Source organism: Heloderma suspectum, chromosome 3, assembly GCF_057233095.1.
Source record: "Heloderma suspectum isolate Gila_16-S chromosome 3, 16-S_ref, whole genome shotgun sequence".
NCBI lineage: Eukaryota > Metazoa > Chordata > Lepidosauria > Squamata > Helodermatidae > Heloderma > Heloderma suspectum.
Window position 1 is genome coordinate 36011557 of NC_139460.1, and position 72089 is coordinate 36083645.

Here is a 72089-nt window from a genome sequence, read left to right on the forward strand (position 1 = left end):
AATAGGTGAATAGTCTGGTAAGGAGCACCACAATACTGTGGTGGTGGGAATGTTTTCTGGGACCACCAGAAATGCTAGCAGTTTCAGCTCAACTCTATCAGAATCCTATACAATGATGATGAAACAATTACTACCTCTAACCTGCCCATCTGCTCCCAGTTTGTTGCCAACAAGCTTCTGCAATGTTTGATTTTGGTTCAAATTATAGTCTTTTGTTGCTGCTGCTGGATCTGATGTAAATGCTCACAACAGCTTGATCTGCTCCTGTGGATCATCCCCAAAAATAACTCTTAAAAACATGACAGTAGAAAATTTACAAGTGGAAACCCCAGGCCCCTCCTACTGCAAAATAGATATGCATTTGACAAATGATGGATGACGTATTTAAGCATAAATAGTAAGACAGTTGCTGGCTTAGGACTACAGTTGCCTGTCCACTTATTAATCATCAGCTCTAAAGCAGGCAACTGACTGCTGAACTTAATATTTTTCCTTTGACTGTAGCTATGATTTGGGGGCAGGGTGGATGAGCGTGACTCTACAGAGCACAAAATGTATGTGAAAATCAGAGAGATGCCCTCCCTGGAAGTTGAGGAGTGGGGGGCGGGGGGGGGTGGACCTAAGGCTATAGTTTTAATCCAGTAGTAGTTTTAATCCATGGCTGGGTGGGCACCAATGATCCCCAGGACACCTTTCTTGGTACCTGCCAAGGTGCCCTAGCCTAGGCACCTTGGGTAGTGCCCTAGCCACTTGTATGACAGATACATGGAGTGCGCTCTCTCTCTCTCTCTGTATGTGTGTGTGAGAGAGAGAGAGACAGACAGAGAGTGTATGAGAGAGTGAGAGAGAGCATGTGTGCATCTGTGGGTGGTGCCAGAGCGAGAGAGAGAAAAGAAATTGGGGTGGAGGGAATGAGTTGGCTGGTGGGGCAGGGGCCAGGGGAGAAAAAGAGTTTGCCTTCTGTGAAATAGGTTTCTATTGGTACTGAAAAGAGTGGGTTCAACGAGTTGTTTAGTGTGTTGAGGCTCAAACCTCACTTCTGCCTTGTAAAGACACTCTTTGGGGCAGGTTACTTGTCCTTTCCCACCCCTCCCTTGGCAGCCATTTTGTACCCACGGACCATTCCTGTTTTAGTCAGACTGTGAGCCCTAAGGATAGGGTGGGACACATTGTCAGACTGGTAAGTGAAGCAACCTTGCATTCTTCTCATTTCCAAATGGGCACTATGCTTGTTTTCTGGCTTGCAGGATTAACTAGTCTAGAATGCTGTGTGTCTAAGGGTATCCATCCATTGGACAAGGAAGAGAAAAAACTGGGATACAAAACTGAGCAAAACCCCCTCTGACAGTTTGGTCCAGGCCTACACAATTTGTGGACCACCACATGAAAGGTATGCAGCCAAATCAGTTGAGCTATACCAGTGGTGCAGAACTCGATTCAGCTTGTGTGCCCTGCTCAGTCTGCTGCTGTCTGGGTACCGACTGTTGATGGGCAACTTCAAGGCCCTGCCACTACTCTCCCTCCTTATGGTTCTTTGACTTTAAACCATGCTTGGACCGGACAGCCCATCAAATAGAGGACACCTTCAAATAGAGGACTCCATCTTTGAAACACTGTCCTCTGCTAGTTTGTCCAAAACAGAGGACTGCCCCCTGTAAAGTAGGGCACTTGTCCAGCCTAGCTATACATGGCTGATTGTAATCTAGTTAGGAAGTTACTAAAGGATAACTAATTTTCATTCATTTCCAGAGGGGCAGCTGTGATAGTCTGTTGCAGCAAAAACAACAAAAAGATGCATCAGATGAAGTGGACGGTATCCAGGAAAGCTTGTGCCATAATAAATGTGTTAGTCTTTAAAGCACAATGACTAATTTTCATTAAACAATCTGGAGTATGCAGGCCTGAACTGGGGCTTGCTCTGCTGTTTACACAGCCTGACAGTTAATTCAACCAGGTCAGTTAAGACCACCATAGACTCTGCTCTTAACTGCAATACAAACAAGTTTTTCCCTCCCTAAGATTAAAGCCCCAACAGCACTTCATATTACCTACCAGTTAGAAAGGGCACCGTGCTTATCATTTCGTGAATGAATACCAGGCAATTAGCACCTTTCTACACTGCAGCTGGATGGGGCACCAGCTGGAGTGATCAATTACGGCTCCTTGGTTGATTTCCCAAACAGCGGATTGCGTGCAGACAGCATGCCGGGCAGTCATGGATCTCATCCAAGCTAGGAAATGGCGTGAGTGACATCAACTCTGGGGGGAAAACAATGAGTGTAATTTTTCACTGATGAGTTTCTAATCTCTCTCTCTCTCTAAAAGAAAAATCCAAAAACTAATCATAACATATTGTGTTACTGCTCTGGAAGCTAGATGATCACAGAAGGTGTTATTAGATTTATGAAAGATTACAGCAAGCGAAGTTGGGATGATTCCAAGAAAATTGCTGCTTTATTCATCAAGGGGATTTCAAGCCAGGGTAGAATATCAGATTTGGAATTACTGCTTCACAGGAAGGTGATGTCAAACATCTTCGCATTTTTAAATACTCAATTAGCAGTGTGCTGTGACTCTGCCTCTTCTTATTAAATATTATTAGTAAATTTACTTCATTCTTTTTGGGGGACAGATTTTAATTATGTTTACAAAACCTCCTGGCTGTTTTATAGAGAGCTTGCTGCTGATAGGTATAATTGACAAAAAATCTGATTTGCCCCTCCTCCTCCCTTTGCCTAATATTTACCTTCCTTCCTTTCCTGTGAGTTGGAACCTGACATCTTGCTCACAGAAGGAGGGTGGCTGGAAAACAGGGGACTTCAATACCTGCTGTCAAAGCTTGCATCCCATAGGAGCTGTGAGTTTAAGAGGGAGGCACAGCATGCAACTATAGTATCTCTCTTACTCAGGGCTAAACTATACACTACCTTAAATGCATAGAGTGTGTAACTGATCCTAACCTCCTCCTCCTTTTTTTTTACTTTAGTGTGAAGAAAAGAAAAAAACTCACTAGCACCAATGGAGTTTTTTCTTCTTCTTAGCCTCCACTCCACTGGGTGTGTGTGGGTGTGTGTGGGTGTGTGTGTGTGTGTGGATTTTAGGGGGGGGGAACAGCTGGATGGGAAGTTTAACCCCCTACCTGCATGCAGTGGTCCTGATCCAGATCACAGCCCCACGCACTTACACTAAAGGGAAAAGGTTCGGATCAGCTACAAGCTACACATTTAATGTAGCACAGGGATGGGGAATCTCTTTCACTCCAAGGGCCAAATTCAGTTTTGGAGAAGCTCTCAGGGGCCGCCTTCCAATGGTGTGTGGGGCCGAAGACAAAGGGGGTGTGGCCAGAAAACAAAACAAAAAATACCAGCATTTTTTAGCTTAAAGCTCTTACTGACAGTAGGGCTTCTTCACACAGAGCTTTTATCCTGCTGTTGAGATTACTCACTCACGGAAGCTTGTGGGCCCTTCAGATGATGTCGTGAACCTCCAGGGCGTCTCCCACACTGAATAACCTTTATTCCATGTTTAAATAGAGCAGAGATTATGAGCTATGAAATTACCCTGCTTCTGTTCTGCTTGAGTTCCCGCTGTGAAAAAAGAAAAGCCACAAGAAGAGGAGTGAGATCAATGAAAAGTATGGAAGACTCCGATAAGGGGGAGAAGGAGCGAGAAAGCGGGGGGGAGAAAAGGAAGTGCATGTAAAGGGAGTCCATTGTGATCCTGCATTTAAAACAGAAGCAGAAACCTGCCTTTTAAATGCAGGATTTTAGGCTGGTGTAGAGATGCTCTAAGCCTTAGGAGAGGCATTTCAACCTCTTACAATGGGGAAAAAAATGCACCACAAAGCTGGGAAACCACCAAACAAACAGTGGGGGGGAGGGCCTTTTGGGAACTCCAGAGAGCCAGATTGAGACCACAAGCAGGCCAGAGTGGCCCCCGGGTTCCCCATCCCTGACGAAGCATGACGTTTAGCCCTAAGTCCTCAGCTTTCCCTTGGTACCAGTGACTGGGAAGTCTGTGAATTGTACAAACAGAATATCACAGCTCTCAAGAATAGCATGGGTCATGGCCCTTCAAGACATCCAAGCACAGTTGCAAACTCCATTTTCAAGCTTCTGTTCTCACAATCCTTTAGCGACCCACCCAGGACTTTATCAAAGTCCTTTCAAGTCAGTGGAAACTCCTCTGTTGACTTCAATAAGCCATTAAGTCAGGCCCCACTGGAAAGAGGGGAAAACTTCCCATTTATACTCACCATTCTTTCTTTTTCTTTGCTCCAGTTAGGAATCATTTATCACCTTCGTCTCTCTGCTGCATCCGGTTTGCTGAAATATCTACCCTGGCATTCTTCCTCTTGCTTAACTTGACCTCAGCCGGACTGCCGTTTGTATTCTGTTTCCCACCCAACACGAAAGCTGTTTTCTCCTGCTTGTGCAATGATTAAATGATGGAAAAGGCCACAGGATTCCTGAGAGGTGAATAAACAAAGCTCTCCATGATAGGCGAACTGGCCCATCTGTTTACCTTTCCAGACATTTAAAAGTGACATGTTCCAGGTGCTCCTCATGACAGGAGTCTTGTAAGTTGGATTCTTGAAAAAGCAGCTATATCGGTTGCCTAGAATAAGTTGCCATAATGGCATAAGTTGCTTAAGGCGATTGCCCTGCCAAACATAAGAAGAGAACATAAGAAAAGCCTTGTTGGATCAGGCCAAAGGTCCATGTAGTCCTGGGCTGGGGAACCTGTGATCCACCAGATGTTGTTGAACTCTGGTACCCAGTACTATTGACCATTGCCAATAGTCAGACATGGGAAGTCACCTGTTCATATCCGGTTGTGTTATCCCTGTGCATTTATGTTCTGTGTTTTATACCTCATTCAGCAGCACTGTCTGGGTGGTTCAGCATTGTAGACCAGCTGCGCTCATAAGCACATGTAAGATAAACTGGCATTTCATTTACTCCCCATCCACCTGGTTGATGTGACCTGCTGGGCTTTTTTGAGGACTATTTTGTGTGTGTGTACTATGTTCTTCCCATGGGGTGCTCAGTATTCCTATGGCCTGTGAGAAGTTCAGCTTGATGCGAAGCAGGCACTGAGGCTGTGAAAGAGCTCCAGTTCCATGTGACATAATAATGACATCTCCAGTAGAGGTGAAAGGAATTATTTTGAAAATGTAACGTTCGGATTCAAACATTGTAAAAAAAATTCCAATTTAAAATGTTTCCACCAAGATTTGGCTTCAGGGCCTGCTTTCCAACCCTGAAGGTGCAACTGCAGCACATGTGAAGCAATAATAAAGAACACTTTTCTCTCACTGTTAAAAGAATTACAACAAGGCCTAACCTTTCATCTAGCATTGGAGGAAACGGCTTCCAAGCTAGATGTCAGGACTTGTAAAGGGGGGAGAGGCAACCTGGTGCCCTCCAGGTGTTTTGGACTACAACTCTCATCAGCCCCAACTGTCACACACTAAACTACCCATTCAGCAAGTCTTCTTACCGCTTGTGCTACAGCTGCTACTGGCCCTCCCTCTGCCACACCCATCTCTTCTATTTCCGTTTGGGAACTGGAGACTAAGGAAGCTGTCTTATACCAGGTCAGACTATGGAGCTGTTCGCATGACACAGCAGCCCACTATGGGTTATTTAATGCACGGTGAGGTTGCAGCACATGAGGCTGCCATTTTGAATATGCAACCCACCATTTTGAATATGCAAGCCCTGCTCAGGGATTGTCGTGTCGTGCGAACCTGGCGAGCGTGGGTCATGCGAGGGTTAAACAACCATGCTGGGTTCGCATGACATGACAACCCTTGAGTGGGGGTTGCATATTCAACCTGGCACCCATGGGCGCTGCAGCTATTGTGGGTTAAATAAGCCACAACAAGCCAGGTGTCATCCCGACCTGATCTATGTCTCCATTTAGCTCAAGTTCTCGGGCAAGCAAAGGTCTTTTCCATAAGGTATCTCAGGGGGCTGGATGTGGTGCTGGATTGTTAAGCGGCTGACCCTTAACTTACAACACCAAGCACTTTTTTGACTCGTAAGCAAAGGCCCTGAGTAGGTTGGCGAGTTGCCCCCAAAGAGGAAATGCATCATCAAAGAAGAGAACAAAAGAGGATGCTGATTTAGATAAAAATTCACATATGCTAATTTATATGTCTAGACACAGATTTATAAATATTTACTATAATTTAAGTAGAAATACAGTACATCTCACCCTAGTGTGGAAGACTGTGACCAGGCGACCCGTGTGTCTTGCCCAGTCTGCTGTCCAGGTGCTGTGGATGGGCAACTTCAAGGCCCAGCGCTTCCTTCTGAGGGTTGTCTTCCTACTGGCCATGGACTAGACAGTTCTTCAAACAGAGGATGCCTTCAAAATAGGGGACAGTCCTCTGACAGCCCTTCAACAGAGAGGGCTGTCCTCTGCAAAAGAGGACATGTGGCCAGCCTAGACTGTTATAATAATCCTAGGAATTCAAGGAATCTGCCCCATATTGCTTTAATGGGAATGAAGGAGAAAGAAAAAGAGTTCTTCCTTTTATCATATACGCCACATAAACATTAAGGCAGTGAAGGCTGGTGGCTTCAATTTCAGTCGGGCTGTACATCCGCTCTGGGTTTCAGTCAGAACCAGTCAGAACTCTAAAGGAGCTATCTGAGGTGCTGAACGCAATCCCCAAAAAGAGTTGGCAACTTGGATAGCTCCTTTAGAGTTCTGGCTGGTTCTGACTGAAACCCAGAGTGCATTTACAGCCCCCCTGAAATTGGAGCCACCAGCCACCACTGCATTAAGGGCATAGGCTGCTGCATTGGCCCAAAGTCACAAATGCTCTGACCTAAATGAGAACACTCTACCATCCCATTCATACAGGAAGACGCCACTGGCTCATTCTGTAAGCATATCTTCCATACCATGTCTGGATAGTTTCTAGCTTTGATTCTGTAAAGCCTTTCAATGAAAGTCGGTCATACGAGGTGAACTCAGGAACAAGGAGTGCAAACTGCGTGCAAACTTCTGGCTTCTTCTTTTGGGGCTAACTATGCCTTACAAAAGCATGACAATAGAATCCCTTACAGTAGCTTTTTGGGAAAAAGAAAAGCAGGGGCAGGGTGAAGCAGAGAAGCAGCAGGAACAAGAGGCTGTTTAACTCCTGTCTCCAGTGTGACTTCCTCCCAGGGTTCAAAATGCATGGGGGAGCAGGAATGTACTTCAGGTGGGGAGCAATTTGAAGAAGAGAAATGGCAGACAGGTAGGGTGGCCACTTACAGATTGCCAAAGAAGAGGAAATGCATCACCCCCCCCCCACAAAAAAGAGGACAAAAGAAGACACCAATTTGCATAGTATTTGCATACACTAATGTATATATACACATGCAAATTTAGAAATAATAACTATAATTTAAATAGAAATACAATACATCCCACCACAGTGCAGCAGACTGACCAGATAACCTGTGTGCTTGCTCAGCCTGCTGTATAGGGGGTAACTCTTCATGGGCAACTTCAAGGCCCCTGCTGCTCTCGCTCTTTGTGTGTGTGTGTGTGTGTGTGTTTACTTTAAACCAGACTTGGACTGGACAGCTTAAAATAGAGGACTGCCCTCTGAAAAGTAGGGCACCTGACCAACCTAGAGAGACAGGGAAAGGGTGAAGCACACCCTTCCTCCGCTACTCCTCTGTTTCAATTTCCCCTCCCCAAAGCTGCTATTCAAATAGACTGGCACTGGGGCTCCCTTTGCTCATAATGCGTTATTAGCCCCAGGGCCGACAGCATGGTTGGGCACTTGCCGAGGAACCACACTCCAGCAGGGTTCCACCGACAAGAGCCCCCTGGCCTTGCTCCTTCTCTTCACCATTGCAACCTGTTATTCACCTGCCTCTCGCTCTGGCCCAGACAGCAGAGGTGGTTAGAAGGAAGAGCAGGAGATGCCACAGCCTCCGTGCTCCCTGGCTCTCTGCCTGTCAAGCACGCAAGTGGGAGCAATGCTGAGAAAGAGGACGGGGAGCAACAACGCCTGCTGGTGAGAATGGCAGAGAGAAGGCAGACTCACAGAGGGAGGGGGCCCATTGAGGGTGTCTTGCCCAAGGGCCTGCACAAACCACCTGCTGGTACTGATGAGCTTCATCTGTCGTTCGCTATGAGATCTTTTTACAACTACATGCAATCGGTGCAAAATGACAGGGAATTGCCCAGGCATCAGAACATAGATCCTATAACCTTAGGCCTACATTTGGACTAAAGATGCAGAAAGGGTAAAATATGCAAGGGGGGGATTTTTCTTTTGGCACAAAGGCACCAGTCAGCTGTCCTGGAAGGAGGGATCCACTTGTGCCAGCATTTACTGCAGTAAGTATCAACAGAAGCATCTAGAGCACTGGAGACTTCACATGGTCATATAGATAGAGATATTCAGAGCATGTGCAGTTTTGCATTTTAAGCTCACTTAAATCATAGCAACATCATGACTACAGGAATACAGTGGAGCTTGTTTCTGCTGCCCTGCTGCTCTCTACGTCGTCACTTGGGGTCCCCTTGGGCTGCGGGGCCCTGGACTTTGGCCACCACTGCACCCAGCCAGTTTGTGATGTGAATATGGAGGCAGGGCTGGCCCTACCATTAGGCAGAGTGAAGCAGATGCCTCAAGGGGCAGATTGAGGGTTAGCAAGGTGTTGGCAGGACAAAGCTGTGTGCCAGTTGGGTCTTCCCTGCACCCGGAAAGCTAGCCTGCTGCCCTCAGGTGTAGTGCAGGATGCTGTCCCACTCCCAGTGTTCAACTCTCAGTCTGGTTGGCTTCTGTACATGGAATGCAGGAGGCACCTCGGATACCAGACATCTCCCTCGCTGAATAAGCGCATGTCTGAAATAGGCCGCAGGAACATGGACCAGTGTTCTGATTTACCATGTGTTGCAATAAGGTCAACCTTTTCTTCAGCTACCAGCTTTCAATCCTAAGAAATTCCCCAAGGAAACTGAGGGTTGTTAACTCAGTGCTAAAGCACATGCAAAAAGGTCCCAGGTTCAGCCCCAGCATCTCCAGGTAGGACTGGAAAAGACCTCTGCAAAGATTCTACTTGTGACCTGGACCCGCTGAGGAACTCCTTAAGGATTTCTTACCTCCTTAAGAGTCACATCTTCCTTCTTTTAACCTTCCCCTTCCCAGTAACATGGGGTTTAGGCTGTAGACATAGGGTGACCGGCGCTCTAGGCACAGAATTTAACCACAACAGTTTACTAGTAAATTAAAACAAGCAAATCACAACTAAAGGTATTTACACAATAAAGCTGAGTGATACAAAAGGCACTAAAAGAAAAATTGCAAAATGCAAGTTCCTTTACCTTAGCTCTCCTTAGACTTTTCTAGGCTGCTTTTTCCTGCTCAGTCTTCAGACTCTAACTTTAGGCTCTGGCTGCCTCCTCCTGACTCTCTCTTGCTCTTGCTCTGGCTGCAGCCTGGTCTTTCTGACTGTTACCAGTGCTCTCCCTCTCTTTATATACCTTCCTCCCTCAAAACTGAAAGTACTGCTTCATACCTGAAGAAATGAAACTTAACCAGAGAAATGAAACTCCTTCTCCCAGGGATAACCCCTCTTGATAGAAAACTCCAGGTGTCCAAGCCTGACCCTTTTTCCCTTTGCCTCTGTAGGCCTCAAACCTTCACAACCTCTTTCTAAGTCCCTACAGCCCCACCGTGTCCGTGAGTCATTGGCTGGGTTAGACGGACCAGTAAAATAGTCTACTGTGGAAGGCAGCTTCCTATGTTAACATAAGAGGTCCTGTTCACTGAAAGCTGTTTGCTCATCACTCTTATAGAACTTGGATACCCACTTTGTGGACTTCGTATTACTTTTTCTTCCACTGCACTTGTTTACACAAACAAAAACAAAACATTTCTAAAGTAGGAATTTGCCATGACTAAGAGTACTTCCAGATTAGGCTTTTATTGGGCTATTGCCCTGCTTCATTCACAAATGTTTAGTGTGTGTGTGGGGGAGTCATCAGAAGGGTTCACACATCACACTAAGACACTCTGCAAATTAGCCACCATGGGATGGTTGTTTGGTTTTAACCCAACAGATCAGGCTTGGCATGGCTTCTTTCCTGGCTCATCCTCCTGCTGGTTCCAGTATGTATCCCATGTGCTTTTGCGGCAGAACTCCTAGTTTCATTGGTCACTACCTTAGTTTTTGGCATTCTGGCTGGCCAGCAATATAGCCGTTCCTGGCAACCCACAATAAAGTCGCCCTGCCGGGTTCAGACAATGCAAAAAACCACCATGGGTATCAACAACCCTAAAACAAGCTATGGGTTCTCAGAGTGGCTTGCTTGTGAAACATAAGCCACTCTGCAGAAACTACATTGGGTTCACACAACATGATAACCCACCATGGGTGATCAGCGATGGTAAGTTATTGTGTTGTATGAACCAAGTCATCATCTTCTACTCATGACCCTCCGATGCTTTCTTAAAAGCTTCCATCTTTTCTCTTAATGCAGAAAATATGTTAAGGAGAAAAGGACAGAACAGCTGCACAATTCCTTCTGATTTCTACCACTCAGAGCCCTCCATCTGGATGCACCCTAAGGCTTTGGTTGATGGAGCTCTAAATAGAGCTTGGAGAGCCAGTGTGGACACTGGACAGCCAGTATGGTCTAGTGGTTAGAGTGTTGGACTAGGACTTGGGAGATCCAGGGTCTAGTCTCCACTTGACCATGAAGCTCACTGGGTAATTTGGGGTCTGTCACTGACTCTCCAAGGTGCTGAACGCAATCTCCAAAATGGGTTGGCAACTTGGATAGCTCCTTTAGAGTTCTGGCTGGTTCTGACTGAAACCCAGAGTGCATTTACAGCCCCCCTGAAATTGGAGCCACCAGCCTCCACTATTAAGGGCATAGGCTGCTGCATTGGCCCAAAGTCACAAATGCTCTGACCTAAATGAGAACACTCTACCATCCAACTCATACAGGAAAACTCCACTGGCTCATTCTGTAAACATATCTTCCATACCATGTCTGGATAGTTTCTAGCTTTGACTCTGTAAAGCCTTTCAATGAAAGTCGGTCATACAAGGTGAGTCCCCCTCAAGAACAAGGAGTGCAAACTGCGTGCAAACTTCTGGCTTCTTCTTATGGGGCTAACTATGCCCTACAAAAGCATGACAATAGAATCCCAATAGTAGCTTTTTGGGAAAAAGAAAAGCAGGACCATGAAGCTCACTGGGTAATTTTGGGCCTGTCACTGACTCTCCAAGGTGCTGAACGCATCCTAACCTACCTCACAGGGCTGTTGTGAGGATAAAATGGAGAGGAGAAGTATGAGAGCCACCTTGGGTTCCTCAGAAGTGGAAAAAAGGTGGGGTATAAATGTTGATGATGATGATGACGACCTTTTTTTATGTCTCTTATTTTGTTGGGTTTGCTTTAAACGTAAGGGTTGGGCATAAATCTTGCTTGCAATATGATAGATGGCAACAACTTCGGCAACAAAAACCAAGCTCCATGTTCAGCAGAAAGGAATGTGGCATAGAGGCAAAAGCTAGATTGTTTAGTCTTCATTACTTGCAAGTCTTAAGAGTCAGCTGACAGGCTACCACCTCTGGTGAACTGTGCACTTTCTGGATAATTCTTTACACAGCACATCTGTTTTGCCTGAATGAGGACTTGGGTAATTACTTGATTGTGCAATTGTGGGAAAAACTGCAGTTTTTCATGATTAACACATAGTAATGCCAGTAGAATGCACCATGTTTCACTTAAAACTCATGACCTTCTCAGTAAGGTATAGGGAATAGGTAGCCAATTTCAAATGTTTTATTGGGGACAAATCTAGAGTTATGGGTTTGGGGTTGATCTGAATGACCTTTCATGGCTCACTTACAGCCCAGGGCCTCTGATTACAAAGAGATTCAGGATCCTTTCCAACTCTGTAATTCATGACACTAAGATTTTTGTAAGTAGAACTATCCAGGTATCTCTACACCTGCAATTTATCACACATTAATGATTGGCCACTCATGGAAGTTTGCGGGTCCAGTACATGACATGGTAATCTTCCAGTGATTTTCCCGCCATTTCGCCCTGCCTATCCCGTGTTATCCCCAAACGGAAAAAATGCAGTATTTTTTAATCTTATGCAACAGGAGTACCATGGCCTGCCTGTGTACTTCTCCCGTAGTGTGAAAAACCCACTTTGTTTGGATTCTAGAATCATAGAATCATAGAATAGTAGGGTTGGAAGGGGCCTACAAGGCCGTCGAGTCCAACCTCCTGCTCAATGCAGGAATCCAAGTCAGAGCATCCCTGACAGATGGCTGTCCAGCCTTGTCTTGAAGGCCTCCAGTGTGGGAGAGCCCACCACCTCCCTAGGTCATTGGTTCCATTGTCGTATTGCTCTAACAGTCAGCAAGTTTTTCCTGATGTTCAGCCGGAATCTGGCTTCCTGTCACTTGAGCCCATTATTCCGTGTCCTGCACTCTGGGATGATGGAGAAGAGATCCTGGCCTTCCTCTCTGTGACAACCTTTCAAGTACTTGAAGAGTGCTATCATATCTCCCCTCAGTCTTCTCTTCTCAAGACTAAACATGCCCAGTTCTTTCAGTCTCTCCTCATAGGGCTTTGTTTCCAGTCCCCTGATCATCTTTGTTGCCCTCCTCTGAACCCTCTCCAGTTTGTCTGCATCCTTCTTCAAGTGTGGTGCCCAGAACTGCACACAGTACTCCAGATGAGGCCTAACCAGTGCTGAGTAGAGGGGAACTAGTACTTCCCGGGATTTGGAAGCGATGCTTCTATGAATGCAGCCCAAAAGAGCATTTGCCTTTTTTGCAGCCCCATCACATTGTTGGCTCATATTCAGCTTGTGATCGACAACAATTCCAAGATCCTTCTCGCTTGTAGTGTGGTTGAGCCACGTATCCCCCATCTTGTAACTGTGCATTTGGTTTCTTTTTCCTAGGTGCAGAACTTGGCATTTATCCCTATTAAAAGTCATTCTGTTGTTTTCTGCCCAGCGCTCCAGTCTATCCAGATCACTTGGAATTTTGTTTCTGTCTTCCAGAGTATTAGCTATCCCTCCCAATTTTGTGTCATCTGCAAATTTTATCAGCATTCCCTGCACCTCCTACTTCAAGTCATTAATTAAAATGTTGAAGAGCACTGGGCCCAGGACTGAGCCCTGCGGTACCCCACTCGTTACTTCTCCCCAGTTTGAGAAGGTCCCATTGATAAGCACTCTTGGAGTCCAATTCTGTAGCCAACTGTGGATCCACCGGATCGTTGTTTCATCTAGCCCACTTTGAGCTAATTTGCTCATCAGGATAGCATGGGGCACTTTGTCGAAAGCTTTGCTGAAGTCGAGGTATATGATGTCTACAGCATTCCCACGGTCCACAAGGCAGGTTACTTGATCAAAAAATGAGATCAGATTCGTCTGGCAGGATTTGTTCTTGACAAATCCATGTTGGCTTCGAGTAATCACTGCATTGTTTTCAAGGTGCTTACAGATGGATTGCTTTATAATCTGCTCCAGAATTTCGCCAAGGATTGATGTCAGACTAACTGGTCTGTAGTTCCCAGGTTCCTCCTTTTTACACTATTTGAGGATAGGGACAACATGAGCCCTCCTCCAGTCATCTGGCACTTCCCCCATCCTCCATGATTTCTCAAAGAGAATAGACAGCGGTTCTGAGAGTTCTTCTGCCAGTTCCGTTATTACTCTAGGATGCAGTTCATCTGGTCCTGGAGATTTGAACTCATTCAAAGTAATTGGTGTTCCTTGACCATATGCCTATCAATCTCAAGCTCATTTTGCCATCCTTATTTAATAGCTGAACAACCATTTCTTTCCTCTGTCTTTTATTATGCACGTAGCTGAAGAAAGCCTTTTTGTTGTTTTTAGCATCCCTCGCTAACCTCAGCTCGTTCTCAGCTTTAGCCTTCCTGACACCATCCCTGCAATTCTGTGCTACCTGCCTGTACTCTTCCTTTGTTACTTGGCCTTCTTTCCACTTCCTATATGTGTCCTTTTTTGTTTTCAGGTCATCCCTAAGCTTTTTGTGAAGCCACATTGGCTTCTTCTGTTGTCTTCCACCTTTTCTTCTTGTTGGAATTGTTTGTAATTGTGCCTTGAGAATTTCCTTTTTTAAAAGCTCCCACCCATCTTGGACTCCTTTTCTCGTTAGCGTCACTTGCCATGGGACCTTACTGATCATTGTTCTGAGTTTATTAAAATCAGCTTTCCTAAAAGGTACGTGTTTCCAGGGTACGTGTTTGACTACACTCGGCTTTTGCTTCCCTTAGAACCAAGAACTCAAGTACAACATGGTCGCTTTCCCCCAGAGTTCCTGTAACTGCTACTTTATCCACTAAGTCATCTCTGTTGGTTAGGATCAAATCAAGGATAGCCAGTCCTCTAGTTCCTTCCTCTACTTTCTGTAGGAGGAAGTTATCCGCCACACAAGTCAGGAATTTCCTGGAGGGGCCGTGTTTTGCAGTTGTTTGGGGTGTGGTCACGATGACAATGGCAGTCGCGTCGGGGTGGTGGATGTGTCGGCATACTGACTTGGCGGCTTTCCGCCATGCTGTGACTAAATGCAATGCACCAACTTTTGCTCCCGACTTTGGCTGCTTAGTCCACGACACTGAATGGCTGGCATGCCAGCATTCCAGCAGTTCCCCAGGACTGCAGTTCACATTGCATGTCAATCACAACTGAACCACCAGTAATCCGCGAGAGGAGGGAAAGAGGCAGAAACTAGGGAGGAAATTTCATGATGCCCCCAGTGCAGGTAATGTTTTTTTGCGGACAAGTACCCACCGCACGACAAGGTAAGGAACAGAATATAACAAGACAGAGCTGTGTAAAGGAGCCTGATCTAATCCTTCAATGAAACCAGAGGGAAAAAGCCCTGCAGCTGATGTAGGTTTATGCCCTTGCGTGATGAGCCCTTGCCTTGAGGCAATACCCTTAAGACCCGACAAAGGACAGCTGATAGCTGGTAGCATTCTGGTGGTGTGTTTCAATGGGAACTAGGATGGCCCAAGAAGGCATAGGTGATGGAAGTAGATGGCTCATCTTTCTGTGTGTTTAGTGCAGGGGTGGGCCAATTATGGCCCTCCAAATGGTTTGGTCTACAACGCCCATCATCCCTAGCCACAAGTTGTGTAGTAAGAAATCAGTATCTTTTGGAACTGGATCTGAGAAGGAGACAGAGAGCTGACTTTGCTCTCTTCAGGAAATCCTATGGCCATATGAGTTCCCCTTGAAATCTGACAGGGAACATAAATGTTTTGGAGGACTAATGCTGTGAAACACCCACCACCACCATCTTATGCTCATCCCGCATACATGTGTAAATAAACTTTATGTCACAGAAACTGAGTGGGACCGTGCCTTAGGGCATACGCAGTGGAGGGGTATGCCACCAAAAATAACTCAGCTGTAGGATGTTCTGAATGTTGCTCTGCACAGGCACACAGAGACCATGAAGAAGTCATCTCCAGTAACCTCCTAAGGAAACGGAACTCTGAGTAAAAATTGGAGCCCCTGAAATTTCTCAGGGCTTGAAAGTAGGATGCATGTGCATAGTGCTCGTATCAATGATACTAGTTATGGCGGCTACGTGCAACCTCCACTAAATACCAGTTACTGGGGTAAAGTAGCAGGAGGGGGCTACTGCTTGTGGGCAGGGATGGCGCGGTTGGGCACCTGTCGAAGGCCCACATCCCAGCAGGGGCCCACTGGCAAGAACCCATGAATCTGCTCCTCCTCTTCACCATCGCAACCTGCTTGTTCATGTGCTTCTTGCTCTGGCCCAGACAACAGGGGTGGTGAGAAGGAGGAAGAGTAGATGCCGCTGTCTGCTTTCTCAGTAGGTCTCTTCCTAGATGCAAGCAAATGTTAGCAATGATGAGGAAAAGGAGAAGTAGCAGCAGGCTGTTGCGAAGGTGAGGGGCCCAATGACAGTGTTTTGCCCAAGGGCCCTCCAGAGCCTGGAGCCAGCACCGCTTGAGGCCTTCCTATAGGCAACCAGTTGGTCACTACAGGAAACAGGTTATTGACCTTGATGGCTCTTTGGTCTTAGCCAGCAGGGCTCTTCATATGGATTTGTCGATCAAAATGACATAATCCCAATATAATGGGCAAATATTTATAATATTTGTAATAGAGAGTAACTGACTGAACTACTGCTATCTTATAACAACTGTACATGCATATCTATCAGGCTGAAACAATCTATATCAGTGCGTGAGTGTATAGGGGTCAGAGACCACAGAATAAAGCATCCAGGAGTATACCAAAGTACGTATACCAAAGACAACTTAACGTGATGGTCTTTTGCACTAGCATGATGGCCTTTTGTGTTAAACTGGAGAAAGACTGCAGTGAGGAGAATTTAGGGCAGCCTAAACACAGCTGGAAGGGCAAGGTTGGGGAAGGCTATTTGGGGAATCTATGACAAGCGGGGCGGGACTGTCAACTTTTCTACAAATCATATGCTGCTTTAGCTGTTGCAGCATGAGCTCAAAGGTTCTGCAGGACAGAAGGCTGCTTAGAGCATCTCTGCACCAGCCTAAAACCACACATTTAAAAGGGGGCTTTCTGGTTCTGTTTTAAATGCAGGATGACAACGGACTCCCTTTACATGTGCGCCCCTTTCCCCTCCCCCTCTCCCCCTCCCCCTCCTTATCTGAGTCCTCCATACGTTTCATTGAACTCGTCCCTCTTCTTGTGGCTTTTCCTTTTTCATGGAGGGAACGCAAAGGGAACAAAAGGGATCAAATAATTTGATAGCTCCTTATCTCTGATCTATTTAAAAATGGAATAAAGGGCATTTAATGCAGGAGACGCCCTGGAGGTTCACGACATCATCTAAAGGGCCTGCAAACTTCCGTGAGTGAGCAACCTCAACAGCAGGATAAAAGCTCCATGTGAAGAAGCCCTTAGACTGGGGTAGTGGAGGCTTGGGGCAATAAAATTAGAACTGCTTAGGATACAATCCTATGCATATTTAGACAGAAAAAGAAGCCCTTCAAATCCCAGCATGCCTCAGCCAAAAGTTGTAGGACTTTTTTCTGTCTAAACATGCATAGAACTGCGCCCTTAATGTTATTTGTAAGCATAGCAGAAGGCAGCATATGAAGTTCCTCATTTAGAGACACCCATGCCTCACTTCTATGCGCATTCCATAAAATAAGAATTGATCTCAATCATTAACATATCTAGCAAGTTGTTAGTTCTTTCAGGCCATAAACCTCTCCAATATTTTAAGTACCACATGAAACTATAGTTTAATGCTGGGGTGGGGAAACTTTTTCAGCCTGAGGGACGAATTCCAATCTGGGAAAGGTTGCGGGGCTGCGCTCCATCTGCAGGTGTGGCCAAAGGGAGAATGATTGGGGCTAAAATGTTATTATTACTGGTATAACTCAGAGGTAAGCAGGACAAGTCTTCTGCATGTGTACTCATAAGTACACAGGACTGAATAACTCAGCAGCACTGTCAAATTGCATCCAAATACTAAGCCTCCTCACATCTACTCAGAAGTAAGGATGAGCAGCATGTCTACTCACAAGTAAGCAGGACAAGCCTCTGCATGTGTACTCAGAAGTAAGGACTGAATCGCTCAGCAGTTTTCTCCCCTGCAGGGAAAAACTCTTGTCTCCGATCAGCTGCTGATCAGTGATAAGAGATTTTCCATACCAGGAGAAAGGGTGGGGTCCGCAGAAGAAGCTGGTGGGCTAGATGCGGAATCTCTATAGCCTGGAGGTTTCCCATCCTTAGACTCTAACAAGTGCTATACAACTAAAATAAACAACAGCTGACTTTGCCATTCCTTGACCATGATCTCAGGTTGGTTGCCAACTGCCCAGACAATGCAGTCTGGCCTGCTCCCCCCCCCCTTGAACAGCTGGATCTCAGGAAATCAGCAGATGAAGCTTTCACAGCTTGGCAAGAGGAATTGCCACTTGCTTATATTCATGTTACAGTCACACACACAGGAGCTGGTTCAAAAGCTGGCAACTTTACTGTGATATAAGGTTGCCACCTCCTATCCTGAAATTTCCATGGAGGCCCATGGGGATAAGAGATGAAGCTGCCCAATTTGTCCTGTTATGAATTCTGAAAACAGCAGCTGCTCTGGACTAGCTGTCGAGGCCCTTTTAAGTTCATGGTAGAAAGGCTGACCCAGTCAAGCAGTTGTTGTTCAGTCGTTCAGTCGTGTCCGACTCTTCGTGACCCCATGGACCATAGCACGCCAGGCCTTCCTGTCCTGCGCTCTCTCCCGGAGCGTGCTCAAGTTCATATTCATTGCATCCGTGATGCTATCTAGCCATCTCATCCTCTGCCGTCCCCTTCTCCTTTTGCCTTCAGTCTTTCCCAGCATCGATGTTCAATCTTGCCATCTCATGTTTGACCACCTCCAGCTTACCTTGATTCATTGATCTTACATTCCAGGTTCCTAAACAATATTGTTCTTTACAGCATCGGATTTTCTTTTCACCGCCAGACACATCCACAGCTGAGTGTCCTTTCGGGTTTGGCCCAGCCGCTTCACTCTTTCTGGCGCTACTTGGAAATTCCCTCTGCTCTTCCCCAGTAGCATATTGGACACCTTCCGACCTGAGGGGCTCATCTTCCGGCGTCATATCTTTTAGCCTTGTGATACGTTCCATGGGGTTTTCTTGGCAAGAATACTGGAGTGGGTTGCCATTTCCAGTACCAGAGATTAATTCCTACTGTGCGAGGTGGAAGGTCACAAGGTTCCCAAGAAAGAATACTCTTTGACATATAATTTCTGTTTTGTAAACTCAGATGAGTGGGGAGTAGATAGGGGTTACTCACTGGAGAAAGGAATGCACTCAGCACAGACTCAGAAGTACTCTTTTTAAAACAATAATCATACATGTTCCTGGCATTCAAAGTATGTGTTACAGCTGAGCCCAAATTCAAATTAAACACACGTATTTTCTGAATCAACAGGACTGCTGGCATCACAAAGTGACTTCTATATGCTCCAGATCTCCTTTTCTATGAATATATACACTATGAAAATAATGAAGTCAGATCTTGGAAACATAAGGAGTCTCTGAAGCTTAAATAGCAGATGCTGGAATTCTTTACAGGCCACATTTCAGTCACACATTTTACTACAAACACAGAACACACCCTTGACCTCTGGAAATTAAATATAACCACAAATAGCCTCTTAAATTATTCCAAGTAGCAGCTTTTCTGTTCACCAGTAGGTATTCATAAGAAACCCTATAAACACCAGACAGTGGCTAAACCTATCACATTCTCTTCTTTCTTCCAAATTCCTTGAGATTCAGTTCCCCACATTTCCATTTCACCAGAACAGCTCTGTGTAACCCAAAAGCTTGCATACGTTTCCACTCCATCCTAAGAGTCAGCTAAATTATTATGGCAAGAATCTGGTCTATTGCCCAGTGAAGCAGGGACTTTCTGGCAGAATCTGTTGTGATATGGCTGTGTCTCTTCGGTTTTATTAAGCCAGACGCCTCACTCTGGTATTAGATAAGCTCCGTAAGCTTCTGGTTTAAACTGAGGTAGTAGCACTAGTGTCAAGACCTTGCTTGAAGGTGCAGCAGTACAGAATATTTAGGCATGGGAGGCAGGAAGGAGAGAAGGCTGGATTCAAACTCACGCTTTTCAGGTGTAATTGGGGGAGCACCCTCAACAAAGTTATGAGAAAACCCTTCCTGAATCAAATACCAAAATTCAGGATCATTCCCTTCAATGAGGGCAAGGCCCAAAGATTTCCAGTTATTGCCAAATAAAGGCTTTTTTCCCCCTTCTAAGCAATGTTTTGTGATCTCTCCATTGTGGCTGTAGCAACCAAGTAGCTTCTCAGATTTTCAGACTTCATAGAACAGGGATGTTGAACCTCTTTCAGCCTGAGGGCGAAATGTAATTTCGGCGCTCTCGGGGGCTACTTTCCAGTAGTGGGCCCGGTTCGGTCCCTCAGCCTGAGGTTCTACACCCGTTATAGGACGTCTCAGGTTTTGCCTGTTTGTTGTGGGCTGCTAAACATCACACTACCTGCAAACACTCACATACCCAGGATTTTCTGGGAACTGGTGGGGGCATGATGGGGCAAGGAAGCAGAGCACACCTTTGCTTTGTGTGGAGTGCAGTCAGGTAGGGGTAGCCCTGCCCCATATAAAGCCAGCACATGCTAGAGTCCCCAGGAACTAGGCTCGCAACAGGCCAGAAAGCCACCGCCCACTAATCCTGCCTTCCCCTGTGACTTTAACAATGATTTGAGAGATATATAGAGACTAGGAGGCAAGGCCACTCATGGTGTAGTGTTTTGCTCTATCACCAGCCAATTGTTGCTGATCAAGAACTGTTTAAAAAGAGACACCTGGAGGGGCTGGGTTGAGAGTTGGCCACCTTATTCAGAAGGCAAAAATAGTGTTGCTCTTGCTTCAGTGAATCCTTGTGCTGGTCTGAACTCCGGCCTTTAGTCATCCACAGCTAGGAGTTAGGGTTGTCACGTCCTCATCCAGTGATGGCAACTTCCTACATTTTAAAATGTTTCGACACACTACGATGGCCTGATCTGCCCTTCTGCCCCATTATTTCACAAGTCCACCTGCTCAGTTAGGCTGCCTGGCCATTTTGCTCTGTTTCCAGAGCCTTGTTAGTCTGTTGAAGCAAAAACAACAGAGTCTCTGGCTCCTTAGATGAATAGCACATTTATTCTGGCATATGCTTTTGTGGACACTGCCCACTTCATCAAATTAACACCTCCTGCATGTGAAGTGACAGTGCCCATGAAAGTTTATGCCAGAATAAACGTGCTGATCTTTTAAGGAGCCCCAAGGCTCTTTGTCACTTCACTCAAGAAAATGTGGGAGAGACGGGGGGAAAGGAACCAGCAGAAGAACAGGACAAAAGGAACACCAGAACAACCCCTCTGCTGAAGAATGGCTCATCTTCCCCAGTATCCTGATTCCTTTAGCAGCCAACCAGGTGCCTCTGGGAAGCAGTGGTAGAGTGGCAAATTTTGACATGCAGGCGTTCATTATGATGATCCCCTTAGCCGGCCCCCCCAGGAGAATCCAAAAGCGCAGGCAGCTGTGTGGATCCATCTATACATAGGATGGAGGAAACGGGTGGAAGTGTTTTCACCCTCTTTCTTGCGTAGATTCTCATACAGCAGCTCCCCCAAGCTGCTGCCCTCTGTATGTTGTTTCGGACTACAACCCAAAGTGCAGTGTAGCAGACAGAGTGTTGGACTAGGACTCAGGAAATGAGGGTTCAAGTCCCCATTTGGCCATGAAGCTCACAGGGTGACTTTGGGCCAGTCACTGGCTATAAGCCTAACCTACCTCACAGGGTTGTTGTGAGGATAAAATGGAGAGGACCACATAAGCCACCTTGAGTTCCTTGCAAGAGGAAAAAAGGTGGGATATTAACAACTGACAAAGCTGTCTGGGGCTGATGGGAGCTGTAGTCCAAAACATCTGGAGGGCACCACCTAGGGGAAGGCTATCAGAAAGACTTTCATGTCCTCCCTTTGTCATCTTATTTTCTTTTACCTCTATGTACAGAGTACTTCTTGTCACTGAGTAATCCCAACCAGACTCCAGATGTCAGGGTCCAGGGAGAATGTCTCAGCAGGCGGATAAGACTGGATGTCTTACTGAGAACTCCCCCCTTTTCATTTGAAAAATTCACTGACCAATGTTCCCCCTAACAGACTCATAAGAAATCAGGTTACACAAAGCAAGCTGTGAAGTCAGTGCCTTACTTACCACCTTAAGAAACTATTATACAGCTCTCCTACTGCTGTTAACATCATCTTAGGGAGAAGATATGTAGATGTGGCAGACTAAGAAGGGAGCAGATTACCATCCTCACCCTCCATTAGGGCTTTGGGGTCCAATAAGCCAGATGGAAACTATATATGAATGCTATAGTGCCACCCACTGCTTGGGCAGAGAAGCTTCTTCAGATTCTAAGAATTCATCTGCTTTGAACAGCGAAACAAACAGTATTGTACAAATGACCCAATGAGCTATCTGCTCAATTGCACTCGATCAATGCAACGTTTGAAGCGCAACCAATACATTTCTTTAAGATGAAGGCATTTGTTCTTGAAGCGTGATGCTGGTGGTTCAATGGTGGGTGGGTATGAAAATGTGACAGTCTTTCAAATGTTCTCAGATGATTTCCATACATTGCAAGAAGCTGGCTAGCATGGTGTCAGCTCGCTCTTTAGGTAACCAGTTCTATTCCATGGGGATCTAGCAGAGGGGTGAGTAGAATTTCAGATGTTTGGACTTCAACTCCCATAAGCCTCCAACAGCATCGCCAATGGTCAGGAATGCTGGGAGTTGAAGTCCAAAAATCTGGAGATCTACTTTCTGCCCTCCCAATTTCTAGCAGACTTGACATTCACCCAGGAAAGCTACATACAGCCCATCTTTGTTCATCTTTTGAGAAAGCTGAGTGTGCAGAAACTAGGCGTGTCACCAATTCAGAACCTCTTATGGCGCAATCCTATGCAGGTTTAAACAAACAAAACAATTCATACAAATCCCAGCATTAGCTGGCTGGGGAAGGCTGGGAGCTGTATGACTTTTTTCTTTCTAAACCTGCGCAGCATTGTACCTTTAGTCAATTAAGTCTTCATAAATGTACTTGTAGAAAAAAAGAAAAAAGAAAGCACACTAAAGAAAAAAAGCACACCTTATTTTTTTAGATAATGCAGACATGTTGTAGAAGGCATCATAAAAAAGAGGCATCCCCCCCCCCTTTCTCTTATGCAGGCAGGCAGGAATGCCTCTTAAGAGCACACTTCTCATCCGCAGTTTTTATATTAAAAATAACTAAACGTGCGCTGCCCACTTAAAATCAGGAGCAGCTTTTTAGTTGCTCAAAACATTTTTAAATATACATGTTAAATAAATATGGCAGCCCCAATGGGAACTGTAGGAAGAAACCCACATGAGACCTGGGTCGCTAAGGAGCTGACCCAAGAAGCTTCCCCTCCATTCACAATTCACCAGTCATTGACATTAGATGAGCCAGTACCACCATCAATCCTCAATGCATGTCTAGAAGTGTTCCGTATGGGAAACATGCACAGGAATGGTGTGGTAGGCATAGCATGTGTGTTCTGCATTTGGAAATTTGCCTCTGGCTGTTACATATATATTCCTCCTAGGTCCACAAACTGGAGATAACAAGGGGATTCTTCTCTTCACCTCTTCCCCAAGCCCCTGGTAGCCTTCAGGTGAGAGGGCAGGGTGGAACCCACGGAGGGAGCCCAAGCCTCCGTGGACCAGATGGAGAACCTCTGTGGGTCAGATTAGGCCTGCAAGCCAGGGGGTCCTAATCCTTGTCCCGGGGAATGCACTGCAAAACACCCACTGCTACAGAGCTATAAATAAAGGAACTAGAAACCAATGTACTATGCCAGTGGGCCCAAATGGGAGCTGGGTCACACCCACACCAATTGAAACATGCATTAATTTGACTGGATTCTGTATTCATTTGTGCTACAGCTAGTATCAGGACACACTACTATTCCTTGCATTGGCTTCACTTTGATTTTTACAAAGTATTTTCTTCTCTGTACTCACCTAACACAGGTGACCACTTCTTGTATCTGACAAACCAGGCTCTCTGGACCTCAAAGGTTATGCCACAATGACTTTGTTAGACATTAAGTGAGGCAAAACTTCTGTTGTTTTTGTATGCTCCTTGCTGCCCTTTCCCAGAAACCCAAGCCTGAAGAGGCAACTGAGCTCCCACCACCTACCACTCCATCCCAACTGTGGTGCGATTTACTCTGTACAAGAATGCTGGCCTCTATTAAGAGATAGGAGGAAGGCAAAAAGAGAAACTAAATATGGAAATGTACCAATGACAAAAAATTGATTGCAGCCCAATACATTTGGAACAATAAGCTCCTTCTTTAGGGGCAATCATACACATCCAAATTCTGAGAATAGGCGAGGTCAACTACAGAAATAGCAATTTTGCACCATCAGTGTTGGGCTGCAATAATTTTTTTTGTCATTGGCATATTTGAAAACTAGTTTCTCCATTTCCATTATTTCTGGTTTGGGTGCCCCCTTTAGGTTTTTCTTTGCCCCATTATAGGGTAAACTTCATGACCCAAAGCTTTGACTCTTAGGGTATAATCCTATGGATATTTAGACAGGAAAAAGTCCTACAACTCCCAGCATGGTTGGCTGGGGAATGCTGAGAATTGCAGGACTTTTTTCTTTCTAAAAATGCATAGGATTGCACCCTTAGGCGCACAAGTCTCCCATGTCCAGACACTATTACTAAACTAGTATTTTGGCAATACGAACCAGCCATACTAGCTTGTTTTCATACTGGTTTATATTTTGTGGCTGAACCATCTGAGCCCACAGCAATATAAAACTACAGCTACACTACAACGTGCCAGATTCTAATAGCAACCAGTTTGGCACTTCGTTCTTTATTTTGGAGGATACCAGTGTTTATGCACTCACACTCTTAAAATAAGAAACTTGGCTTGTGCATTATAACTACCAAATTTGGTTAAAACAAAGCTTTTGCTATCTTACTTTCTTGAGCATTTATGGTACATACAATTATTCTTCACGTTATTTATATCAAGTAACAGGCTCAGCAGTTTCCAGCACTCATTTCTCAGCCAAAGTCATTAATATGTGTTGGCAGAGGCTATGGTCAAACATTACATCTAATTTAGGAGTCGGTGGAAAGCTGTGATTAACAGTGCTTGAAGAATAAGCAATTCTCTAATCTTGGTTGTCTAACATTTTTACTGTACAGTTTTTGGTCAAGTCACACCTTTCTCTCTATGGAGAAGAGATCAATCATAGGCTTTGTTACAAGCCTACAGTCAGGAAAGAATTAACTCCTAAAAGCTGCACTTAGATGTACTATATTCACACATGTGGCTAAGGGTGGAATCCTTGTTGTTGTTGTTGTTCAGTCGTTCAGTCATGTCCGACTCTTCGTGACCCCATGGACCATAGCATGCCAGGCCTTCTTGTCCTGTGCTCTCTCCCAGAGTGTGCTCAAGTTCATATTCATTGCATCGGTGATGCTGTCTAGCCATCTCATCCTCTGCCGTCCCTTCTCCTTTTGCCTTCAATCTTTCCCAGCATCAGGGTCTTTTCCAGGGAGTTTTCTCTTCACATTAGGTGCCAAAATATTTGAGCTTCAGCTTCAGTATCTGTCCTTCCAAGGAGCACTCAGGGTTGATTTCCTTTAGGATGGACTGATTTGACCTCCTTGCAGTCCAGGGGACTCGTAAGAGTCTTCTCCAGCACCACAGTTCGAAAGCATCAATTCTTCGGCGCTCAGCCTTCCTTACAGTCCAGCTCTCACAGCCATACGTTGCTACTGGGAAAACCATAGCTTTGATTATACGAATCTTTGTCGGCAAGGTGATGTCTCTGCTTCTTACTATGCTGTCTAGGTTTGCCATAGCTTTCCTCCCAAGGAGCAAGCATCTTTTAATTTCATGGCTACAGTCACCGTCTGCGGTGATCTTGGAGCCCAAGAAAGTAAAATCTGTCACTGCTTCCATTTCTTCCCCTTCTATATGCCAGGAAGTGATGGGGCCAGATGCCATGATCTTCGTTTTTTTAATGTTGAGTTTCAAACCAGCTTTTGCACTCTCCACTTTCACCCTCAACAAGAGGCTCTTTAGATCCTCTTTGCTTTCCGCCATTAGGGTGGTATCGTCTGCGTATCTGAGGTTGTTGATAATTCTCCCGGCAATCTTAATTCCAACCTGTGATTCATCCAACCTGGCGTTTCTCATGATGTACTCTGCATATAAGTTAAATAAGCAGGGCGACAATATGCAGCCTTGTCGTACTCCCTTCCCAATTTTGAACCAATCGGTTGTTCCATGTCCGGTTCTTACTGTTGCTTCTATGTATATTTAAATAGAAAAAAAAAGTCCTATCGCTCCCAGCATGCCTCAGCCAGTCGTGCTGGATGAGGCATGCTAGGAGTTGTATGACTTTTTTCTGTCTAAACATGCTCAGGATTGCACCCCAAATGCATAAAGAGGGGAGATTGGGGCTTCCCCATGGCACCTGCCCTGTCTAGCACTTTCACAGAGTCCATGTTTAATCCTGGATTGATTTAATACCCACTGCCACACACCCAGTTTTGAAGATGAATTTTTAATTCTGTGGACACCAATATCTATTGCAACTTAAAATCTTCCCAAATTGTGGATCACAATCCCAGTTAGCAGACAGGATCCAAGTCTCCGCTATGATCTTTAGCTTTCACTTTTAATAAAAGGCCTTTAGGGGTAAGCGGTATTTAGGAACTACCAGGCTTTGGATTAAAGTCACGTATCCAAATGGTCCACTATGATGCACACATTTTACAGTGAAAAAACCCTTTCTAACCATTTCCAATACATGTGACAAAGAAATGTTGTACTGATAAAGCCTCAAGAACTTTATATTTAATCTTATGTTCAAGGATTCTCATTTTTAGAAATGTTGTCCACACCAGTGATACTTTGTACCAAGAGTGAGAGTCTAAAGTGAGGTTGCTTGCCTAAAAGCTCATCATATAAAAATGGGTACAGCTGTTGTATATTATCTAAAACATCCCTGATGCAATGACTTCAAAAGACATCCACATATCATGACTAGAGGGGACATTTATGTCAACATGCTGTTCTTACTCAGGTAACCACAGGGCTCAGCTGGCATTCAAGAACCAGATGCAGTTGGTGGAACTTTCAAACAAACCCTAGAAGTCTTGATATTCTAAGTTAGGAAATGCTGCTGCAATGGGCCAATAACACCAATTTAAAGAAGTTATCAACGAACCTCGTGCTTACTTTCCAAAATAATGAAAATGTTCATAGTTGCACTACTTATGAGTTATAACGAAGTTTTGTATGACATAGTCACCATACTCATGTTTTCTACACTACAAGGAGAAAGATAACAAACATGTTTTGAGGTCTGAGAACACAAAGCTAAAAATTAAAAGGAGAGATCAAACAGATTTGGTACAGAACACTGAGAACACACTGTTTAACTAACCGAATATACAAAATAGGAATTGGGAGTCCCAGCCATCATTTCCATTCACATCAGAAGACGGTCTTCTACATCCTAAGAAGGAGCTTATTCCTTTTCAAGTGACCAGTTTGTGCTTTTGGTGCTTCTTGAAATTAAGTTGCACTTTGATGCAAGTACATTCTTGATATTAAACAAACAACCTTCTATTCTCAACACCATCAGAAGTCAAATAAATGTAATGGCCAGGAATCAAAGAACTGTGCAAAGAACATGGGCCCAAGGGAGTTTTAGACTTGTTTTTGATCAGTAGTTCTCTTTCCCAGAGGGCAAATGACCTTGAAACTGAGGGCAGTTGCAAAACAGTTGTGATATAACAGGGTGTCAGGTGTACAAGGAAAACAAACTAAGATCACTGCACAGGTCCATGAGAAAAAAAAATATAAAATCCATGTTTTGTGTGTGTGTGTTTGTCTCTGCTTTTTGTGCCACCTTGCTTGATGAAGAGTTCTGGAGAATGCAAAAAGTTATACATACTTTTGTGGCATTATGATTGGTCCTAATAAAGGCATTACGCAACTGTGGACAGGTGTTTCCTGTGGACAGGAAATTAGTAAAAAAAAAAAGTTCACTGGGTATGTGTCCATGAGCTTGTGCAAGTCTAAGCAATTATTTGTATTCCAGACAGCGGGAAAGTTGAGAGCATTCCCTGAACAAACAGTGTTTATACCATTCTAAATGTAGTGGCATTTTTCCTACTGATTTCCAGCAAGAACCTGTGTGATTTAGTGGTTACTGTATCTGACTAGGAGAAGGGTTCAGATCTCCATTCAGCTCACTAACAGCACAATCCTATGGATGTCTGCTCAGAAGTAAGTCCCACTGAGTTCATCGGGGCTTACTCCTAAGTAAGTGTGTCCAGGGCTGCAACCTAAGTGACCCTAGGCCACTGTTACACAAAGTCCTTTAAAAGCAATGATCTATTCTCCTCAGAGGCTAGTTAGGGTTATCTCAGCAGTGTATTTGGTATTTTAGACAAACAACATAATTCGTACAACAGTAGAAGAACAAAGAGTGCTGGCCAAAACAAGGCTTCAAAAACTTCGTTTTTATATATAAAAAAAAATTTACAATTTGACATGACCTTTTCATATTTGTTAAATAAAAGAGCCCACTTGGTGACCCTGTTAAAAATCTGTTCTGTTATATGAAGTCATTTTCCTGAGCTAAATGATACAGATAAAGTAAATGCAGTAGTTATAGCAGCAGACAGAAAACAGTTTTACATCTTAACCTTGCCAACAAAACAAAATTACAATGGAAAAAACACATTCTAGAAAGGGATGCCAAAATATCAAAGCATAAATTGCTCTTATTGGGCACGTACATTCAGCTTTCCCCCCCAAGAAATTACATTCAGCTACTGTCAGACAACAGAATGATGATCCATGGAAGTGTCAAATAGAAGAGCTCAGTTCCATATCATCCCTTGCTGTCATGATCCAATCCGATCTCAAAAACACTTTTATTACTTTTTAAATTTTGGATAAAGCCATCACACGGCTGTAAGGAGTCTTGAACGATTCACATCTTTACTCCTAGAATATTTCATCTAACATACACATCCGGGATTTTCATATCCACTGCAACCACTGATTGAAGATCAAGATTTTCTGAACCTATTTTGCATTTTTAATTAATGCCACAATTAAGCCCAGAATTACACACATGTTTGCCTCCCAGGTCCTACTGGGCCCTGTATAACTCTGTCCTATACTGCAGACAAATTGTTAGAAGACTTAGAACAGAAAAACGGGCATTATTACCAATGCTCTAGCATCTCACTGTAATAAAACAAGTAATCTGTTTTACAATTTAAGAGACAAGTTCCATTTCAAACTCTTTAAATAAATCATGTCAAATATAAAGCAAGAGACACCAGCTCCTCATGGAAGATGCAAAATCCCATACCTTCCCCAGTTACTTTAAGTTTTGAAGGTATTCTTATTGAGAAATGGCATAAATCTTTTAGATGAGCAGTGGAGTAGAATATTTAAATCTCATATAAGCTAATATACAAATCTAGGTTCCAAAAATTGTTGGAATTGAGAAGAATACAAAACACAGAATCTCTAGAAGTTGCAATAATGCATAAATAAAAATAAACTATAGTTACAAACCAAGTTCTTCCCCATAGGGAGTTTAAAACCCAAAGCTGTTCCCACAGAGGTACATATTACTGTAATGTAAGCTTCTTACAAGAAGCAGAACATACTTGCCTTCTTGATTCTAGTTTCAACCCCAAATTCTGTTAATTTATTCTGGCCAGGAAGGCAACTGTTAGGCTAACGCTCTCTAATTGTGCAAAAAAACCCAACAACACAGAAATTCAGGATAGGTAAAATCAACACAGAGAATCATCTGCACTTTTAGTAATAAGAAATAAACAACAAAAAATTAGTATGTCAAATTTATATTGCTTCTGTTGCACTTACTTCCAGGTGCAACACTAGCCAACGCATACTGAAGACTATGAAAATATTTTGACTGACTTGAATGTGATCAAGTCTTCTAGATACAGTTTCAGCTGCATAATGGCAAGCTCTTACAAGAGTGGCTGGCATCTCTGTTCCCACTGGGCATTTGTGGTGGATCAGCACTTTCAGCGATGACACCTGAGCAAATTAAATTAACATGATATGAAGAGTTTAAGAAAGCTTCTCTGAAACCCTGGCTTTGTTCTGTGCAAACTGCGCCACTACTCCTTTGATTCTCTGCATTCTTGTTTTTAAAGGAATCTGTACTTTCTTCTCCACAACAGCCAGAAAAGAAGTGAGGCAGGAAGTCACTTTTCACCACAGACGCATTCAGTCCCGAGACTGATAGAAGAGGATATAACCAGACTCTGAGTTTTTTGAGATGTCCGACGTCAACCCGTAGAATTCTTCAATAGCTTGTGCATCTATTTTCTGTAACAAAATGGAAGGGTATAATTTCCAAAGAAAGAAAATCCATTGTAATTTATGTTGTACTAAATTTTTAAGCTTTGCAATAAAAGAAACATGACTAAGATTGCTACAGCAGCGGCATGTTATAAAGAACTTTCCTGACATTTAAAACATGACGAGAGACACTACTGAGAAAAATATGCACAGACAAAAACACTTGGGCAAGAAGTAGCTCCCTGCCTTTGTCACTAGAGCAGAGTTTCTTTGCTAATACTTCTATTGTCTCAAAGGTCATCTAAAACTAAATAGTAAAAACAGAATGGGCGCAATCCTAGCGGGATAGTTGGCCACCTCCGAACTCGGAGGTGGCCGACTATCCAATGCAGGGTGGACAGAGCGCGGAGGGGATCTTCTCCTCCACAATCTGGCTGCCCTGCATTTGTGGCTACAGCCAATTTTGGCTGTCTAGCTGGGGACTTCGAAGCGGAAGGGGGGAGGCCGGATGATGCATAGGAAGTGTCATAACAACACTTCCACAGTCTCCTCCCCTCCCCTGGGATCATCCCCTTTTCGTCCACTCTGCGCTGCAATTACGAGCGCGGAGATGGGAAAGAACCGTGCTGCCTATGAGAAGGCGGGGGAGGGGAGCACAGTTTCTGGGATCCAGGCTCGGAGCCCTGGCTCCAAGCTTGGTTCCCAGAAACTGGAAAAAAATCTATGTCTGTCTAGACACTGTCTAGCGGCCATAAGATTGCTCTCCCCAATAATTTAGAAGTAACAGTTCTAGAATTATAGCAACTCTTACCTCTACAATGTCATCATCAAAGAGCAACCAAAAATCATGGCTCTTCACTATTGCAATATAGTGTCCTCTGTTCGGTCCACTGTGAAAGAAAAAAATGACAGATTTTAATGTTTGTCTTCAATTTTAAGAGTATGTCTTCTGCATACGATGTTGAGAAACAACTTTGATAACTTACTTCTGCTTATTTTCTCTTTAACAAAGCACATTTACATGAAAACAAGTTCCAAATATTTACAACAGTGCATTAAAAGATCTTAAATGACCCAAGCTGCAGAAGCAATTAAACTAGAGAACAAAAAGAGATATGCTAGTTCATTGCTGTATAAGAACACACACCAAAAATACCAAAAAGCTCTTTTAAAATACAACTTTCATACAAAAATTGATAGCTAAGTGAAAGCACCAGGAGCTCAAGCATCCCCTAATTTGCAAACTTGTATTTCTAACACAGAACACTTTCCAGGATTGTTATTAAGCAATTTAATCGTCATTACACCAATTTGTGAGGACTCCAATATTCACAATTCTGTAAGAGATACAAGCCCAGCACACATATGGGATACAACTGTTCACTGATGTACATTTATCAGACAGTTCAAAAATGGGAGATGCAAAGGACATCACCCCCCAGTGGTACCTACTTTGGACAAGTTTATTATTAATTCTCTCATAATGCACATGTAATGCTGCAATTTCCTGCCAACTGTTCCTGTACAACACTGTCAGTCTCTGTTAGGAAATAGATCACACAATTTACTACAGTGATTATGAAAGTTCCAATATTTTGGGGGTAAGAATATTGAAATGTATCTGACACTCTGGGCTGCCCCTGAGTGTCTGTTTCTCCAGTGCTACAAGCATCTTTGACCAGGATGCTGGCATCCATAGCCCGCTAGGAATAATGCACATCTTTCCCTGGGCTTCCAAATCAGGAAGCATTTGGAAGAAGTGGTCAAAGCCATATATATCCCTTTTAATTCACACCTTCCTAGCTTCATCTCCCAACCCAAAAAATGAAAAGGTCTTTCTGCGTATGTACCTCACACCTGATTAGTGAACCTATTTTTCAAGTACCTGCTTTCCTTTCCCTTCTTGTCTCTTATTATATTCCTTTAACAAATATGTTCCCTAAATTTGGATAGGAGGTTTGAAGTATGGATTTCTGACCAAATCCAAGGGAGAGGCTTCTTTCTCCCCACTTGCCTCGCCACTTGGTTCATTAACAGAGTTCAATGACTTGTGTCTGTGGGGCAGTAAGAAAAAAGCAAGCTGCCTGACTGTGGTGTTGTGAGGTCCCAGCTGGTCACTTTCTCATCTCATTCACTAAAGCCCCATCCCTATCTTAGTGGCATGGCTGCTGCTTCCCATGCCACTCTGGTAACACATAGAGTAAGGCAGGGTGGGGGAACCTCAGGCCTGGGGTCCAAATCCAGCCTGCCCAGGGTCCCCAGATGGCCACTCTCCTTCCCCTTGCCCCACCCCCTTTCCCCTAACTACCATTTGGTGGTTTCCCAGATTTTGTGCAGTTTTTTACTCACTCTAAAAGATTGAAACTCCTCTCCTAAGGCTTAGTTACTAGCAGGAAGAGCTCTAAGCTAAAATATGCTGGGTCTTTTGGTATTTTGGCTACACTGCTTTTGCCTCTGGCCTCACCCACCACTGGAATGCAGCCCCCAAGAGCTATTTTCTGAAATTGAATTCAGCCCTCAGGGGCAAAAAGAAGTTCCCCATCCCTAGAATAGGGAAACCACATAGGAGGTGCTGTTGGGTGCCATGTCCTATGCCCCTACCATGTGACATCCACATTCCAACATTACCAGAGTGGCATGGAACATGCCCGCAAAGCAGCAGAAGCCATACCACTGTGGTAAAAACTGTCTCTTAAATGGCTTAGGACAGGGGTAGGAAACCTTTTTTGGGCCGTGGGCATGTTTGGCAATTTGAGAAACTATCCTGGGTACTACCCCAAAACAGCTGCCATGGGAGGAGTAGAAAAGAACAAGTAACTGGCTCAAAGACTGACAAGGCAGAGGTGGGGTCTGAGCCCCAACAGACTGAACAATTCTTTTGAACCCACAGTGTTAAGCACCAACAGAAACCTATTTCACAGCAATCTCAACTGCCAGTAAGAAAGTATGTTAATTAAAAAATAAAAGTGGGAGGGGTAGGATACCTTGGTGGGCACCAAGAAAGGTGTCTGGGGCTGCATTGGTGCCCACGAATGCTACACTGCCTACCTCTGGCTTATGAAGACACGCTTATGTAAATGTGGCATTTCCTCATCTCATCTATACTCCAAAAAACAACATTGCCAGAAAACTCTACATATGTAATAAATTCCAAAGGATTATATTTTTCAGGAATTTAAACATATAAACACAGAACTATTTCCCGGTAAGTCATTGGAAGTAAAGGATCACATCATATTTTATTACCTTCCACAGTGAACTACCACGGCCACAAGATCATACATTCTGTCAGGATTAGTGGCATCTCCTGATGTATTAAATAGGCGAAGCTCTAAGGGAAACACGACCCTGTAAGAGAGTTTTGTATATCGATGTAGCTGATCCATATATTTAAATCTCTTCAGATGCAGAGCTAGAATCATAGGCAGTTTTTTCACTTTCATCCTGAAACAAAACAAACTGCATCACCACACTCATGTCCAAGATTTAACTACATTTCAAGTCTGTTTTGATGACAGTATGCAAAGCCATTAAACATTATTAAAACGAACTCCAGCATCAACACATTCCTGCACACATTACAGAATAAAACCCTTACCAATTATGCTGGCACCTTCCAAACATTATATTCAAATAATGACCCATGGTTGATACAAAGCAAGTCACAAATTATTATATACCAAGATTAAAAAACAGTTTGACTGAGGGATTGGGACAGAGCTTCTGAAGAGGGGATTCCTAAAAATGCTCAAATGTGCTACTGCTTGCAAGTAATGCTGGGTGGAAACAGCATCAGGTTTGCATTTTGTAAACATTTTTAACCCTTTGGGGCTTTTAAGGAATTTTCCAGATCCTTTTGCAAAAGGATTCAAACTGTTTACAATGGTGGGTGTGCATATTGCAGTGTTTTCGTGGTGGGGAGTGGGGGGAGGAGGAAGTAACATCCTTGATGCTGACCCAACTGGTTGACACTCCCTCCCATGCAAACCTGTCCTCCATAGCTGACAATCTCAGGCAGCCCACTTAAAAGCAAAGCAGTGCAAATTGATAACATCCTTATGGATCTCATCCATGTACACTACATTATTTCAATTGTATGTGCATTTAGATGTAAATTCATCATGCTTACAATGCAATCTCCAATGGGTTGAAGAAAGAAGCCCTAAAAGTGGCACCAAGGAAAAGCATAGCAGAGGTGTGAACGTTTTGACAAAAATAGTAAACAGGTGGGATTTTTGAGGACTCTTTTGCACCCCTCGAAAGCCCACTTTTCACATTGAAAATCAGCATCATGAAAATGCAGCACATCAGTACGTGCAAATGTATGTGCTGGATTGCAGCCATTAGTTGAAAGCAAACTAGATGACAATAGCAGTCACATCTGTAAACAAAGGCTAATGAATAGGCAAGGTACACCGTTATATATAAAATTGCTTTGAAATTACTTCCAGAACATTGCACCATTTCTAGGAGTTTAACAAAAAACTAAACAAAACAAAAACATTACAAATATGCCAACACAGGATTTTACTTAAATCTTTTGGGAATTTTGGCTGATATGTCCAATTAGTGATCCCAAATGGCTAGATCATTGGCCTTATGAGTTACCTTGACTATACTCCTTGAATAAAAGGGGCATAAAAATAATAAATAATGAAACTTTTCCAGATTTGGAACTCACTTGCTGGGTTGAGGATAAAAGTGAGATTCACTTTTTAAATTTGATTTTTACTATATTAGGCATTATAACGCTACTTTTCTCCCTTTTTACTCTTCTGCTCTCTCCTCCTCTCTTTCTTTTTCCTTCCCTTACAAAGCTTAATTGTATGTTAATATTGGTGGTACCATTTATGGCACTCAGATGATGTTGAAGTGAGAACCAGTTGTGGTTCTCACCAGTTAAAGACCAAGAAGCTGGAAAAATCTATCACTTTCAGATCACAATGTAGAACTAAGAACACCAGAGACAGAACTGCTGAGTACCTAATGCACACGTTAAGAAACTTATTGTTTACTGATTCAGAAGTATCAAATGAAGTTCCACAGAGGGCCCTCGTTAGTTCAGCATAGTTTAATTTTATTAGTGACTTCGATGTAGAAGAGAATAACCTTATGAAATTTTAATCAGTCAATCAGCTAACATTCATTTCAGCCATAGGTCATCATCATAAAAAAGCTTCAAGGGCAATAAAGGAAACACATATACCAATGCATAACCAGGAAAGTTACATAATAAGCAAGAGATATATAAGATTTTATAAACAGAACAATTTGTGCCAAGTGGTTTCCACTAAAGGATATTGTGACTGTTTGCACATACTCATTCCTGGTCTTTTCAGACTGGGTTCACACCACACGACAACCCACACTCAAGGCTGAGTATGGGTTGAGTGTGTGTTGTCACTGAACCATGGGTTATTGTTGAAATGGTTTGTTAACCCTGAGCAACACACAGTTCACAACCCAACAACAAACTATGGGTTCTCTTCATGGATGGTTCATGGTTAACAAATCATGGTTTGTTAGCACAGCAGGGTTCGCACAACACAACAATCCACATTTCAACAACAACCCACAGTTCAACTCATACTCAACCTCGAGTGTGGGTTGTTGTGTTGTGTGAACCCAGCCAATGTAATTCTGTGAGTTAGGAAGGAGGTAACAGCTAGAACAAATCTTTTGTATGTCCATGAGACCAAAGCAAAACTGTGGAACCCTGACAGAGTAATATCTGGGGCACTATGTAACAGATGGCATAGAACAAAGTGAACTATGTCCACTATTTTAATTTGGCTACATGGACATTTCCCTAAAAGCTGAGAGCATTATTTGAAAAAGCATTCCAGTAAAGGTCTTTCTTGAAGAAGGGCACGTAAGATCTTGGAAATACCATTGATGAGAATGTGGTACCACCTTAAGAGGGACCAGTGAAGAACAGGCACTCTCAATTATTCCTATGCCTAACAGGGAATGCTGCCAAACAGATTAAGGATAAAATTTAATATCCTTTGAAACCTTCTGTGCTCATCATCTCCACATATAGATCATATTCTGACAACACCTTACATTGCTTTGCCCAGCCACTCAAGGCTGGCTTCTCTAAATTGTTGTTGTGCGTTAACACTGGTGTCATGGTAACATCTAGAGCCAGTTTAAGAGTCTAAACTTTTCAGATGAAACACCACAGGGAAGGGGAGTAAGAGTGAAGATGCTTAAGGATAGGATTAGATGTTATATGATCTTGAGACATTAAGGATGTGGATAACTGAAGCACAGAAGTCACATATTTGAATAAGCAGGTTAACTAAACTTAAAGTATCTTGGATACTGGATCACCCAATTCACACGTCACAGGGACGAATGGAGTGCAAGAGCGTTTCCACTTTTAATTAACAACCCAGAAACAGGTTGTTTCGTGATGTGTGAACCTGGAAACTATGAGTTAAACAACCCAGAGTTAACCCAACAATTACTTATGGTTTGTTGCTGGGTTAACTCTGGGTTGTTTAACCCATAAACAACTCAGAGTTCCTGGGTTGTTCCTTAAAAGTGGAAATGATTAGCACATTGTGCGTCCCACTCATCCCCACAATTCCTGCATTAAACAACCTAGGAATTGCTGCCGTGACGTGTGAACTGGGTCATACGGTTGGATCCAGGATCTGTCTTCTGTTGATGGAAGTATTTCATCAAGTTGCCTCCGGCCAATTTTCAGGGATTCCCCTCTGCGCTACAGCTCACCTCACCCCATTCAGCAGGGTCCCCTAACCCTCTGTGTAGCATTTTCAGGGGGCTGAAGAAGCTGCAGCTGTGAGGAGGGGAGAACAAGGAAGTCTCTGCTTCTGCCAACCCAGTTGGTCATGACTAAATCTGGATCCAGTGTATTTATTGGGGCTATTACCAAAACTGAACTCTCAAAACATGACATAAGGAGAAATATTTGGATGGATTGCTAACGAACTCTGAAACCTACAACACATGCTTAGGGTACCTTTTGTGTGCTTCTTGCTTACTGCGACACTCTTCGCAGTAATATTTATATTCACTGCACAGGGTTTCTGTATTGCTGAAGCCCCTAAAATAGAAGAACATCCATCAAAATGCAAGAGAAACTCCAGTTTCTGCATGAATAATACCAATAGCCTAACAACCATCAAAGGCCTCATCTAAATGTAATCTGTACTGAATTGTGCACAAAAGTATTACACTCTTCGGGACATGTCGGTCCCAAAGGATAGGAAATGCAAAGTAGATATAATGGTATCTAGTGGTTCAAGTTGATATGAAATATGAAGAGTTCTATGAAATGCAAAAGCTTGATATCCCCAACACCAACATAAGCCAGGCTAGTTAAAGGCATATTTTATCTATGTCATCTAAAGCAACCTTGTACATTTTATGTATACAGACAGAACCATCAGTAGATCCCATACCGTAAACAGTGTGTGATTGAAGTATTTTGCTCCACATCAACTGAAAGGTCTAAAAAGTCTTCATCTTTGCTGCTTATCTGCAAATTAAAAAGAAATCCTGAAGTTTTTTCCTCCCACACAGCAAATTTTAAAACAAGATCTCAAAGTGACCTACAGAGTGATCTGGTAATAAAAGTAATTGATCTTGAAAACCCCATTCATGTAAGAGGAAGACAGGATTATAATTTGAGCAAGAGTAAGCAAATGAGTTGGTGAACTGGGAATATAATTTGTCTCTTGTGAATTTAACTGTACAGATACTGGCTTCTGCACAGTAATACCCCATGTGTAAATACTGCAAAAAAGCAAGAGATACAAACAGAACAGGAACTTTGATCCTACCAGGACAGCATTTGTAGCTACATTCACGCAGTGTTAGTTGCTCCTGATGAAAGAGTATGCAACTGTTAGATTGCAACTTGGAGGTTAGAACACAGATGCCTGCCTTTGCTGACCCTAGCTACTGAAATACAGATTCTGTCACAGCAGGAAGGAGGCATTTGCAATCCTGATACTGGTCTTGAATTTATTTGGTCAAAACTTAACCAAAAACGTAACTTCCTTTCAGATACTTTTAATACAGTATTCTTTCGTATTTCAAGGCAAACATCTAGCGGACTGCTGGCACTAAAAAAAAAAAAAAGTGGACTATTAGTAGTAACAAATCTAGATTAAAAAGAAGTTCAGAAGGGCTGAGACAAGCCTGGAATGTGGTATCTTCAAGGAAAAAACACAAATTTGGTAAGAGCCAGCATGGTGTAGAGGTTAGAGTGTTGAATTGGGGAGACTTAGGTTCAAGTCCTCATTTGGCCATAAAGCTCACTGGGTGACTTTGGGTCAGTCACTACTCTTAGCCTAACCTACCTCACAAGGTTGTCATGAGGATGAAATGGAGAGGCGGGGGATCATGTACGTCACCTTAGGCTCCATGGAGGAAAAGGCAGAATATAAATGTAACAAATCAATACATAAATCTACAAGGGATGCTACAGAGTATTTTGTCACCACGAAAGAAAATATAGAAAACTTTGAAATTTTCTGTCCTCTCACTATTGTGACCAAATATATTGCTTTTGTTGTTGTTCAGTCGTGTCCGACTCTTCGTGACACCATGGACCATAGCACGCCAGGCCTTCCTGTCCTGCACTCTCTCCCGGAGGGTGCTCAACTCCATATTCATTGCATTGGTGATGCTATCTAGCCATCTCATCCTCTGCCGTCCCCTTCTCCTTTTGCCTTCAGTCTTTCCCAGCATCAGGGTCTTTTCCAGAGAGTTTTCTCTTCGCATTAGGTGGCCAAAATATTTGAGCTTCAGCTTCAGTATCTGTCCTTCCAATGAGCACTCAGGGTTGATTTCCTTTAGGATGGACTGATTTGACCTCCTTGCAGTCCAGGGGACTCGTAAGAGTCTTCTCCAGCACCACAGTTCGAAAGCATCAATTCTTGGGCGCTCAGCCTTCCTTATAGTCCAGCTCTCACAGCCATACATTACTCCTGGGAAAACCATAGCTTTGATTAGATGGACCTTTGTCGGCAAGGTGATGTCTCTGCTTCTTACTATGCTGTCTAGGTTTGCCATAGCTTTCCTCCCAGGGAGCAAGCGTCTTTTAATTTCATGGCTACAGTCACCGTCTGCGGTGATCTTGGAGCCCAAGAAAGTAAAATCTGTCACTGCTTCCATTTCTTCCCCTTCTATATGCGACTCTACACATGGACATCACCAGATGGTCAATATCGAAATCAGATTGATTATGTCCTTTGCAGCCAAAGATGGAGAAGCTCTATACAGCCAGTAAAAACAAGACCTGGAGCTGACTGTAGCTCAGATCATGAGCTTCTTGTTGCAAAATTTCGGCTTAAATTGAAGAACGTAGGGAAAACCACTAAACCATTCAGGTATGACCTAAATCATATCCCTTATGAATACACAGTGGAGGTGAGGAATAGATTTCAGGGATTAGACCTGATAGACAGAGTGCCTGAGGAACTATGGATGGAGGTCCGTAACACTGTTCAGGAGGCAGCAACGAAATCCATCCCAAAGAAAAAGAAATGCAAGAAAGCCAAGTGGCTGTCTGATGAGGCTTTACAAGTAGCTGAGGAAAGAAGGGAAGCGAAAAGCAAGGGAGAAAGGGGAAGATATCCAACTGAATGCAGAGTTCTAGAGAATAGCAAGGGGAGACAAGAAGGCCTTCTTAAATGAACAATGCAAAGAAATCGAGGAAAACAACAGAATGGGAAAGACTAGAGATCTCTTCAAGAAAATTGGAGATCTCAAGGGAACATTTTGTGCAAAGACTGGCATGATAAAGGACAAAGAAGGCAGGGACCTAACAGAAGCAGATGAGATTAAGAAGAGGTGGAAAGAATACACAGAAGAACTATACAGGAAAGATCTGAATGTCCCTGATAGCCATGATAGTGCGGTCACTGAACTTGAGCCGGACATCCTAGAAAGTGAAGTCAAGTGGCCCTTAGGAAGCATTACTAACAACAAAGCTAGTGGAGATGACAGTATTCCAGCTGAGCTATTTAAAATCCTAAAAGATGATGCTGTTAAAGTGCTACATTCAATATGCCAACAAATTTGGAACACTCAGCAATGGCCGCAAGACTGGAAAAGGTCAGTTTACATTCCAATTCCAAAGAAGGGCAACGCCAAAGAGTGTTCAAACTACCGCACAATTGCGCTCATTTCACATGCCAGCAAGGTGATGCTCAAAATCCTACAAGCTAGGCTTCAGCAGTATGCGAACCGAGAACTACCGGAAGTACAAGCTGGGTTTCGAAGAGGCAGAGGAACTAGAGATCAAATCGCCAACATTCACTGGATCATGGAGAAAGCACGAGAATTCCAGAAAAATGTCTATTTCTGCTTCATTAACTACGCTAAAGCCTTTGATTGTGTGGATCACAACAAACTGTGGCAAATTCTTAAAGAGATGGGAGTACCAGACCACCTTACCTGTCTCCTGAGAAACCTGTACGAGGGTCAAGAAGCAACAGTAAGAACCAGACATGGAACAACCGATTGGTTCAAAATTGGGAAAGGAGTACGACAAGGCTGCATATTGTCACCCTGCTTATTTAACTTATATGCAGAGTACATCATGAGAAATGCCGGGTTGGATGAATCAGAGGTCGGAATTAAGATTGCTGGGAGAATTATCAACAACCTCCGATATGCAGACGATACCACCCTAATGGCAGAAAGTGAAGAGGATCTCAAGAGCCTCTTGTTGAGGGTGAAAGAGGAGAGTGCAAAAGCTGGTTTGAAACTCAACATTAAATATATATATATATATATATATATATATATATATTGCTATCTAGCTATAATTCTGAAGTATAGGCCTACCAGCCAGAGCAAGGTATGCCTATGGAAGCAACTGCATACATTTCCCAGAGTAATCAGCCCTGTTCAGGGTTTCTGATTGCATGGAGGATTCTAAGCGTTTAGCTGAATGAGTGAAGAACCTCCCCTTCAAACCTTTCGCGCAATGCACGAAGGCCTGAGGCTGCACTCGGTGGGGACATTGGGAGCAGGGCTAGTATGTGTGGCCCCGTTCCTCCCTCAATGCATATGGAGAACATATGGAGGTAAACAACTACACAGTGCTTTACTGGGCCTCAGATCAAGGTGAAGACCACTATCATCCTAGAAAGTGAATGGTGATCCAATTTTACATGTCTTTTACCACAGGAACAATTGAAGTTTTGAGGGAAAGTATGTTATCCAATATTAGAAGAAACTTCTAGAATTAAAAACAAAGTTCAACCGTGTTCTGTGTAACCGCAATTTTAAAAAGGAGTGGGCTGTGGGAGGCTTGGGGACAGAGAACCAGCAGCGGAAGCTTAACACCACAGAACAAGGAGCTAAAAGAAGTCACATCCCAGATTATAAAAAGATTTGGTAATTTGCTTATTAATTACGTGCACCTTTGATCCAACAATTTTCATGTATATCATCCATATTAAAAGCTACACAAGATTCTCTCTCTGAAGTTCCATTCTTGCTTATGCTTCCATGCAAGATATGCACAACAGGCCTGGAAGGTTTGCTTTCATATTAATTAACAAGAAGGAAACAGCAACAAAATGTTGAAGTGCTTTGAATTATGTCTGCAGCAGAAATTGTAGTGAAAAGTTCAAAGGAATAATGGGATTGGAGTCCTGTGGTCTGTCACTACAGGAATTTGTCCTGCCACCATTTTTAAAAACAAAAACACACCCCTTAAAAAAAAAATGACAAGTTTTTACTTTTATATTATGCCTCTTAAAAATCCATATTTTGCACCTCTAAAGTAAGCTTGATATACATCCCTGAATTTGGGATTAAGCAAGCAGTCCAACTTACACATTGCATGTATGCAAGGTATGGGATCCTAGAGGCTAGGCACCTGTAAGGGAGCTTTCTCTGCCACCCGCACAGTTGTGCCTGGTGCCACTGAGGGACATTTCCCTGCACTTCCTCTGAGCCAGGAGGAAAACCTCTAGACAGCGTGGACTAGCCATGGCTGCAGCTGAGGCTGAATTAACAGTCTCATGGGGATGCTCATGTATTCTTGCCCTACTCCTCCCCCTTTCGTACACATTATCACACTCCTGTATAGTCATGTGTCCCCCATTGCATTTGATTGTTTTGCCCCCTAAGGTTATTTAACCTTTCTGTTTGTATCTGTACAAACCTCTGAGGTTCACTGGAGCATGCTGATACCGCCCTCTTCTTCTTCAGTGGCCCTGTTTTGGTTACAAAGCTGTTGGCAATATGGGGCTGAATTCAGTATTATTTATTTTTACATTCACCTCACACCTTTTCTTCAAGGAGCCCATGATCCTCCTCCTTTCCATTTTACCCTCACAACAAACCTGTGAGGTAGGTTAGGCTGGGAATAAATCAGTGGCCCAAAGTCACCCAGTGAACTTCATGGGAGTGTGAAGACTAGAACCCTGGCCTCCCCAGTCCTAGTCCAACACTCTAACCACTCTGCCACACTGGCTCTCAGTATTAACCAGTTTGACTATTGTATTAAAAGGTGTGATTACTGATTTGAGAATACTATTCCTGAAAGTATAGTGGTAGATGTACATTTTTCCAAACCATCTCTCCTCCAGCTGTACCTTAAAATCTATCTATCTATAGTGTATTACAATCAGATGCAATATATAAACCCTGTATGCTTGTGCTTCAAAATTTAAAGGCTCTGTTCTTGAATAATTGAAGAAGTGTGTTATTATACATGCTTTAGGGATATCTTAATTACAACAACTTATAAAAATGTGTGGACAATTCTTGAATTTCAAAGAACCTAAACTCTAAGAATTCCAGCAAAACCTTGTATTAATGTGAAATACATGATTTCTTTATAACTTCTCTCCCCATGGCAACTCTTTCAACCAACACAAATGGCAGGAAGAGACTTATTGGTAATGTTTTTATATCTGGATATTTATTCCTGAGAAATCCTACAAATGTTTCAATTCCTTTGAAAAAATGTACTGTAGTCAATTAGCTGTTGCTCACATAACTAGATGGCAGTTTTACACTATTCTGCTACAAATGAAAATGTGTGAACAAAGGTTAGATTTTAACAGTCACTATTAAATTCCATCAAGATGGACTATGAAATGGGAAGTTTCATTTTCTCTGTACTGAAATTTCCATATAACTCAACCACATAACTATTTTATATCCAGTTTACTTCATCTTCTTCCAGTAACAAGCATACTTTATACTCATCCGTTTATATTCACAATTTAGGAGCTTACAAAAACCAAAAACAGCAATGGTATGTAAGACTTTGGCTAGGATACAAAGACACAATTGCTACACATCACCATCATCATCATAATTTCCATACCGCCCAATAGCTGAAGTTCTCTGGGTGGTTCATAAAAATGACAAACCACAAATACAAGGTAATAAAAACAATACATTTAAACATACATTTAAAAACGAAACAGCTAAAACAGTTACAGTTTCAGTAAGATACATACTGGCTGGGGAACGCTGGGAGTTTTTCTGTCAGAACATGCACAGGATTGCACCCTTAATGACATGAAGGTGATTCTTAGAAGAGACTTACTGTTTCACACGTGAGACATCTTGTTTCATTGGTTAATGTTCCCTGAAAGATTTCATGAACCCATGTTGGGTCTGGTAGACTGTTGTTGTTTTCACTGTCTATGCTGCCATTAGGTAGGCGACCATTTTGTTTCTCCTGCTTTCTCTCCTCTTGCAAAATATCTGCTACTGTATTCAGCAGGTAGTTCAAGAACTCATGTGCATCTTGCTGCATATAGTTGTCAAAAAGCTCTTTAAAAAAAGAAGAAAAATTTGGACTGAACTATAAGCAAATAATATAAGCAAACACATATAAAAGCCAGTTGCTGGGAAACAACAGTGTGAGAGGGCTGCTGGCTGCTAGATGTTGAATCTAGAGGTCTTTTATTTAATAATATATTTAAGTCAAAAATACCTACAAACAGAAGTAAAGATGACACCTGTCTTGTCCTTCAGAATCCCTACCCAGTTTAATTGATGGTGTGCAACTGCACTTACCCACCAGTCCCCAAATCCAATGCCAGACATGCTATTTTCCAAATTGGGGATTTTGGTATAAACACAATGAGTTCATCTGCATTCTCCTAGATCTTGGCATCATCCACCTGGATGCCCTTCCCACCACAAAGCAGTTTTAAGTGTCAAATTACTTAAATGGCATTCATTTATGACCAAACGTCATAACTGACTTTTGGTCATAAATGAATGCCATTTAAGAACTGTCACTTGCTCAGTGGATGACATCAGTACTGCCAGGAGTTAATCCTTCCATTCAGAGCTTTTGTGTCATGCAAGAGTACTTGCTGAGCATCAACAAGGTCACAGGGAGGGACAGAGCCCCTACGAACTGAAACTCAGTCCCAATAAAACGGTGGTTCTGGGTGCAGATGCATCTCTGGTTCAAGGTAATGATGTTCGACCTGTGCTGGGACTAGATGGGCCTGCACGCTCCATGAAAGATCAGCTGTGCAGTTTGAGCATGCCCCTACATCCAGCTTTGTCACTAGAGACCCAGAGTGCTTTTTAGCAGCCTAAGGCATACAAGCCTAACCTTGATGGGGATTTGCTTGATGGGGATAGTCAGGCCATGGTTATCCATGGTCTGGTAAGTTCCCTTTTGGACTATTGGTACGCATTATACATGGGACGACATTTGAAGACTGTCTGGAAATTGCAGTTTGCAATCTAGCCGCTGTATTTTGTACTAACTGGGAACATGCACTGGGATATGTTGCTAGTATTAAAAGAGCTTTAAAATGGCTGCCAGTCCATTCCCAAGGGGACTGCTACCAGTCCATTCCCAAGGCCAATTCAAGGTATTAGTAGTGGCCTGTAAAGCCCTAAGTGAAACTTCCTCAGGGAGTTTCAACTGGTGCTTTCTGTGTCACCATTTAGGCACCAAGGGTTTTTATTCACCCAGGCCTTTTAGACAAGCTAGCGGATTTTAACTGAACTCTGTCTTGTGCTATTTTACTGCAGTTTTACCGGATGTTGTTTCATCGGTATTATGTTTTGCGTGTGATTGTAAACCATCCTGAAACCAGCTGATACAGGGTGGTATTTAATAGGGCTGTGCACAGACTCCCTGATCCACTTCGGATGCCGCTTTGGATCCTCTGAAGTGACCCCTATCCACCTCGGATCGATTCAGACCCCCTCTGCTTCGACTCACATTCGAAGCAAGATTCGGATATCTGGATCGCCCGTTTATAGCATTTTCCCATTGACTTGCATAGGAAAACACAAATGGTCCTAACTTTTTTAGTTTTTATGATACATGCATGAAATCTGCGGACCTCTCCGCCCCCCTGGAGAGGAGGCCACCTGCAAAATTTCAGACAGTTTGGCCCAGTGGTTGTTTTGCTAGGCGGAGTTAAAATCTGATGTTTTCCACAGAAATTCTCAAAGCAAAGAGCTCTAACTTCTCCCTGCTTCCACACATGCACATGACACCTTGGTCTCTCCCAGCCCCCTTGAGGGCACTGCACCCCCAAAGTCCAGGCAGTATGGCCCACTGGCTTGTGTGCAAGGTGCTGGTGAAATCCGATTTTTTCCACAAAACCTCCCAAAGAAAAGAGCGGTAACTTCTCCCAGTTTCCATGGATGTGCGTGACACCTGGGCCCCTCCCAGCCCCTCTCGAGGGCATCCCACTTGCCAAATTCCAGAACGCACTATCTGGATTAGGGGACAGAGAACTTGCCTAATGGTCCTGCTACTGACAGCAGCATCTGGGCCGCCACTGCCCCTGCCAACACCCCAAAGATGCCTCATATTGCACTGGACTGCTTCGCCACACAGTGGAGTGTTATTGGAATAAGAAGGTAATTAATGCAAATACTATGCGTCTCGTGCTTTTTCAACACTGTCTTGAAATTTGGATGTATAGTGTTGGTGGAACAACAACCTAGCACGCACACACACACAGACACACAAGAGCTAAAGAAAAACAGAACTACCTAAGCAAATGACAGGTGTCTTTAATTTATTGTTTTATATTTCATGTTCTTTTATGGAAGGCAGGGTAACTTCAAGAAATACAGGATGACAGCGCAGGTGATAAGAGCCAAGAGAAAGTGAACGATAATTTTTTTTAAAACCCTTCTTTAATTTCTGTTTTGGGAGGATCAACACAGAGAAGACCCAGATGGTTCACTTCAGCATGGGGGCCAGGGGAACCAAACACTACACACATAAGCTGCTATAATATGCCTTTTTTTAAGAATTTAGAAAGCAAGAAAAAACTAAATGCTTGAGTATGACTTAAAAGAGGGGCAAGGGAACATGCCCAGAAGTCAGTGTTTGCTTTTAAAAATTGAAGTAAGACTGGGTTTTTAAAAATCTTAAAGAGACAGAGTTGACAGACAAAAACAAGGAAATAGAATGGAGAAAGCAGAAGTGAGGGTCAACCTTAAACAACAAATGCAGCCTTTTCCAGAGTCCAAGCAACATAAACAAACGAACAAAGGAATGGCGGGGGATGGAGGAGCGTAGCAGCAACAAGGGAGGAAAAGCTATGTTATTTGAGCAAATATGGAAAGGATAAATATATCTAATACAAATAACAAACAAGTTGGAGGTAGAAAGAAATAGGAGAAGGCGGCTGGAAGGGGTGCTGCAAAGACACTGTCCCAAAGGGGATGGACGAGCAAGGAGCGAGGGAAGGATCCCACTACAACCAAGCTGTTTCGTTTTAATTTAAATATTGAGGACAGCCTAATGGCAACCAAAAACGAAGAAATAGAAGGAACAACTCCAAAGCATGTACGTGCGCGCACACACGATCATCTACCCACACACCAGCCTTCTCCCAAAGACACAGCTAGCGCAATAACCAAACGCAACCTTTTGCCAAAGTATATATACCCCCCTCCTCCACCACTCTCTCTGATTGGAGATTGCTGGTGTAAGTTCTGGCCGAGAGTTCCTATTTGCCAAAGCACACTCCCTCCTCCTCCTGCGCTTGCCTCCCCACCTCCCCCTGCCTGCTCACCTTCCCCCTCCCTCCTTCTGTCCCTCCACGTGAGCTTTCAGAAGTTGATACATTTTGGAGACAGGCTGTCTGGACTGCTCAAGCATTAAGCAGAGCTCCGAATATATGAGGCAGAGGAGGCGCTTTGTGTGTGTGTGTGTGTGGTGGGGGTGCTTTGCCCAGGGGTGCCTCAGTATTGCTCTGACCCACCTCATATCACGAGGATTTTGCTCCAAATAAGCCTGCTTTGCCTTATTATTCGGGCTTCATGATGAGGTGGTGCAAAGCACTAATATTTAAATCTTTTAAAAATAAATAAATAAATGTTGGTTGCAAGTACAAGACAGTACTAGACGAAGGTTTGTATTCAATGTAAATCCAGCTTAGATTAGACCCATTGAAAAGAATAAAATTATAGTCCCATACGTAGGACTAGTATTGCACAACTGTCTGTTCACATTTACTAGGGATAGAATGGCATTTTAACTATGACAGCAAAATTTCATAGGTTCAGGTTTGGAGGATCAGTCCAAGTAAGAATAGTGGGAAGGAACAATAGAGGGAGAACACCCCATTCCTGACTGAGTGTAACTGATAGACACAAACATTTCACAACAGCAAAATTAAGCATTACCATTCTCTTTTCGCAATCTTGTTATGAACTTTTTTGGAGGTATCACTCCAACTTTTTTCTTCTGGGTGGCTATACTGTGAAAGAGATCAGCTAAGCAGGTGAGAAGACTCTCTTTTTTTCTGGGCTGACTCTTGTATGCCAAGACTTTCTCTCGAAAAGGACGACAAAAATAAAGTGCCTGAAGAACTGAATTGCAGTAGCATGTATTTCCAAACTAGAACACAAGGAAATGATCTATTAGGTCAGACTGAAAAGGAAGAGTTATCTACTTAAGCAAGGAGCATGAATCAAAGTCAAATTTTCTAAGAAACATTTATTGTACACATATTTCACTGTTTAAGTTTCTAAAACCATAAGACCTATGAACTGTTGAAGGTGTCTCTTAACAGGCCCAGTTCTCAGCCAACTAAACTAACGCAAGGCATTTTGTAGGACTGCACTTTCAGTTTAATGCCTTTCAAATTTAAAACCCTAACATACAACACAGAAAGCAAATGATGCTTTCAGTCCAATTTAGATGTTCATTTTAACTGCTCTGTCCTTTTACTTTTTTTGTAATAACATAAAGCAGTGGTTCCCAACCCTCCTGTTAATATCCTAAAGCAGTGGTTTTCATCTTCAGGGAACCCTTTCAACATTGATTGATCCGGAACCACCTGAACAACTGCCATGGAAACATAGTGCATTGTATAAAATCCTTGACGTGTTCTCGAGTGCACACACAGGTTGGCATATGCAGGGCATTGGCCAGATCAGTGTGGAACTTCACACAAACAACGTAAGATGTAAATATACGTGACACTCTTCTGAGGCTGCACATTGCATGAAAAGATTGGTAGAGATAGACAAGCGATTTTTCAGAGAGGCTTGTCCACTTTTACTCATCTTCTCATTAAGGAACTTTTCATAGGCTTCCTAGGAATTCCAAGGTTCCCCAGAACAGTTGGAAAGCACGGCCCTTAGTGCCACAGCACACTGTTTAGTCCCCCAATAATGGATAATGGATAGTCAAAATCAAGGCAGCATACATTTCACCCAGTGGAGGCTGGTGGCTCCGATGTAGGTGGGCAGTGAATCCCCTCCGAGTTTCAGTCAGAATTCTAAGGGAGTTCTGGAGAACTCCTTTAGGATCCTGACTGAAACTCAGAGTGGATTCACCACCCCACTGACATCGGAGCTACCAGCCTCCACTGCTTTCACTATATTATCCACTACTTGAATTAAAAATGTATTTAATTAACTATATTTTCTCTGTGCCCAGAATCTGTATAGCTCTAAGGTACTGGCAAAGCAATACTTCAGCAACTTTCCTAATCATTATTATTCATTCTAGTTCGATTTCTTTCAAAGCAAACAAAATATGCAACTTACATTTACTAAACCAAAATAGTGTTCATTCACTGGAAACTGTTCCGGACCAATTTCTTTCTCTAAGGCTGAGGCATTAGCGCCCTAGGAGGAAAAAAGTTTAGTATTTATGAATAACTGCTGCACAAAATTACTAAAGGAAAATGCCTAAAAGAAAAGTAAAACCTGCATCACTCATACACTTACCAAGCATGCTTCCTACTATAAATTGGTACTGAAATTCAGGGGAGAGGGGAGAGACTGGGGCTTTTTTAGCCCTGCTCACTTTTGCCTGTGGCCCTGCCCATCACTGTAATGTACTGCCCTCAACCCCCAGAGAGCTTCTCTGAAACAGAATTTGGCCCTTGGGCTGAAAGAGGTTCAGCTCTCCTGGCTTACACCATGCATTTGATTTTTTTTACTGCTACACATCTACAGCTTTTCATGCTGATTTTATAACACAGGAAAAATATATATATTAAGTATTGTTTATATTATGCATTGCTAAAATACTCCATTTTAAAACATATTCACATTTTTCATTGATTTATTTCATGAACAGAAAACCAACAAAAGGGAAAGGCACTGGATGACGCACAAAAACAACAGAGAAGCGATTTTCAAATCCCCATAGTATTTATTTTGGAAGGAAAAGCAGGGTACACATATTATTATGGAAATGAAATGGCATTCATTTTCATTATCCAGGTCCAACTAAACTTTATTCAAGTTATACACATCTATGGAAGTGACACTGAGAGTTGCAAATCTTGCAGAATACACACTCTGCACTTGATTAAATTGTTTCCCTGAAGTCAAGTAACTGGTGGCATATTTAATGCAGATATCAACACTCCCAGGTCACAGACAAAACCTTTAAAGCTTTATGCTTCTAAACAGTCTCAGAGGTCACCCACCTAATCTAGCCATTCTTACACAAAAATTGAACTCCACTTACAGTGGAGAAAACCTGCACACCTTCTAGTTTGGGTAATCAACACCACTTGAGTCAGGCTCAGCCCCTTCTCCTTCCCAGAGCCTTATCCAGCCAAAGTTGCAGAGTATGCAGATGGCTTCTTATTAGCACCTAAGAGCACCAACAATTGGGTTAAAAACTTCTTCTATTCCTGCTCAAAATAGGCATGAAAGGAGGCAGGACAACAAACAGGTGTTGAAGAATGATTTAGGGAAGGTGTCCCCAACCTTTCTGGGCCAGTGGGATACTGAGAAAGTGTTGTGGGCACCATCACAAGATTGCTGCTGTCGCGATTGCAGCCAGTCAAGAAACACCCATTTCACAGAAGGCAAATAGTTGAGGCTAAAAGACAAGTAACCAAACGCCACCACCCACCCAGAAAACACAAGTACACAAACACTCGCCTTGCCCCTGCTGGCCCACAAGTTGGCATTCTGGGGATATGCTGGGAAAGGCTGTGAATCTGCAAGATTCAAAGCCCTTCTGTGCCCATGACATGGCTCCGAAAGTGGGAAGAACCACGCCAGACCTGGATCTGGTGCAGTTAATTTCCCTCACATTAATTCCAACGGGAGGATAACGGTTTATGAAAAAAATGGAAAAGGGAAAATAAGAAAAGAAAAAAAAACAGCTCCTCCACCTTGCCAGTGTATGCTCAGGACTTTGGATAAGGCAGTTCCTTTGCTTTCGGACCTCCCCCAGCCCCATGACTCTTATTACTCTATGCTTCACATATTAGAACTCTGAAAGCAGACCTTATGAGGAAGCACAGGCACTGCAATAATTATACAGTTATACAGTTACAGTGGTGATGTGTCAGTTAGAGTCAGTGGAGGCTGGTGGCTCCCCTGTCAGTGAGATGGTGAATCCGCTCCAGGTTTCAGTCAGAAGCCTGAAGTTCTACAGTCCTGACTGAAACCCAGAGCAGATTCAGTGTCCCACTGACATCAGAGCCACCAGTCTCCACTGGCTAGGGTGCTTCAGAATTCCATTTTTTATGTTTCACAGCTCTGATTAATCCATAAATACTTTACAAGCTTAACTGCTTCTCATATTACAAGCCTCCCATCAGTTCAGCACTCACTTAGTAGGTGTTGCTGCCTCCTTCCTCTTACTTTCTGCATACTGATACCCTTATGTGTGAGAGAGTAAGACTTCAAAATGCTAATTTTCAATGCATTTGGAGTGTTTTTCCTCTTTGAAGGACCTTTGTTTGTGTCCGTCCCCCCCCACTCCCAATCACTGGAGCACTCACCTCCCTTAAAGAGAAAAAAGCAGCAAAAGCTTGTCCTCTGCAATAGGGCTATCTCCATTCCTGAAATTACATTTATATGGTGTTTACACTACTGTTGCATGTCTAGATTTAAGTCACCAGGGCACTAAGGGGCAAGTCATTCCTGTTGCTGGCCCCAGAACAGATCATTAAAAAAAATCCTTACTCTTAGAGATAATAGGAAAAAAGCTCTATATTCATACACAATAGCCAAACCATCTGTTTTATGTTTCTTCTTTTCCACTTAAAACTGGGGAAAGTGATAATGATTTTTGTTTCCCTAACTACCACAAATTAAGGCTAATGTCCAATGAAAACAACACTGAGACACTTGCATCTTAGGACCTGGACACTTAATATAGTGTATTCAACTAAAGTGATTATGCTGATTCTAAAGCTGCTTTTAAAGTGTAATCAAGGGTGCACCAGATATTCCAATAATACAACAACCTCGACTATACAAAATTAAGGAAGTAGATGTTGCTCCTAAGTGTAAAGAAATAATGCTGATGTTGGGTAACTATTTAATGCAGAACAGAAACACATACAAAAGCCAGTTAAGACAATTTATTGGGGGGCAGGGAGGAGAGAAACACGGTTAAAAGACATATGCAATACTAGCACATTATTCTTACATGTCCGTCTTGCAAAGGCACAGAGGAATCCACTGGAGAATGATAACATAGGAAACTCAAAGGTTTCCTTGTAGGGGTATAAAGCACAGAAAGACAGTGTGGTTGAAAGTAGAGGGAAAGGGAGAGGTGTGTGAATGGTAAGCCATGGGGAAGGACAGGGGAACAAACAAATGAAAGTGTTGTGGACAAATGCCATAGGATATGGAAAGCAGAATAAAAGTCTAAGCCAGTGTCCTTCAATGTAAGGCTAAAGGGCCAGTCACTTCAAGTCCACATCTCCGCCTCCCCCGCCCCTTTCATCCACCCAGTCTCTCTCTTTTTGTAGTAGCTGCTCACTCTCACAGGGGCTCTCCAGCTGCGCCTTGTTGCTTGCTTTAGCAGTAGGCCGGCTGCTGTGATCTGGGCTATCAGAGGAAGCTTCGGGGCGGGGGGAGTCAAGAGACCTGCCACTCCCCAGCTGTAAGGTGGGTGTCGGGCGGGAATACAAGAACAATCAGCCAATTAGCTGTGGGAGATGAGGAACCCAAGAAGCAAACAGCAATGCGATTGGCTAACTGCAGTGGTGCACTGCACTGAAGGTGGAGGGAAAATCGAACGCATGGGCGAGAGAGGGAAAGAGAGAGAGAGCAATGTGGGCCTGCACTGGGAGATTTTGCAGCACTGAGGAGAGGCAGAGTACCCTTTCAGTGATGAGAAAAAGACCAAATCCAAAGACTAAGTGAGGCTGTTGGACTGACTGATGAGGACTTGCTTGGATTATATGGAGGGATGGGGAAGAGAGGCCCCAAAAGGCTGGCAGCATAATGTTGCCACTTGACTGGGAGTGGGGAAAAGAGAGCCCCCTCCCCACCTCACAGCCTGGGAAAGGCCCCAAGTGGCCTCAGAAGTGGTGCCTGGAGCCCAGAGCTGGTCCTGTGTGGAAAAATGCTGCAGCTCACTGGTCTAGGCTATATTTCTTAAAAATGGTCTGCAAAATGATACAAGAGATGTTTTTGTTGACTGCTGGGAACCCCCTATTCTAAACTGATTTGAGTGTGCTGAATCTGAAAATCACTGTTCCCAACTGATTTCTCAATCAGAAGCCCAGAATTCAAGATGGCATCCAAGCCGATGGCTTGAACTAATGCTTCCTGTTTCTATGTCTGTATAGAAGCTTGAGGTAAACAATCAGCAACTGAACTAGGTACCTAAATAACCAATACACCAAACTGATTCCTGAATTTGAATAGTAAGTAAGAAGCAAGGGGCTGTGTGTGAAGAGGCATTGGAATGCACACACTCAGTTGAATCCACCTTCTGAGGGAATTCTGAATGAGTAAATCTTACACGGCTTCTGATGGAGACACAGAAAAAGTATTTCCAAGGGATTTCATGATTCTAATACAGCTAGAGAGCAATCCTATGGCCCCTAGACAGCGTCTGGGGTGGGGCGAGATGAAATAGTTCAGATTCCTGGATCTGACATCGGACCCAGAGCTCCACCCTCAGACCCAGGAGTCCAAGCTCCCCTCCCGCTTGCAGCCAGCATAGAGAGAACTGTGTCAGCTGCCTCCCTGAGGTCACGAAAGCAACCCTGGAGAGAACAGAAAGGGGGCAGGCTAGCAGGCAGGGAGGGCCTGGGGAGGCCAGTTTACAAAGAATCCTCAAGCCTTCCCAGCCTCCTCCCCCGCTCCACAGAGCAGCTAGACAGAGCCCCAGCTAGGAAAAATACAGAGCAGAAGGAGCACAGAGGCGAAGATCGCCTCTGCGTTCTTCCCACTCCGCGTAGGATGCTTGTCAGCCTCTGGGTTTGGAGGCCAACAGGCATCCAGATATGATTGCATCCTTATATGCATTATATTTGTGTATGTTCAATTTAGTGCTACCTACAACCCTATCTGACAAAGATAGCCTAGCTACAGTTATCCATGCTCTGGCAACTCTCGTTTGGATTGCTTTAGTGCATTCATTATACATGGGGCTGCCTTTAGAAATGGTCCAGAAACTTCAGTTAGCCCAAAATAGGGCAGAGAGATTGTTAGCAGGGACTGGCCAATATGACATTATGCCAGTTATGATCTGCACTGGCTACCAGTCCTTTTCTGAGCCCAATTCAAAGTGCTGGTATTAACTACAAAGCCCTAAACCGTTTGGGGTCAGGTTACTTGAAGGATTGTCTCCTTCCATATACACCTGCCTGGACCCTAAGATCATCCTGAGGCCCTTCTCCAGGTGCCCCTGTCAAATAAGGTAAGGTGGGTGGGTACTAAAGAGGAGGGCTTTTTCAGTGGTGGCACCCCAGTACCCTCCCGAGATGGGCTCACCTGGCAGCTACACTGTGGTTTTTTCAGTGCCTGTTGAAACCCTTTTCTTTTTTCCCATGCGTTTTAGCCATTCAGTTTAAAAAACTCTGTATGTTTTTAGATTTTTGCACTGCTGCTGGTTTTCACCTTGGTTCTTACTGTGGCTTTATTCTCTTTTAAACTTATGAGGTTTTAAAATTATATTTTACTATGTTATATTTTGGGGTTTTAAGTTTGCTTTGTGAACCATCCAGAGAGCTTCAGCTAATGGATGGTATAGAAATGTGATAAATGTCTTTTTAAAATAGTTGGATTTTCAATACATTTACTTGGTATAATAGCGTATTACTTCAGTTTAATGTGTTCAACATGGGCTCATACAAAATTGAGAACAGTGCCGCAAATGACCTCCCAACTGATAAAATTAGTGTAACCTGAATTCTAGCAGTTCTTGAATGGTAGAAAAACATGGTCAAGAGCAAGTTATGGTTTTTGTTAAAGAGCGACTTTTGTTGACAGAAGATAGAAAATCCAAGTCTATTATCACTATCCAATGAAAAAACCCTCAGCTTTAATTCTCAAAGACATATACAGTAAAATCACTGAGGACAGCAAAGAAAGTAATCCAGGCTGACAGGAACATTGAGAAACCAGAAGCCCAGAGCCCCGCCAGCGATACCTTGCTGCATCACTTCAAGTGCTGCTACTTGCAAACAGCTAGTTGCAAACTGTCCACCTCAAGAACATACAATTACCACAAGCTGCAGATAGAAGGAAAAAAGGTCTCACTCCCATCCTTACAACATTTGACCTATTCCTCAGGCTTGCCTTGATGGGGTGTGGCTGCAAAAGAGTCTGTAAGTGCTAAGTGTGCAAATGTGGATTGCTCCTTTTAAATGTTCTCTATTTCATAGAATAGTATAGTAGGGTTGGAAAGGGCCTACGCGATCCCTTATAAGACCCCTATGAGTACATTATGTACCTTAATTTGTTCTTCATTAAGGGTACAATCCTATACTTGTTAAAACAGAAAAAAGTCCTACAACTCCCAACATCTCTCTAGCCAGTCATGTTGGCTGGGGCATTGTATAACTTTTTTCTGTCTAAACATGCATAGGAAAGGAAAGGTTCCTCCTGTGCAAGCACTGAGTCATTGCTGACTCCTAGAGGGACACCGCTTTCGCTGGCGTTTTCATGGCAGACTGTAGCGGGGTGGTTTGCCATTGCCTTCCCCAGTCGTGACTACCTTTCCCCCAGCAAGCTGGGTACTCATTTTACCGACCTCCCTAAATGTGTTTATAGCATATTAAACATCTTCATAAATTTATCATTATCGTGTTTTATTTCAAACAGATGAAATCTCATATTGGCATGTAAGCCAGCCTTCTCCAACGTGATGCCCTGCAGATGTTTTAGCCTGCGACTCCCATCACCCCTGGTCAAAACATCTCAAGGACACCACATTGAGTAAGGTTGCTGTAAGACATGCTAACTAGACAAAAACAAGTGGACTCAAATTGCAGGTTACACTAATACCCCTATATGTCAAAATATATAGTGATAGTCCTATGTTTTCAGTCAACATAACATTTAATTTACAAGTCACATGGAAGAATTAAAAGCATTGCTCTGTTTTTCTAGAATGCCATATCATGAAATCGGCTATTTTAAGGCAGTGATACGTTTTGACAACACTATATGGTCTGCCACACTGATTTCATGAAATGATATTGTGGGACATTTCTGGTATGTATTCTATTGATTCTGATGGCACCTAAACCCCCAATTCAATTGTTTATCTCATGTTCCTATACAGCCATAGAAACAAGAATTCATTTGCATCACCAGCTTGGACATCGTCTTGAACTCTGGGCTTAGAAGCAGTACTTTCAGATTCAGTATTAATTAACCAAAATGCCTCTTGCCATTTTGAGGGAATTTACCCTAGACTATAAAGAAAAGTGAAGTAATTTATTGCAGGAGGGAGAAGGTGTAATCTCTAAGCCAAGGAAAGAAAGAGATACCAGCGGCTAGTATCCTTTTGCTCAGTAAAGAACAACAGATCAGTACAAACCCTTGACTCATTTTTTCTTGATTTGTGGGGCTATGAGACAGGTAGTACCATAAATCACCTGGACCCAGATAAGGTGCCATTTACAACCTTCTGCAAATGGTAATAGTGATGTATCTTTCTCAAAGAGACAGCCCTTGCACCTGTATTTCATAGAACAGTAGGGTCGGAAGGGGCCTATAAGACCATCGAGTCCAAACCCTTTTTCATTCAAAGGGGAAACGGTATCACAGTTCCCTGACCCCTTACACTAAGCAGTTAAGTATTTTAAGATGGGATGGGAGGAGCACCATCAGCAAGGCTACAGATTATGAATTAAAAAACCAAATGTACCCTAAGCCACATATCAGAAGAATCCCTCCTTGCAGAGGCTTTATCGTTCCTCAGGTGGTTTTCTGAACTAAATTATCTCATTCATTTGTCTCTTTCATAGTTAAATAAGTCATACATCAAAGTATGCCAGCACTGACATCAATATTGTGTCCTCTAACGCGGATTAACACCAGTTTTGATCCTGCCCTCCTTTTCCAAATAATTATGGCATAAAGAAAAGCAAATCTAGATAGGAGAAGCTGTAAATTCAAATGAAGACTTCATAGACATGACAATCAAGATGAAGCAGGCTCTAGTCCACAATAGCATATGCCGCAATTTATTTGTCTTTAAAGGTAACACAGAATGCTCTGTTGTTTTGATGCAACACATTACCAGTTCCCACACTTGCATGAGAAAAGCACCTTCCTTGTTTGCTTTAAATGTCATGCTCCCACATAGCACCTATACATCCTGATGCATCAGTTCTACCCTATGTCCTAGTATCATGAGGCCCACCTCCTAAATCCATCTCCACCCACTTCTCAGATTTATTTTATTTGTTTTTTGAAAGGCCATTAATCTGACTCAACTCCCTGCTTCTCCCTCTTGTCACCACCTCCAGCTCTCCCGCTCATTATCCACGGGTGGGCAGAAGGTAGATCTGGATCTCCTAGTGCATTTCCGGGTGATTTACAGCAGATCAGCAAGGATTTTGGAATTCCAATTTCTTAACAGCAGCAGCAGCAAAATTACCCCCGCGATCTAAATTACCCTGCTGAAAAATGAAGAACGCTTGGGGTAACCAGGAGCGGGTTTTTGCACGGAAGGGCTGTGAGCTCCATTCTGGAACTCAAACAAAACAGATGCCTGGGCTCAGAATGCTTTAATCCCTTCTTCTGCACCAGGCTCCGGCTGGTGGATCTCGGCTTCCGCCCTACAACGTGGATCGTGGGAGCCTGAGCTCTGCCTCTTCTCGATGCTGACCCAAACCTTTGCACGCCTCTGTCTTAGGCTCGCCTTCTGACCTTTTCTCAAGGCAGCAAGCCCAACGCGCGCCCTTTTTTTTTTTTACACGAGGAGCAAGCCTCATCGAACTCAGCGGGCCTTGTTTCCGAGTGAACATGCACGGCAGGCTACGGGCTGCAGGTGGCCCAATTCCGGCTGCCCACACGCGCTCCCTCCATGCAGGAGGGGGCCCCAGTTGCACGGAGACCACCCCACCCGTTGCCCTCCGCACACGCCCCCAGATCCCTCCCGAGTAGACCTCCAGGCACACCCACACGCAGACTCCGCCTAGACTCGCCCGCCTGGATCTACCCACGCAGCGGCCTGACAGGGAGACACCCCCCCCCCCATATATATGCACGTATCTCCCCTGCTCACCATGGTACAGATGGAAGCGATTTTGGAGACTGTCATTAGGGTTTCCATCCGCGCAGCGCCATCTTCCACCCAATCACAACGTCGAGGCGAGCCGGGAGAGTCCCGCTGATGGAGGAGGAGGAGGAGACGGAAGAAGGCAGCCCGGCGGCGGCGCCGCCTCCTCCAGCCAGCTGCCTAGAGAGCGGTACTCCCCGAGGGCTCCGCCCGCCGGACGAAGCGACCCGTGGCAGCTCCAACCGCCAAAGCGCGAGCGGGCGGCGCGCGCGGCATTCGCTCGCTCCTTTCTGCGCTCACCTGTACTCGCAAGCGCCCCCTCCTCTCTCTCGGCGCGCGCGCTCACCGCTGCTCCAGCCGGCCCTTCTTCCGCCCACACACAAGCCCTGGAGCCGAGGCCGGCCGTACCTCGGTTTCACCCGGATCCTAGCGCCGTGGGATTCACTGCCACTGCGCCGCGCCGCGCCGCGCCGCGCCCCCCTCCCCTCCTCTCCCGCAGCCAATCATGTTTCCACGATCAGCGCGCGAGCGTTCTGTCCGCCTCTGTGCTGCTGCTGCTGCCGCCGCCGCGGATCTTCACGCTGTGCGGTTGTTGCTACCTCTGTTGCTTCGTGGCGAAGCGCGGCTTTGGTTCTTCGGCCCTTCGGCTGTTTTAAGTGTCACACAGGGGCGCTGGAAGCACGCTCCTAAGGGCCTACGAGAAGCAGTGGGGTAGTTCGGGCCTATGGATGCTTGCTCGCAAGTAAGGCCCACTCAGTGCACTGGGCCATACTCACAACGAAGGCTGCAATATTATGCACACTTGCCTGGCAGTACAACCCAATGAATTCACTATCTTCCGAGTAAATATTCACAAGACTGCAGTATTTATTTACTTATTAAATTTATTAATCGCCCATCTGGCTGGTCACCCAGCCACTCTGGGCAATGTACAACAAAAGAACAGTTTAAAACAATAAAATACTATATTAAAAACATCAGATTTCTAAAAATACCCTAACCCACCCCAAATGCCTGCCTGAACAACCACATTTTTAATGAGTGGGGGAAGCTTATTAAAGAGGGGGCATGGCGGAGTTCCCTAGGGAGGGGGTTCCACAGAATGGGGGCCACCACAGAGAAGGCCCTCTCCCTCATTCTCACCAGCCTAGCTGTCCTGGCTGATGGGACAGAAAGAAGGCCCATCTGAGGCTGATCTTGTTGAGTGGCCTGTCTGGTGTTGCTGGAGGCGCTCCTTGAGATAGGCTGGGCCGGAACCATATAGGGTTTTAAAGGTCAAAACCAACACCTTCAATTTGGCCCGGAAAACAACTGGTAACCAGTGCAATTCCTTCAGCGCTGGAGTGATGTGATCACACTGATGTACACTCTTATACATGCCTACTCAGAAGCAAGCCCCATCACATTCAGTGGAACTTACTCCCAGGTAAGGCTGCAATCGGTACTCACTTAAGAGTGAATCCCATTGAACTCAATGGATTTTACTTCTGAATAGACATGTATAGGATTGCACTGTTAAGAGACCTAATTTGAGCTAGGACTCAGCAAGGCTTAGCCCCGGATCCTTTAGTTCAGAGATTGTTTTGCTGCCTTCATCAACTGATCCGTTCAACTGACACAATTAAATACATTACCCAACAAATGCTACCAATAATAAAAACTGTACAACTGAAATGACAGAGTGCAGAAACTCAGTCAACTATTTAAAATTCTAAACACATCTAAAAAGCCTGGGAAAATAAAAATGTTTTTACCTAGTGCCTAAAGAGAACGTAGTAAAGCTCCAGGCAGGCTTCCATGGAGAGGGAGTTCCATAAACAGGAACATTCTCTTTCTGGACACTACATTGCTCACCTCTATGAACTGGGCACCTGGAGAAGAGCCTCTGCAGGTGTTAACCAGGCAGGTTAATATAAGAGTGTAAGTGTTCCTCTATACCTGGACATCTATGCCATACAGGGATTCAGGTTTAGAATGTGCAAAGCAGAACTACAATAATGAGTGCTTTCCTCACTAAAGGACTACATGACCAGGTGCTTCTGGGATAAGAGCCTTGGGAGAGCTATGCTCAGGGGTAAAGCACATGCTTTGCATTCAGAAGGTCTAGGCTCAATCCCCAGCATCTCCAACTAGGACTGGGAAAGAATCCTACCTGAAACCTTGGAGAGTACCTGCCAGTAAGGCTCAACAATAGTGGGCTAGATGGACCAGCTGCAATTTAAGGCAAAGTCAGTGCTTTACAGCTGCAAATGATGTACAATATTCCATTTACAGCTGTATGTTTCCCTGTGCTAGGCAAATGGTAGCCACCATTAGCATATCACATCTTCTAGGGAGCTGGAAAGCTGCTCTGCAGGAAATCCTCTGGAGCCAGAGGGAAGTTCAGCCACTCCGCTGCAGATGCTAGAAGTCAGATTCTTTGGAATCTGGCCTCATTTGAGTCCGTGGCGGAATTATCTGGCATCCCTATTAGAGGCACACTGCTTCTGCTCCTGGAGGTAACACAGCCATTATGACCAGTAGCTGTTCATAGCCTCATCTTCCATGAATCTGTCTAATTCTCTTTAAAAGCTGTCCGGGTTGGCAGCCATCAATACATATTATGGCAGCAAATTCCACAGATTAACCATGCACTGTGTGAAGAGGTACTTTGGAATTTAGGCTGCAATCCTAAGCACAAATTAGTAAACCCCACTGAAAGTGGGACAGAGGCCTGGCAATGAGATGTATGGGTGCTATTAGGTCAGAGGTGCAGAATCTCTTTCAGCTTCAGGGCTGAATTCCATTTTGGAGAATCTGGGGGGAGAGGGGGTTGCATTTCAGTAGTGGGTGGGACTGAAGAGAAAAGGGATGGGGCAAAAATGCAAAACATACCAGCATATTTTAACTTAAAGCTTGTACTGTCACTAACTAAACCTTAGGAAAGGTATTTCAACCTTTTAGAATGGGGGAAAAAAACTGCAGAAAAGCCAGGAAACCACCCAATGATCAATGTGTAGGAGGGAAATGGGGTGGGGCCAGGGAAGGGGTGTGTGGCCTTCTGGGAAACCCTAGGGGGCTGGACTGGGACCCCTGGAGGGCCGGGGGAAAAAAACTGCAGAAAAGCCAGGAAACCACCCAATGATCAATGTGTAGGAGGGAAATGGGGTGGGGCCAGGGAAGGGGTGTGTGGCCTTCTGGGAAACCCTAGGGGGCTGGACTGGGACCCCTGGAGGGCCAGTTTTGGCCCCTGGGCCTGAGGTTCTGCACTCCTTCGCTAATTCATGTCTCCCTGATAAAATATAGTTGGGGGCGGAGTGTAATAGGACATCATTATTCTAGCATTTACTGTTCTCAGGCTCACAAGTAGTAGCCAAGTGAAAGACTAATACTAATATAATGATGTCACACATTTTTTCAGCTACATGTTCAATGAGGGGGAGACCTGGGTCAGCAGTGCTCATGCATCTCCCCATAACACATTATTTGGACTTTTCTTCTGAGTAAACATGCTTAGGATTGTGCTATACATTTAGTACAATTTGAACTGAATTATCTTTATTGCTAAAAGCGATAAGCCATCACAATTTGATATATTTAAAATAAAATACAAATAGGACAATAAGCTAACAAGGAGATAAAATAGAGTAAAAATGCTAAACAGAAATACAAGAGTAAGAAGAGTATAAAAATGCAAGATCACATTGACATGCTTGAAAGCTCCCCAATGGGATACTAGGCCGATATATAAAGGAGAACGAAATTTATATGGACCCCACATTGGGATGCATTATGGGAGGTTTTGGTCCCTAGCTCTTAACGTACTTGCAGCTGGGGCAATTTTGCAACGAGAGCAGTAATATATACATTATTATCAGCCAACAAAGTACAAATTTGATCAAGGGCAGGTCGATTAGATAAAGAGTAGAGAATGTATTCAAGGAATTTTTGTCTAGGGGAGGTATATAGAGGGCATCATAACAAATAATGTTGAATGTCCTCCATTTCCCCTGGGTCACAGATGCAGTCTTGGTGCACAGGAATATTATTAAATCTACCTTCTAAATAGGTTGAGGGCATACAATGAAAGTGCAGATCTGTAAATGCTCTTCTGAGTTGCGCCAGAGTAAGGTTAGTAAAATACTGCTCCAGCCCAAAAGATGTTTTACATATTGGGTCACAAGTGGAATATGCCATTTGAGAAATTAGATGTAGGTCCCACCGTTTGGAATCAAGGTGGATTCTTTCTTTAACAAGTTGTTTAACTCTATTAGAGGCATAATTTGGTGGGGCTCCCATATTAATCCCATAAGAACAGGGAATCATACTGACTGAAATCGCCCAGGAGCTTTGGGCCAAAGGTTGTTCTTCTGGGAAACATTTTTTTGGGAGACAGGTATCACTCATACTAACCAGCTATACATTTAGTACAATTAAAATCAATGATGTCAAAAGCTGTGCTGATCTTTGGTGTAATTTTTCCTTTAATAGAAAACATGTTAGTAGCAGCTGGTTATTTTTGCTGATTGTTGGGTTATTACTATGTGTACGCTGCAATCAATTCTGAAACAATGCTGGCTTTGTTGTTGAGAAAAGTGAAGTACAATCATTTGATTGGCTTCCTTTCTTGTGATACTATTTCCCCTTGAAAATCTGCAGTTGTTTTCCTATGCACTTGCAGGTGGTCAGTTAGTTTAAAAAGTCCCAGCTGCGTGTATCTAAGAATAAAATTTTGTATTAACTATGAATGCACCACTGATGACCAGATTCAGTCAATTTGGGTCTTGTTCACACATCTACACCACAAAAACTACAAGGCATCATACCTGTATTATATGCAAATAACCATGTATTCCTTGTTTTGGATAATGGTACATTTGTACCGACTGGTACCCTTAAGCCTTTGGGGGAGTCACCATGGGAGTTTTTTTAAGCTGTAAAGTGTCTAATATGTTTTTTCTTTGCATGTATTTTTAGGTTTTCAGAATTGGTGAGATCATAGAATCATAGAATAGTAGGGTTGGAAGGGGCCTACAAGGCCATCGAGTCCAACCCCCTGCTCAATGCAGGAATCCAAGTCAGAGCATCCCTGACAGATGGCTGCCCAGCCTTGTCTTGAATGCCTCCAGTGTGGGAGAGCCCACCACCTCCCCAGGTCATTGGTTCCATTGTCGTATTGCTCCAACAGTCAGGACGTTTTTCCTGATGTTCAGCCGGAATCTGGCTTCCTTTCACTTGAGCCCATTATTCCGTGTCCTGCACTCTGGGATGATGGAGAAGAGATCCTGACCTTCCTCTCTGTGACAACCTTTCAAGTACTTGAAGAGCGCTATCATATCTCCCCTCAGTCTTCTCTTCTCAAGGCTAAACATGCCCAGTTCTTTCAGTCTCTCTTCATAGGGCTTGGTTTCCAGTCCCCTGATCATCTTTGTTGCCCTACTCTGAACCCTCTCCAGTTTGTCTGCATCCTTCTTCAAGTGTGGTGCCCAGAACTGCACACAGTACTCCAGATGAGGCCTAACCAGTGCTGAGTAGAGGGGAACTAGTACTTCCTGGGATTTGGAAGCTATGCTTCTATTAATGCAGCCCAAAAGAGCATTTGCCTTTTTTGCAGCCACATCACATTGTTGGCTCATATTCAGCTTGTGACCTACAACAATTCCAAGATCCTTCTCGCTTGTAGTGTGGTTGAGCCACGTATCCCCCATCTTGTAACTGTGCATTTGGTTTCTTTTTCCTAGGTGCAGAACTTGGCATTTATCCCTGTTAAATGTCATTCTGTTGTTTTCTGCCCAGCGCTCCAGTCTATCCAGATCACTTTGAATTTTGTTTCTGACTTCCAAAGTATTAGCTATCCCACCCAATTTTGTGTCATCTGCAAATTTTATCAGCATTCCCTGCACCTCCTACTTCAAGTCATTAATAAAAATGTTGAAGAGCACTGGGCCCAGGACTGAGCCCTACGGTACCCCGCTCATTACCTCTCCCCAGTTTGAGATGGTCCCATTGATAAGCACTCTTCGATTCCGATTCTGTAGCCAACTGTGGATCCACCAGATCGTTGTTTCATCTAGCCCACTTTGAGCTAGTTTGCTCATCAGGATATCATGGGGCACTTTGTCGAAAGCTTTGCTGAAGTCGAGGTATATGATGTCTACAGCATTCCCATGGTCCACAAGGGAGGTTACTTGATCAAAAAATGAGATCAGATTCATCTGGCAGGACTTGTTTTTGACAAATCCATGTTGGCTTCGAGTGATCACTGCATTGTTTTCAAGGTGCTTCCAGATGGATTACTTTATCATCTCCTCCAAAATTTTCCCAGGGATTGATGTCAGACTGACTGGTCTATAGTTCCCAGGTTCCTCCTTTTTACCCTTTTTGAAGATAGGGACAACATGAGCCCTCCTCCAGTCATCTGGCACTTCCCCCATCCTCCATGATTTCTCAAAGAGAATAGACAGCGGTTCTGAGAGTTCTTCTGCCAGTTCCTTTATTACTTACTCTAGGATGCAGTTCATCTGGCCCTGGAGATTTGAACTCATTCAAAGTCATTAGGTGTTCCGTGACCATATGCCTATCAATCTCAAGCTGCAATCCTGCCCCTTCAGCCTGTACTTCGCCTTTGCCAGGGGGGTCATAGATCCTCTTTTGGGAGAAGACTGAGCCAAAGTAGGAATTGAGCACCTCTGCCTTTTCTTTGTCATCTGTTATCATTTTGCCATCCTTATTTAATTGTTGAACAACCATTTCTTTCCTCTACCTTTTACTATGCACGTAGCAGAAGAAAGCCATTTTGTTGTTTTTGGCATCCCTCGCTAACCTCAGCTAGTTCTCAGCTTTAGCCTTCCTGACACCATCCCTGCAATTTTGTGCTACCTGCCTGTACTCTTCCTTTGTTACTTGGCCTTCTTTCCACTTCCTATATGTGCCCTTTTTTGTTTTCAGGTCATCCCTAAGCTTTTTGTGGCTTCTTCTGTTGTCTTCCACCTTTCCTTCTTGTTGGAATTGTTTGTAATTGTGCCTTGAGAATTTCCTTTTTTAAAAGCTCCCACCCATCTTGGACTCCTTTTCTCGTTAGTATCGCTTGCCATGGGACCTTACTGATCATTGTTCTGAGTTTATTAAAATCAGCTTTCCTAAAATCCAGAGTACGCGTTTGACTACACTCGGCTTTTGCTTGCCTTAGAACCAAGAACTCAAGTACAACATGGTCGCTTTCCCCCAGAGTTCCTGTAACTGCTACTTTATCCACTAAGTCATCTCTGTTGGTTAGGATCAAGTCAAGGATAGCCGATCCCCTAGTTCCTTCCTCTACTTTCTGTAGGAGGAAATTATCTGCCACACAAGTCAGGAATTTCCTGGAGGGGCCATGTTTTGCAGAATTTGTCTCCCAACAAATATCGGGGAAATTGAAGTCCCCCATTACTACTACATCATGCTTCCTTAAAACATTGGCTATTTGTTTTTCAAAAGTTTCATCCTCCTCTTCTCCTTGATTGGGTGGCTGGTAGTAGACTCCGACCACCAGGTTCCTTTTATTCTTTGCTCCATTTATTTCAACCCAGATGCTCTCGATGGGGCTACCAAGCTCCTCCTCCTGTATTTCTTTGCAGAGATATGTATTTTTCACATACAGTGCAACCCCACCTCCCTTTCTGTTCCTCCTGTTCTTTTTGAGCAAGTTATATCCTTCAATTGCTGTATTCCAGTCATGAGAGTCATCCCACCAAGTCTCAGTTATACCTATCAAGTCATAATTTCCCTCCTGTATTAAGAGTTCCAGTTCGTTCTGTTTGTTTCCCATACTCTGGGCATTAGTATATAGACATCGAAGACCATGCGCTTCATAGTCTAGCTTTCTTCCTACATGTGTCTGAAGACTATTATTGGGCGCTATCAGAGCTGTTCTCTCCGTTGAAGTGCATGCGCCTACGTCCATTGTTACCCCCAACATTACATCTCCCTTCCCCGTAGGATTGTTTAAAGCCCTCCTGATGAAGTTCTTCATGCTGTGGCTAAACACATTCTTCCCATCTTTTGTGAGGTGCAACCCATCCCTTGCCAACAGCCCATCTTCCAGGAAGTATAGCCCGTGGTCCCAGAATCCAAATCCCTCTCCTTGGCACCACCTTCGTAGCCAGTCATTCACCCGGAGTATTTTTCGTTCCCTTTCTATCCCTCTTCTAACTACTGGAAGAATGGATGAGAAAACTATCTGGGCCCCAAAGTTCTGGAGTTTCCTTCCCAAAGTTTCAAAGTCTGACGTGATTTCTTCATAGCTCCGCTTAGCGGTATCATTTGTTCCCACATGGATGAGAAGAAAGGGATACCTGTCAGTGGGCTTTATGAGTGCAGGCAACCTTTCAGTCACATCTCTAATCCGTCCTCCCGGGAGACAACATACCTGGCGAGTCCTCGGGTCTTCGCGACATACTTGGGTCTCGATCCCACGCAGCAAGGAGTCTCCCACTACTGCCACTCTTCTCTTCTTCTTGTTGTAGGCCTGGGTTTCATCGCCTCTGTTTGACTGACCTTCAGCCTCTTGCTTACTCTCATGCAGGTTCCCCTGTGATTCTTCCTCTGCAGGCTGTCCTCCAGTCTCATCTGCAAGTACCTGGAATCGGTTCCACAGCTCCACTGCTTCCACTGGTGCAGAGTGGCGTCTAGTTCTTCTTCTCCTAACTGTCACCCTTTTCCAAAGAGTATCCTCTACTCCATTTTTCTTCACCTAAGCATTTCCCACTGCCTCATCTTGCTGTTGCTCTTCAAGCTTCTGGTCTTCGCTTTGCTGCTATAGTTCCCCCATTCTGTCCAAGAACTCTTCGTGTTCTCTTATTCCCTGGAGGGTCGACAGTCGCCACTCCAGTCCACTTACTTTTTCTTCCAGCAGCGTGATCAACTTGTACTTGTTGCAGGTGTAGGCCATGTTGTTCTCAGGCAAGAAAACTAACATTGCACACACCTTGCAGGTCACCACCACTGGGGAGTCTTGTCCTTTATTTGCCTCTTTTCCCTTTTTGTGTCTAGCTTTGTGATTGTTCTAGACTAGCCTGTGCCCGCTCCTCTACTCAGTAGAGGTTAAAAGCAGAGTCCCACTGGTGTGGAAGTATGTGTTACAAGACAAATAAATGAAAAAGTTAGTTAAAAAATACAATTAAATGAAAAAATGAAAAAAAATGTTAGGGGCCTCCCCCTTGACCTCCCCTGCCGAACTCCCCTGGCCAACTCCTGTTTGCTCCCCCGATCACTCGCTCTGGTCGCTCGCTCTCTGGGAGCTTGCAGGGAGAGAAAGATCTTGAGGGAAAGTGTAATTTGTGGTAACTTTTCAGCTCCCATGTATGATGGTAATGATGAGTGTTTGAATGAAGTAACTGTGATTGGACCACAGGTGTAGCATTTCTTCCTGTACATCCCACTGGACAAACATTATGGATTAATGTTGGTATTATATATTCTTTTAAGTTCTCCATGTTAGGAAAACCTTTCACAAGCCAAAATGGGAGGTATTATATATTCTTTAAGTTCTCCATATTAGGAAAACCTTTCACAAGCCAAAATGGGAGTGCTATTACATAAATTTACACAAGCAATCCATCAACCACAGATTTGAAATGTAGACTGTAATAAGCTTTTTAATCTGAGCTGACCACTGTGAAAGATGTGCTAATGGACTTGCTGTAAACTAGTGTAAACTATCAAGATGCCTTTCTTGCTTCAGACAGCGAGTTTAATTTGAATTTTCCAACAATAAATGCCCTTTCAGTTGTTTAGTCAGAAGAAACTGGTATGTTCATTAAATATCCTAAAAGCACCAGCTCTGTAATCAATTGATTAAAAGCAAGACAATTAAGGTTGCAATCATATACCTTGGAGTAAGCTCCACTGAACCCTCCTCGCTGGATCCAGGATCTGTTTTCATAGATGGAAGGGCTCCACTTATGGAAGGTGCCTCTGCCAGATTTTGGGGGATCCCCATCCCCCAGCACACCACAGCTCACCCCATTCAGCAGGGTCCAGTTGGAGTCAATTGGAAAATGGTGGCTCAGAGAAGGCGCAGAGCCAATAATCTACTGTTCCCTGTGAGCACTGGAATACCCTGCATATACCAGCACAGATCTACATCTGAGTGACTACAGATGAGGGCTTCTAACAGCTTGATTTTGAAAGAAGAAAAAAGCCTTTTTGTTACTGCATGCTATAGTTAAAGGACTGGGAGTCCCTTGCCAACTTTCTGTAAAAAAAAGAAAAAAAAAAGCTAAAATATGTCCTCCATCCTGGTTGACCAGACCTTCTCTGAAAAGGACGAGTACACAGACGCACACTGCCCCGCCAATAATTTTCACATAGTTCTATACAAGGCCATTCACACTAACAAGAGAAACAACAACCAAGAGTCTTGTGGTACCTTGAAGACTAACAGTTATTCTGACATGAGCTTTTTGGACACTGTTCACTTCATAGGGACATTGCTAGGCTCTTAAAAGATTCGGGGGCCAGGCCCATAGGATGCAAGTAGCTGAATGCATAAAGTGTTATCCTCAAATTGGCAGATTTATATACATGCTGGGGGGCTTGGGGGGACAAGAGATGTAAACAGTGTCCTTGGAGTGTTAATGCCCTTAAGGGAGCAATCCTATGTGGATAGGTGGCTGCCTCCAATCCCACCTATCCAATGCAGGGCGGGTGAAGCATGGAGGGGATCTTCTCCATGCTCCAGGCACCCTGCATTACCGGCTAGACAGCTGATTTCAGCTGTCTAGCCGGAGCAGTTCGGGGTGGTGGGGGGGAGAGGATGGATGGCACATAGGAAGCCTCGTAAAGTGCCCCCCTCCGGAAATGACCCCTTTTTTTCCTGCTCCGCACTGCTCTTCCAAGCACCGAGCCCACGGATGATCCATGCTGCCTACAAGACAGCAGGGGAGGGGTCAGGGAGGCAGTTCTCCGGGAATTACCTCAGACCACAGGCTCCAAGGTCAATTCCCGGAAACTGACCAATCCTATCGCCATCTAGTCGCTGTCTAGCAGCCATAGTATTGCACCCTAAGGTGGTTATTCTTGCACAAAGGAATTTCAAAGACACATTCAACTTTATTTTCTATGGTTTGAATAATGATAAAGTTTTTTTTTTTTTAATCACATATGTTATTCCATTCACCACTGCAATTATGTCTGTGTTATCATCCAACAACATTTTGTGAATGGCAACTGTTAAGGTTATCACTGTCTGTATTTTTCACATTTCAATTCCCTCTGATAGCTTACATCCCACCCACCCCTCCAGCATGTGTATATAAGTTTGCCAATTGGAGGACACCCAATGCATCTGATGCAGGGGACAGTATCCACAAAAGGTATCTAGTCCAGCATTCTTTTCACACAGTGGCCAACCAACTGTCCACAGAAGCCCACAAGCAGGACTTGAGTGCAACAGCACCCTCCTTCGCATGTCTGTTTCCCGCCTCCCAGCTGAGCAGAGCAGAGCAGAGCAAGCTTCTCCAGCTGGTCCAGGGACTACAGAAGCAGGCAAGCTCCCAGAGAGCGAGCGAACAGAGCGAGCGAACAGGAGTTGGCCAGGGGAGTTGCAGTGGTTGAAGAGACAAAGGAGACAAAGGAGACAGAGGCTAAGAGGTAAGTGGGTTGCAGGAAGCCCAGGGCGCTGCCCTTTATCCTTCTGACTGGCTGTGAGCTCACCAGGAGCTTCTGAGAGCTCCAACTGAATTGGAGGGGTGTGGCCTGAGTACTCCCAGCAGCTGACTGGGCGGGAAGCTTCAGTCTGTTTCCCGCCTCCCAGCTGAGCAGAGCAGAGCAGAGCAAGCTGCTCCAGCTGGTCCAGGGACTACAGAAGCAAGCAAGCAAGCACCCAGAGAGCGAGCGAACAGAGCGAGCGAACGGGGGGAGCAAACAGGAGTTGGCCAGGGGAGTTCGGCAGGGGAGGTCAAGGGGGAGGCCCCTAACATTTTTTTATTTTTTTTACTAACTTTTTTTCATTTATTTGTCTTGTAACACACACTTCCACACCAGTGGGACTCTGCTTTTAACCTCTACTGAGTAGAGGAGCAGGCAAAGGCTAGTCTAGAACAATCACAAAGCTAGACACAAAAAGGGAAAAGAGGCTATGGAAGGACAAGACTCTCCAGTGGTGGTGACCTGCAAGGTGTGTGCAATGTTTGTTTTCTTGCCTGAGAACAACATGGCCTACACCTGCAACAAGTGCAAGTTGATCACGCTGCTGGAGGAAAAAGTAAGTGGACTGGAGCAGCGACTGTCAACCCTCCGGGGAATAAGAGAACACGAAGAGTTCTTGGACAGAATGGGGGAACTACAGCAGCAAAGGGCAGACCAGAAGCTTGAAGAGCAACAGCAAGATGAGGCAGTGGGAAATGCTGAGGTGAAGAAAAATGGAGTAGAGGATACTCCTTGGAAAACGGTGACAGTTAGGAGAAGAAGAACTAGACGCCACTCTGCACCAGTGGAAGCGGTGGAGCTGTGGAACCGATTCCAGGTACTTGCGGATGAGACTGGAGGACAGCCTGCAGAGGAAGAATCACAGGGGAACCTGCATGAGAGTGAGCAAGAGGCTAAAGGTCAGTCAAACAGAGGCGATGAAACCCAGGCCTACAAGAAGAAGAAGAGAAGTGTGGTAGTAGTGGGAGACTCCTTGCTGCGTGGGATCGAGACCCAAGTATGTCGCGAAGACCCGGGACTCGCCAGGTATGTTGTCTCCCGGGAGGACAGATTAGAGACGTGACTGAAAGGTTGCCTGCACTCATAAAGCCCACTGACAGGTATCCCTTTCTTCTCATCCATGTGGGAACAAATGATACCGCCAAGCGGAGCTACGAAGAGATCACGTCAGACTTTGAAGCTTTGGGAAGGAAACTCAAGAACTTTGGGGCCCAGATAGTTTTCTCATCCATCCTTCCAGTAGTTAGAAGAGGGATAGAAAGGGAACGAAAAATACTCTGGGTGAGTGACTGGCTACGAAGGTGGTGCCGACGAGAGAGATTTGGATTCTGGGACCACGGGCTATACTTCCTGGAAGATGGGCTGTTGGCTAGGGATGGGTTGCACCTCACAAAGGCTGGGAAGAATGTGTTTGGCCACAGCATGAAGAACTTCATCAGGAGGGCTTTAAACTGAATCCTACGGGGAAGGGAGATGTAATGTTGGGGGTAACAATGGACGTAGGCGCATGCACTGCAATGGAGAGAACAGCTCTGATAGCGCCCAATAATAGTCTTCAGACACATGTAGGAAGAAAGCCAGACTATGAAGCACATGGTCTTCGATGTCTATATACTAATGCCCAGAGTATGGGAAACAAACAGAACGAACTTGAACTCTTAATACAGGAGGGAAATTATGACTTGATAGGTATAACTGAGACTTGGTGGGATGACTCTCATGACTGGAATACAGCAGTTGAAGGATATAACTTGTTCAAAAAGAACAGGAGGAACAGAAAGGGAGGCGGGGTTGCACTGTATGTGAAAAATACATATCTCTGCAAAGAAATACAGGAGGAGGAGCTTGGTAGCCCCATCGAGAGCATCTGGGTTGAAATAAATGGAGCAAAGAATAAAAGGAACCTGGTGGTCGGAGTCTACTACCGGCCACCCAATCAAGGAGAAGACAAGGATGAAACTTTTGAAAAGCAAATAGCCAATGTTTTAAGGAAGCATGATGTAGTAGTAATGGGGGACTTCAATTTCCCCGATATTTGTTGGGAGACAAATTCTGCAAAACATGGCCCCTCCAGGAAATTCCTGACTTGTGTGGCGGATAACTTCCTCCTACAGAAAGTAGAGGAAGGAACTAGAGGATCGGCTATCCTTGACTTGATCCTAACCAACAGAGATGACTTAGTGGATAAAGTAGCAGTTACAGGAACTCTGGGGGAAAGCAACCATGTTGTACTTGAGTTCTTGGTTCTAAGGGAAGCAAAAGCCGAGTGTACTCAAACGCGTACCCTGGATTTTAGGAAAGCTGATTTTAATAAACTCAGAACAATGATCAGTAAGGTCCCATGGCAAGCAATGCTAGCGAGAAAAGGAGTCCAAGATGGGTGGGAACTTTTAAAAAAGGAAATTCTCAAGGCACAATCACAAACAATTCCAACAAGAAGAAAAGGTGGAAGACAACAGAAGAAGCCAATGTGGCTTCACAAAAAGCTTAGGGATGACCTGAAAACAAAA

General features: G+C 44.0%; 1 protein-coding gene across 1 annotated transcript; it reads right to left on the reverse strand.

Moving 5' to 3' along the window:
• Positions 1-28056: 28056 nt before the first annotated feature.
• On the reverse strand, positions 28057-58206 carry USP12 (ubiquitin specific peptidase 12). The gene is made up of 9 exons (XM_084842900.1): positions 57919-58206; positions 49008-49088; positions 47637-47850; positions 43555-43784; positions 37430-37506; positions 36988-37071; positions 33243-33440; positions 30808-30886; positions 28057-30023 (listed from the first exon to the last, which is right to left on the reverse strand). The coding sequence occupies exons 1-9, from the start codon at positions 57964-57966 to the stop codon at positions 29922-29924; spliced, it is 1113 nt and encodes a 370-aa protein (XP_084699026.1). The 5' UTR covers positions 57967-58206; the 3' UTR covers positions 28057-29921.
• Between the last annotated feature and the right edge of the window lie 13883 nt (positions 58207-72089).

Coding starts and splice junctions, on each gene's coding strand:
- USP12 (XM_084842900.1), bottom strand. CDS start 57,966: ATGGAAACCCTAATGACAGTCTCCAAAATCGCTTCCATCTGTACCATG. Junction 37,507..43,554: donor GATGTCTCACGTGTGAAACA/GTAAGTCTCTTC, acceptor TTTAATTTGCAG/ATAAGCAGCAAAGATGAAGA. Junction 30,024..30,807: donor TTGATGATGACATTGTAGAG/GTAAGAGTTGCT, acceptor ATTTTGTTACAG/AAAATAGATGCACAAGCTAT.